Below are 70,190 nucleotides of genomic sequence, written 5' to 3'. Positions count from 1 at the left end.
CTGACAGTCAGGTTCCTCTTCAAGTCTGTGACATCAGTCTTCCTGCCTGGACAATGGACCTACTCAGTGTACTTGATAGTCATATTTCTTGCAGTAAATTAATAATTTGGCTTCTTTGTACAAATCAGTAGCATGAATTTGCTTTCTCGGCACTTCATTACGTCCAGCTAAACTACCCACCAAGGAAATTAAACTGTCCAGCAAGGAGATCAAACCAGTCAATCCTAAAGGAAATCAACCCCGAATATTCATTGTAAGGACTGATATTGAAATTGAAACTCCAATACTTTGGCTACCTGATGTGAAGAGCCAAATCATTGGAAAAGACCCTGAGGCTGGGAAAGATTGAGGGCAGGAGGAGAAGGGGACGATAAAGGGTAAGATGGTTGGATGGCATCACTGACTCAATGGACATGAGTTTGAGCAAACTTCAGGAGATAGTGAAGGACAGGGAAGCCTGGTGTGCTGCAACCCGTGGGGTTGCATAGAGTCGAACACGACTTAGTGACTGAACAACAAACTGCCCACTGGATCCATCGGAGCTGAAAGCACATCCTCTGGTGTCTGGGCCAGGCACAAAACGTTTAGGGCATGTGAAGGTGGCCACAGCACCTGAGCATTGCAGGACAAGCCTACCTGTGCAGAATGGAATGCCACATCCAAAAACATATACAACTAACTCCACGTGATGAACAGTAGGGATTTGCCTGATGGCACCTGTGTATGTGGGAGTCTAACCTTCCATATCTTTAGTAAATGCCTTAGTCAAGGTCATATTTACAACTTCAATCCACGTTGTTTTCAACAGTTTCCTCTTATCTTTGGTAGTTCTCAGGTACTGGTGCTGACAGGTGAGTGGGTGGATGGATGGATGGATGGTTGAGGGAGGGATGGATGGATGGGTAGATGAATGGATGGAGAGGTAGAATCATTCTTCATATGCAAAGATGCTGCTGCTCCTAACTGCCAATGGGTGCACATTTTGCATTCTTCTCTGAGTTGTGGTTATTGGCTTGGCACTGGTGAGAAGCTTTTGTCAAACTGTTTGGGTCCACTTAGAGTTTATTATGGAAAGTGGTCAGAAACCAGAGAGACCAAAACTAAGTAGCCTGGCATATCATTATGGGACTTCCCAAATGGCCCAGTGGTAAAGAACCCACCTACCAATGCAGGAGATGCAAGAGACTTGAGTACAATCCCTGGGTCCAGAAGATCCCCTGAAGGAGGGCATGGAGAGCCACTCCAGGATTCTTGCCTGGGAAGTGCCATGGACAGAGGAACCTGGTGAGCTAAAGTCCACAGGGTTGCAAAGAGTCAGACTGAGCACACACACACCATTGGCCTTATCAAGTTGCTGTTGTTGTTTAGTCACTAAGTCATGTCCGACTCTATGCAACCTCATGGACTGTGGCATGCCAGGCTACTATGTCCATGGACTTTCCCAGGCATGAATCCTGGAGTGGGTTGCCATATCCTTCTCCAGGGAATCTTCCTGACTGAGGATTCAAACCCGAAGTACCATCCACAAATCCAGCCGCTCTCACCTCTCTTTTCCGTCTGCCAGGACTTAGGACAGGCGAGAATCGCATGCGGAACACCCTCTCATGGTGGAAGAAGCCAAGATTATGCATAATTTCTGGAGCTCTAGCTAACCACCCACCTCGATTCCCACATATACCATTTGCTCCTGGTCAAAAAAGCATATGCAAATATACAAATAAGCCAGAGCTATCACAGGACTGGAGGAGGGCATGGCAACCCACTCCCGTATTCTTGCCTGGAGAATCCCATGGACAGAGGAGCCTGGTGGGCTAAAGTTCATAGGGTCGCAAAGTCGGACACAACTGAAGCGACTTAGCATGCACGCATATCACAGGACTATTTTGCTTCTATTCTCTATTGTTAAAAGTGAATCACTTGCCAGTTTTCAAACTTGAACTAATTTCACGGCAAATCCCAGCGACAAGGTGACGCCACCCTACAGTGTAGCCAACCTGATCTGTACCCACAGTTTCCATCAGATGATAAGACATAAGGGGCCTGTAGACATGGAGGCCAGGCCTGCGGACGTGGAGGCCGGGCCTGCAGCCGAGTCCCACAGTTCCGGGTGGGCCTGACTGAACCAGCAGCAGCAGCCAGCCAGGTGTGTCAAAGCCTGGCAGGTGACCCCAGCCAGACTTACCAGGACAGATTTATGGTTTGCCTGGAGCCTGGAGATGGCATTTTCATTCAACTTGAGTTTCTGCTCCAGGTCTAACTGGGTTCTCCGAAGCTCAGCCTAAGAAGAGGAAAGGTCAGCAGCATTAGGGAGGAAGGTGCCCAGGGCACCCGGAAGGTCCCCGGGAGCAACCGTGCCACCTGCCCTTCTTCCACAGAAAGGAAAGTTTGCCTTGGAAGCCGCTCTCGGGAGCAGGCTGGGCGCCCTCCGTGGAGGCAGAGAGGGTCCACTGTGCGCCAGCATTACCAGCTGAATCTCCTCCTGTCATTGCAACCATGCCCACAGCAGGTAAACACGCTGTCTCCATAGCACAGGTGAGAAAACAGAGTCACGAGGGTCACGCAGGTGTCAGTGGAATTAACAGGGCCATCTGGCCCTAGAACAGGCTGACAGGGAGCACAGGGGCTTGGAGCTGGCGGTGGAGGGGGACCCCAGGGTTTCACCTTAGCAGCCAAGACTTTGGGACAAAGTTGACTTAATGCTTCCACACTTGCATTTCTTCACTGTGAGGTGGGGAGAGCTAGTGTTCAATTCACAGGGTTCCTGTGAGGACAGGAGGCAGCGGGAAGTCTGCAGAGCAGCTGGCACTTGCGGGTGCTCCATCGGTGGCAGTGGCGTCATTGACTTGGTCATTTTACTGGTGCCTCCTTGGCTGCTTTCCATCACGGAATCTTCTCTCCTGGACGCAGGCAGGGCAACCCCTCCCCACCGAGGTGAGTGCCCACATGAGAACTCTGGGTTTGCCTGCTTTGACCCCCACCCCCCGCCCAGCCCCACTCCGCCTCCCTAAGAACGCTCTGCCCAGAACCTGACAAGACAGGAAACCAGAGCCTTTGTGAACTTCAAAGGCCCCCGTCACTTTCTGCCTCCACAAGGGTGTGAGACAGCGGGAACAGAAGGACAGCTTTCGCTGCTTTCACAGCAGCGTGTGTCAGCACTGAGTTCTGAGTCACTTGCCCTAACAGGTCTTGGACTGGTGGGGAGCACCTGACGCATCTCCCCTTCCTCCCACAAAAGCCCGTGGTAATCCCAGGCCCCAGGGACAGAAGCCCAGGTGGGCAGGGGACCCGCCTCACTCTGCCAAAAACAGGGAACTTCTGATCAGGCTCCCGAGTCCTGACTCAGAGCCTATGGGAGTCCACTGACTTCCCACGCCTGGAGTAGGGGGAGCGGGGGAGAAGGAGGGGATCTGGCCTATTTGGGGGAGATTGTGGAATCCTGGTCTATCAGAAAGGCTTATCCAATGACCCGCTCCAGGTTGGGCAGGGGGAAGGACATGAGGTGCTTGTTTAAAAGATGGTGGGAGACACAACAGAACACACTAGCAACAGCCAGACACGAGAACATGTTCAAGGGGTCAGCCCCAGCTGACCCAGGGACCCAGGAGACCCCCAGAGTATATAGGGAGGGGTTTCTCCCCACTGTCTGCAGACTGCCATTAAAGGAGAAAAGGACTCCAAAGTGCCTCATGGGGACCTCTGAGTCACCCCACCAGCGGGCACTCCCGCTTACCCATGACAGGCGGGACCACTCGGGCAACCAGCACCTCCAGTTATTCCTGTTCCTAGAAAATGACGGGGCGCCTCAGACCCCGGCTCCAGGATTTCCCAAGACTTCAGCCTCACACACATCGCAGGCCAGGGCAGGCTCTGCACCAAAGCAGAACAGGGGTGCCAGTGAGCGTAAATGCCCCACATCCAGGGGCATGGAGAGCCCCGCCTGCCCTGGCAGGGAGAGAACAGATGCTGTGCAAAGGGCACCGTGTCTGTGACCCAACACCTGCCACTGGCGGGCTCCATGGCCCTCGTCAGACCCTCTAGCATCTCCTCTAGCGCCTCAAGAAAATGTTAACAGACTGTTTCTTGCCTCTTCCTCCAGGGCACAGGTGGCACCCGGCTGGGTGGCCGGGATCAGGTTAGAGATGCAAACTGGAACAGCAGAGGGAGTGAGGAGAGAGAAAGAAAGACATTCTACATGGTGTCAGGCACTCTGTGTGTCCCTCTGGGAACATGAAAGTCCCGCCTGGGCCCTGACTTCACTCCTCGGGAGGCTGGTCAGAGCCCCCTACATGTCAGTCCAGTTACATAAGGCAGCCTCCCTGCTCTCGAAGGCAGTAGAATGTTTAAGAAAAAACAAATTAGATAATACTGAGTCCAACACACTCTTCAGAAGTTCTAGAAGAAATTCTTCTGAACAGCCTCAAGCCATCCACCTTCTGGCAGCAGACGGCCATGAACAATGCTGGTTAACTGCTCCCCTGAGAACTGGGGACACTTGTGGCTCTCAGAACCTGGCTCTTGCTTCACCTTGAGACTGTGTCCACATCCCTACCCTGTCCTTAGCTTTCTGGAACCTGTGCTGAGGTTGGATGCAGTGACCTGCCACGAATGGACCTAAAGGTCTAAGATGGGGTCCAGCCCAGGCCTTCCCCCCTCCCAGGACCCCCACCCCTCACCTGCCAGGGGCTCCCTCCTCGGAACACACGGCTGAGCTTTTGTGCTGTCCCAGCCCTTGGACGTCTGGGGAGCCAGGGGCCTGCCTTGGCTTCCTGATTACAGCCCACACTCCCTGGGAGGGTGCAGCACACTGAGCCCATAAAAAGCTCTCGATAATGTTTGATAAACACAGCGAGGAACAGAATAGGACAGAAAAGCAGTCACAGAAGTGGTACAGACTTCACAACATGCACACAGGCAGGCAAGCATGCAACCTCACTTCCTGGCAGTGAGCCTGAGTTCTGAGAAGGTGAGAGGAGTTAAGACCAGCTTCTCTTGAAAGCTAAGGGAGAGGGATAGACTGTGAGTTTGGGATTCAGTTCAGCTCAGTCGCTCAGTCGTGTCCAAGTCTTTGCCACCCCATGCACTGCAGCTCGCCAGGCTTCCCTGTCCCTCACTATCTTCTGGGGTTTGCTTGAATTTATGTCAGTTATATATAGGATAGATAACAACAAAATCCTACTGTATAGCACAGGGAACCATATTCAATATCCTGAGATAAACGCTAATAGAAAAGAATATTTAAAAAATAATATGTATATATGTTAAAACTGAGGCACTCCATTGCTGCACAATGGAGATTGGCACAGCATTGTAAACCAGCTATACTTCAATTAAAAAAAAAAAAAATTTAAGTTAAGGGGCCCTGGGAAGTTGGCCCCAGGAAGGGGAAGAGGTGAGTCCCCAGAGGAAAGGGCTGGGCCCTAGGAGCCCAGCAGCACAAAAGAAATAGTCAGAGAACACCTGGAATTCCCAAATTCAGAGTTTTTGCCCACAGGCATAGCTGGAGAGCATAGGAGCCACGGAAGAGGCTCAGTCGGAGAACTGAGAAGCCAGTTGCTCTGCAGACCCTGTAGCTGACCAGGGTCCTGGCTGCGCTTTGTCCCTGTGGCTGACCCTCAGTTTCCTCTGCATGATAGGCTTGCCTGAGCAAGCAGCTCTAAACACCATCCAAAGTGACCTTCAGCAAGCAGCTCCAGCAAGTTCAGTCTGGCTGAAGGAAAGATGGAACTTCTGGAGCCTTACTTAGGTCTGTTAAGGCTTTCCAAATAATCCTGGTGGAGGTTGCATCCTCAAGGAACTGTGTCTTCTGAGCCGGTCTCCTGGCAAGAAATCTTTCGGCTCATGAGCAGTGAGGACCACCGAGAGAGAGAGAACTTATTGGGCACGCTCACTCTGAATTGAAAGCAAGGACACAGGGCAGAAAAGCAGAAAACTCAGACAAGCAGACCCGCAAGCAGAGGCAGTGAACAGGCCAGAGCCTAGATCTGGGGCCTGGGGCTACCCCACTGCTCCTATAATCACCACTGCTTTCAGCACCAAAAACTGTCCTGGGTGTCTTTGAGTTACCTGACACAGCTCCCTCCTGGGATGTCCGAATTTGGGGTTCTGCATATGTACTACATAAGCAGTCCCCAACTTTATTAGCACCAGGAACTGGTTTCATGGAAGAAAAGTCCTCCATGGACAGGGGGATGGTTTTCTGGATGATTCAAGCACATTACTTATTTCTATTATTTATTGTGTACTTTATTTCTATTAATGGTAAAGAATCTGCCTGCAATGAGGGAGACCCAGGTTCAGTCCTTGGGTTGGGAAGATCCCCTGGAGAAGGGAATGGCCACCTACTGCAGTATTCTTGCCTAGAGAATCCCACGGACAGAGGAGCCTGGAGGGCTACAGTCCATGGGGTCACAGAGTGCACACAACTGAGCGACGAATACTTATTTCTATTATTACATCAGCTCCACCAAAGATTGTCAGGTTAGATCCTGGAGGTTGGGGTTCCCTGCACTAAACAACTCTCCCTGCTCAGAATGACAACTACTCAATGTCTCTGTAACACACCCGCTTACACTACATTTAAAATTCATACTGTATCTATGTTGCTACAGGCACAGAATTAATGAAAGGAACAAGAAGGAAGAGTATATGATGGTGTTTACCTCTGAAGAGGAGCTTTCCAGGTGGCTCAAAGGTAAAGAATTTGCCTGCAGTGCAAAAGATGCAAGTTCGATCCCTGGGGATCGATGTTATTCCCATGTAGAGTTATTCCCCTGGGTTGGGAAGCTCCCCTGGAGAAGGAAATGGCAACCCACTCCAGTATTCTTGTCTGAAAAAATCCCATGGACAGAGGACCCTGACAGGGCTACAGTCCGTGGGGTTGCAAAGAGTCGGACACGACTTAGTGACTGAGCATATATACTTCTGAAGAAGGAGATGGGTGGATCCAGGATGGGAGGGAGATGTTTTCTGGTAAAATCTATTGCAGTATTTAGTGATTGTTCCTCTGTGTGTATGTACATGCATTCCTTTTCCAGCTAAACAAGACAGAATTCAGATATTATACCCTGAACAAGGGAAATGCACTCTGCCTTCGACTCTTTACTACATGTATGGCAGGTTTTTGGTGCATTTAAAAAAAATAATGTTATAATATTGTGACCTTGGAGGCCTTCCTTGTGTCCTTCAGTGGGTGGCCTTCCAGAAGCTCCCATCCCTCACTCCATGACTTAGTCATCTGTATGAGTTTGGACAAATGTGGTGGGAATGAAGAGTCACCGCCTCGTAGTTATCCCAGGACTGAATGGGGAAATCCCAGGGAAGCATGTTGCATGTGGCAACGCTCCAAGACCAGTTTTCTCAATTACCTGGAGCTCTGTCCTCTGACCTGTCTGTTGATCCAGAGCCTCCTCGTGGCCGTGAACGTCAGGAGTGGGTGGAAAGGGCCAGCTCCCCTGACCGGATGTTTCCTGGCACTAGAGATGCTGGGAACAGTCGACAAGTGGATTCTAGAGCTGGAAATGGTGACTCACTGACATCTGGGACACAGAACTTTCCAGAACTATTCCCACTAACACCAGATAAAATCCACACTTAAGGGAGGACGTGGAAGAGGGACCCTGCTAGGAACCTGCCCCTCCCAGGAAGCTCCTTCTCAGCTGTCTCGGAGCCCTGGGCCAAGGCGCTGTGCTCAGCGCCAACAAGGGAGCTGCTCAGCATCTGAACACAAGAAATGTGGCACAGGACTTCCCTGGTGGTCCAGTGGTTAAGAATCCACCTTTCAATACAGGGGACAAGGGTTCGATCCCTGATCAAGGAACCAAGATCCTACATGCAACTAAGCTGGCATGCTTCAACAAAGGTCGAACGCAGCTAAATAAATAAACATTTTTTAAAAAAGAAAGAAAGAAAGAAATGTGGGACAAAGTTCAACTGCAGTCCGCCCCCACCCCGCCCCAGAACCTAAGTGCTCGAAGGAAGTCCAAGTAAGAGAAACAAAGCATTTAAGTCCGTTCCCAAGAATTCTCCAGGCTCTCAGCTTTAGGGCAGAGAAAAGCCAGTTGTTCCAGAAACAGTTTCCCTATCTGATGGGAATAAAATTACAGGCTATGAGCACAGTGTTTCTGTCTCTCCTGATGCCTCTATCTGATGACGAGGTTTATTTTCCCTAAGGGAAGCGGTCCTTGACATTGTCTAGGAGGGACATTCCCAGTTCTATGTTATCTCAGCCCATCTCAAGGTCTTGAATTTCATAGCTGGCACCTCCAGAGGGGCCCTGTCTCCCGATATCTCTTTTGGGATAAAGGGAAGAAGAGAAATTAGGGGGAAATTTTGGCTCTTTTCTCTAGAATTTCTGCCAAGGTTTACATTTCATTCACTGCTACTCAGACATGACCAGAGGGGAACACCACTGTCCTCAGTCGTACACCTTGTATCCCCCACCCCCAGACACAGATCAGCACTGAAAGCTGAGTGAGAAACAGCAGGAAACTAGCAAGAGGAGTGACAGACGGACAGGGAGCATTTCAGGGCCAGTGGGGCCAGTGGGGCCAGAGTGAGCTACTAAAGCATCCAAAGCCAAGTGCAAGAGACATTCAGGCTGGGCGTACCGCCAGGTAGCAAGGCTGAGAGAAAGCAGCCCCAGGAGCCTCAGCAGAGGCCTGGCGGCCTCCCCACCTCCCTCTCCCCCAGACCCCAGCACTCACCTCCTTGTCCCTGCGGGCGGCGTCCAGGGAGACCAAGGCGTGGCCCCTGTGCTCGGCCTGGCTGCACTCCTCGCAGATACACTGCCCGTCGGGGCCACAGAAGGCTATCAGTGGGCTGTGGTGGGCGGGGCACACCCGCAGGTCCCGGTCCCTGGCGGGCTCCGTCAGCTGGTGGCCGTGCAGCCTGCTGTTCTCCTGGTGCGGCCGCAGGTGCTCCGGGCAGTAGTTCACCATGCAGGTCAGGCAGGACTTGACGGCCCTCACCCTGCTGGCCCCGAGACAGAAGTCACACAGGATCTCCTCCTCCTCCTCCAGGCCCTCTGCCTTGGGAGCTCCCTGCCACTCAGAGCCCTGTCCCCCAGTTTCCCCTGGGGGGCTCCCTGGGGAGCCCAGGTTCTCTTCTTCTGCAGGACTGGCCGAGCCAGAGTCTGGGCTGAGAGTGGCCGGAGGGTGAGCGGGGACCCCGCACAGCGGGCCTGGAGCCATCAGATCCAATTCAGCCATGTAGACAGTCTGCCACTGCGGAGCTGGGCTTCCTCTGCCTCTGGGCCCAGGATCTGGAGCCCCAGTCAGACAGCAGAACCACGCCCAGAGGACTGCAGCTGCGGCAGGACTTTAACTGTTTCCTCCCCCAGAGGCAGCTCGGTCGCTCATTACTCCAATGAGCTGGGAGGACGGCCAACTGTGATGGCCACCAGGAAGCCCGGGTCCTCGGGCTCAATGGCCCAGGCTCCGGCCCCTCCTCCAGCCCAGAACCGAAACAGCTATTCTTCTGTGAATCATTCGTACCCCCACCCCCACCCTATAACCTCAGCCAAGGCAGGTCAGTCTGGAAAGGACCGGAGATTCCTGAGATCTGCAGTCACAGCCGATGTTGCTTTATGTAACTTGACAGGTTCGACTTTTTTGTCTTGAACTTTTTCTTTCCTGGGACCACACCACATAGCATGTGTTCAGTCGCTAAGTTGTGTCTGACTCTGTGACCCCATGGACTATATCCCACCAGGCTCCTCTGTCCATGGGATTTCCCAGGCAAGAATACTGGAGTGGATTTCCATTTCCTCCTCCAGAGGATCTTCTTGACCCAGGGATCAAACTCGCATTTCCTTTGTCTTCTGCATTAGAAGGCAGATTCTTTACTGCAGAACCACCTAGGAAGCCCGCCAGATAGCATACAGGATCTTAATTCCCCAACCAGGTATCAAACCCAAGCCCCCTTCAGCAGAAGCACTGGACTGTCAGAGTGAAAGTGAAAGGGAAGTCAATCAGTTATATCTAATTCTTTGTGACCCCACAGACTGGAGCCTACTAGGCTCCTCCATCCATGGAATTTTCCAGGCAAAAATACTGGACTGGGTTGCCATTTCCTTCTCCAGGGGATTTTCCCAACCCAAGGATCGAACTCGGGTCTCCCACATTGCAGGCAGATACTTTACCATCTGAGCCACCTGGGAAGCCATCAAGGTAGTCCCTTCTTTTCAATTTTTAAAGGGACCCAAAATGTAAGGACTTAAGCAATAGGGCAGCCCTTCATCCCTTCTCACCTCTTAGAATAGGAGGGACACAGTTGGGAACAAGATCTGTGTCTCTGACCTTTTGCACATAACCTTCTCCATTCCAGGAGAAGGGCTTCGGAGGTGGGTCTTGTAGTGGCGATCAGGAGGGTCAGGAAGAACTTGTCTCTTTCCACATAAAACTAAGCAGACAGCCCTCTCGGGCTGCACAACCTTCCCAGAGGCTCCTAGAGATGGCTGGTTCTTTACCCACTTATTAAGGTTTTCCTAGATATGATGAGGGCTTCCCATGTATCTATGTGGTAAAGAATCTACCTACTAACGCAGGAGACATGGGTTCAATCCTTGGGAAGATCCCCTGGAAAAGGAAATGGCTACCCACTTCAGTATTCTTGCCTGGAGAATCCCATGGACAGAGGAGCCTAGTGGGTTATAGTCCATGGGGTCACAGAGTTGGACAGGACTGAGCGACTAAACAATAAGATACGGTGATAGGTTTCCTCCAGCTACACAGATTGGCTGATTAAAGCAACAGAAACTTATCTTCTCCCAATCCGAGAGGCCAGAAGTTCAAGATCAAGGTCTGAGCAGGGTCGGTCTCTCCCGAGGCTCTCTCCTTGGCGTGCAGATGGCCGTCTTCTCCTGTGTGCTCACATGACCTCTCCTCTGTACACACCTGTGTCCAGATCTCCTCCGTTTATAAGGACAGAAGTTAGATTTGGATGAGGGGCACCCTCATGACCTCTCTTAATTCCCTCTTGAAAAAGCCCAGTCTCCAAATTCAGTCACATTCTGAAGGTTAGGACTACAACATATGAATGGAGGGGACACAATTCACCACGTAACAGATGCCAGAGGATAAGACGTGAACATTTAGCTCCTTAGGGGAAAGATGGGGATAGACAGCAGACGAAGCATCTACCAGGTGGTCATCATGGAACCAGGATATTCCAAGGCACCTGGCCCCCATCTGTATCTGTTCTACAGCTCCCCACTGCCCAAGGATTTCTCCAGATACACTCAAGGGATTTGGAAAATTAATGGAACAGAGACAGAATGCAGTGGGGATGATCTGGTTTGCCCCTGAGATTAGCATTGGGGTAAGTCCAAGTCATGGCACCGCCACCCCCTCCCCCCCTCGCCATGGCTCTCCACCCATGTGAGTTCTACAGGATCCAAATAAAAGCAAACAAACCAAGAAGTCCTGCCTAGTGTAGGAGGACGGGCAGGCAGTAAAAATCTATGTCAGGCACAGCCCTGTTTTTTGTCAACGTGTACAGAGCATGCATGTCAAGATGGCCTAGACATGGTCCTTTCCAGCAACTTGAAGGTTCTTAAGTTTCCCCAACCTGACTCCCCTCTCCACTGGTGAAGACACCCAAGAAGAGGTTTCCCTGCATTTCATTCCATGGGTTTTTTCCCTAATCATTCTATTTGTTTATTTATTTTTGGCTGTGCTGGGTCTTTGTTGCTGCACAGGCTTTTCTCTACTTGCAGCGAGTGAGGGCTACTCTCTAGTTGCAATGCGTGGCCTTCTCATTGCAGTGGCTTCTCTTGTTGCAGAGGTTCTAGGGTGCTTGGGCTTCAGTAGTTGCGGTTCCTGGGCTCTAGAGCACATGTTCAGTAGTTGTGACACACGGGCTTAGTCTCCACGTGGCATGTGGGATCTTCCTGGATCAGGGATTGAATCCGAGTCCCCTGAATTGGCAGGTGGATTCCTCACCACTGGACCAGCAGAGAAGCCCCACTTCATGGCTTTAAATCTCCAGGTGGGAGGGAAAGGAGATGACTTCTCCTGGCCCAGACCGTTCCTGGGATTTTAACAAATAGGGTTGCTTTCCTTTCTTTCTCTAGATGACCTGATTCTGGAAACTGAACTGGTCTACTCACATGCCAGGAGCCTCTGATCTTTCTGGGGAGAAGGAGAGGAGGTAACTGCCCAGCCCGACCTGTTCCACAACCTCAGGCACCAGCCCGAGGGCACTGAGCCAGCCTCTCCTTCACGAATGGTCACCCTGACTGCCCCTTCTCTCCTGCTGACAAAGAGGGCAGCCCGCGCGCTTGGTGCCCATTGGAGTCCTGAGCCAGCAGACACTCCACAGCAGCATGGAGAACAGGAGACCTGACATTCCTATGCCAGCCTGACCTGGGAAAATCATTTGTCCTCTCTCAGCCTCAGTCTCCTAATCTATGAAGTGGGCAGGCTGGCAAAGCCAAGGCCGGTAAACACATTCCCGGTTTGGCTCTCGGGGCAACTGTGCTGCTGTACCTGAGATCTGCCTGACCTTGTGGGAAAAAGTGCTGTGGTCTAGTCAGGACGTCTGGCCTGGGCTCGGGCCTGGAGAATGCTGACCGTCTGGAGGCCTCTGGTCCTCTAAGGACCACAGAATTCATCTCAACTTCTAAGTCCCCTTCACCGCTGGGCCTGATGCAGCTTCTTCCAGACAACATTGCTACCTGAGCTCCAACCTGACCTCCCAGGGCTGTAGGGCATTCCATCATGCCCCAGGCCTGCTGGTGCAATGCTCCAGCACCTCAAGATTGGGGCTAATGCCCCACGTGTCTCCTAAGCCCAAATTCCCTACTGACCCAGCGTGCCACATTCACCCCCTCTCTCCCCTGTGCCCCAGGTGCCCCAATATTCTCAGTCACAGTTCCCCACTTCCCTGCCTTAACTGAAGCTCATACATGCTAAGCCTCTTCAGTCATGTCCAACTCTCTGTGACCCTGTGGACTATAGCCCTCCAGACTCCTCTGCCCATGGGATTATCCAAGCAACAATACTGGAGTGGATAGCCATTCCCTCCTCTAGGGGATCTTCCCGACCCAGGGATCGAATCTGCGTCTCTCACATCTCCTGCATCGGCAGGCGGGTTCTTTACCAAGCTCGGCTTTTCCCAAAAGTGCTGTTTCTCCCACTGCCCCCCTCCCCTTCCCAAGAGCCCTGCTGAGGTGGAAGTCCCCTATCACAATGTCCAGACCACCCTCCAACCCTCTCATCACACCTGCTCCTTTGATGTCAGATGGAACCCCACATATTTTTCTGGGCTTCAAAATCACTGCAGATGGTGATTGCGGCCATGAAATTGAAAGAAACGCTTACTCCTTGGAAGGAAAGTTATGACCAACCTAGACAGCATATTAAAAAGCAGAGACATTACTTTGTCAACAAAGGTCCATCTAGTCAAGGCTATGGTTTTTCCAGTGGTCACGTATGGATGTGAGAGTTGGACTATAAAGAAAGATGAGTGCTGAAGAATTGATGCTTTTGAACTGTGGTGTTGGAGAAGACTCTTGAGAGTTCTTGGACTGCAAGGAGATCCAACCAGTCTGTCGTGGAGATCAGTCCTGGGTGTTCATTGGAAGGACTGATGTTGAAGCTGAAACTCCAATACTTTGGCCACCTGATGTGAAGAGCTGACTCATTTGAAAAGACCCTGATGCTGGGAAAGATTGAGGGCAGGAGGAGAAGGGGACGACAGAGGATGAGATGGTTGGATGGCATCACCGACTCAATGGACATGGGTTCGGGTGGACTCCGGGAGTTGGTGATGGAGGGAGGCCTGGCGTGCTGCAGTTCTTGGGGTCACAAAGAGTCGGACACGACTGAGCGACTGAACTGGACTGAACTGGAGCCCCACATCTCCACCCTCTCCTGTCCTCCACGCCAGCCTCTGACCATTCAGCCTCACATAATACTAATGTTTTTCTTCTTCACAAAACAAACATAATTTCCTTCTTCCCTGAATCACATCTGCCATTGGGGGCCTCAGGGCCAAGCTGCAGCTTGGTTTTCCTTTCTGGAACTGAGGGAGGTTTCCTGCCCAGAATTTGAGCCCCAGTGGTAGGAAATGAGTCAGCAGGTAGGTAATGGTTAATCCTTCATGGGTGACTCTGTGATGAATAACCCCACAACCTGACACTCTCCCTCAGGGCCACATGAACAGCAGCGCCAACACACCCCTTCCCGGTTTCTGGGTTTAAGGTCATCCCCCTGAGGGAAGAGCTCAAGAGGAACTTTCTCCACCCAAAGACTCTTGTCTGGCAGTTTCAGGATAAGGAAGCCTCTCAGCCTTTTCCCTAATGAAACAGCTTCAAAACTCTCACTGAGGACTTCCCGGGTGGTCTAGGGGTTAAGAACCTGCCTGCCAGTACAGAGGACGTGGGTTCAATCCCTGGTCTGAGGAGATCCCAAATGCTTCGGGGAGACTAAGCCCATATACCACAACTACTGAAGCCCGTGTGCCCGAGAGCCTGTGCTCTGCAACAAGAGAAAGCGCCACAGTGAGATGGCCGTACACCAAAACTAGAGAGTAGCCGCCATTGCCGCAACTAGGGAAAGCCTGTGCACAGCAACAAAGACCCAGTGCAGCCAAAAAAAAAAATAAGTAAATAAATACATCTTTTAAAAAAAATCTCACTGAATATTTCTCATATGTGTCTGCTGAACTGTGATTTATAAACCTAGCTAACACTTGTCTGTCAAAAATTAGAAAGCGGACTTCCCTGGTAGTCCAGTGACTAAGACTCCACACTCCCAATGCAGGGGGCCCAGGTTTGATCCCTGGTCAAGGAACTAGATTCCACATGCCACACTAAGAGTTCACCTGTCCCAACTAAAGATTCCACTGCAGCAAAGGTGGAAAATCCTGTGTATCACAACTAAGACCTGGCGCAGCTCAATAAATAAATATTTTTCAAAAAGAAATTAAAAAAAGCAGGCATCAGACTGAGATAAATAAGAATAATATAATAAACAATCATACATCTGAACTTGACCCATCTCTAGGGATAATACTTAATGGAGGCTGTGTCCTTTCCCCTTTTCTGGAACTGGCAGTCTTATCTTTAATAAGTGGGGTAGAGTTATCTGGAAGAGTTACACCAGTCCTCCAAATTCATTTTGCAGCTTTTCTGGTGAAACCCCAGCATCTGAGAACCACAGAGATGGAAGCTGCACCATCATTCCTCCAGACACCAGCCCAGACTTCTCCTGCCACCTGGGGATGTGGGTCCAGTGAACTTTCCAGCCTATGGTCACCATCAGCAAACTGGTCCCCAGCCCTGCCTTTCTCTCAAGATGAAAAGACGGCCTCTTGGATCATTCTGGTAATTTGCAAACTAAGAGAACAAGCTGCAGAAGAGAAGAGACTCAAAGGGTCTTTGCTCTAAGTCTCAGAGCCGGATGGCTGTGACTACCCCAGCCCCTCCCCAGCCTCACCCCTACCCCTGGTCCCTTTGTTGGGTAGTGACTGGTCCACTTGGGAAGGAGGGGCGGTCCTGGGGTGCTGCACATGCTTGCTCTTCACAAAGATGGGGGACACACATGTTGGTTCAGGAAATAAGACTGTGAACCCAACAGGGTGCTTTGCCTTGCTCATGAGCACCTACCACAGAGCCTACAAAACTCATGCTGATGGACAGAGAAAACTGGCCGAAATCAGCTTTCACTGTGCCTGGAGTGACAGACCTCCTCCGACTTAAGGAAGCACATGGGTCACTTCCTGCCTCATCCACAGAAGGTCTGGCCCTGGGCTGTTTCCAGGTCACTCTTGTTTGCCCATGAGGTGTGGTCACGATGCACCCCTTGATCAGCAATCCTCAAGCCACGCAGGCTCTCAGGGCCATAATTAGCTGCTGGACCTGCCAATAACTCCCATGGGAGCTTTCAATGCCCTGGAAACAGGGAGCCCAGGATCTAGGCCACACGCTCCAATCATTCCTCATACATTCCTTACCCAAGAGCATGACGCTTTATGTGGCAGGTGGCTACTACATCCCTTAAACTGTGCCCTGTCCAACCTACATAACTCTAAGAACCATGTGAGAAAACCCAAAGTAACTACACAAACTAAATGCTAGTCCCCTTTACAGCTTAGGCATAAAACAGCCAAACAACCTATTCTGACCAAATGAGTAAATCTTTTAAAATATAGAACAAATGCTCTTTCCCACCCTGGGGATGGAAGATGGGTTCCAATTGAGGCTCACCCCAGAGGTCCCAGGACAGCTGCGGCTTTGGCCAGTTTCCTGGACCTGGGACAGCTGCACAGCCCCCAGTCAGAACTGGCTGGGACACCACACATTCCAAGGAGCCCTGTTCACTTTCCTAAAGGTATTTCAGGCCAAGAAGTCTTTCTGGGACTTCCCTAGTGGTACAGTGGATGGCAGTCCACCTGCCAATGCAGGAGACACAGGTTCCACCCCTGGTCCAGTAGGATTTCCATATGCCGCAGAGCAACTAAGCCCATATGCCACAACTACTGAAGCCCTCGCACTCTAGGGCCCGCAAGCCACAACCACTGAACTGTGTGCTGCTCCTACTGAAACCCACACACCCTAGGGCGCATGCTCTGCAACAAGAGAAGCCACCACAATGAGAAGCGCTCCACAATGAGAAGCGCTCACACCGCAAGGAAGAGTAGCCCCTGTTCGCTGCAACTAGAAAAAGCTCGTGCAGAGCAACAAAGACCCAGAGCAGTCAAAAATAAAATTTAGAAAGTTTTTTAAAAAAAGAAGTCTATCTGTTTACCTCACCTGAACAGTCTGAAAGAATGTAGAGCGAGGACCTGTTCCAGGAAGGGAGCTGTCACCAGAGATAACTACAGTGAGAACTAGGTGTGGGACAGGGAGGAATCCAGCCGAGTCAGCATCCCATTGACTCCACTGGCCCAGCAAACACTTGTTTACCAAACATTCACTTTTCCATCTTCTTGTAAACTGACTTCCTCCCCTCTGAAATCCCAAACCACTACCCACAACATCCTCTTTTTGTCTTTAACTTAAAAGTGTTGGTCACTCATGTGTCTGACTCTTTGCAACCGTATGGGCTATAGCCCATCAGGCTCCTTTGACCATGAGATTTTCCAGGCAAGAATACTGGAGTGGGTTGCCATGCCCTTCTCAAGAGAGTCTTCCTGATCCAGGGATCAAACCCAGGTCTCCTGCACTGCAGGCAGAATCTTTACCATCTAAACCACCACAGTTGAAGATGGTATTTAGAGTGAGGGTTTCGACCATTTTGGTAAGTTGCTCAGTTTTCCTGGGTGTCTCCCAAGTACACATATTGTTATTAAACTTTTACTGATCGCCTCCTGTTAATTTGTCTCGTTTAACTCTCAGACAAGCCAGAAGAACCCAGATCAGTTCAGTTCAGTCGTTCAGTCACGTCTGACTCTTTTTGATCCCATGGATTGCAGCATGCCAGGCTTCACTGTCCACCACCAACTCCCAGAGTTTACTCTAACTCATTCATGTCCATTGAGTTGGTGATGCCATCCAATCTCACCCTCTGTCATCCCCTTCTCCTCCTGCCTTCAATCTTTTCCAGCATCAGGGTCTTTTCAAATGAGTCAGTTCTTCACATCAGGTGGCCAAGGTATTGGAGTTTCAGCTTCAGCATCAGTCCTTCCAATGAATATTCAGGACTGATTTCCTTTAGGATGGACTGGTTAGATCTCCTTGAAGTCCAAGGGACTTTTAAGAGTCTTCTCCAACAACACAGTTCAAAAGCATCAATTCTTTGGCACTCAGCCTTCTTTATAGTCCAACTCTCACATCCATACATGACTACTGGAAAAACCACTGCTTTGACTAGATGGACCTTTGCTGGCAAAGTAATGTTTCTGCTTTTTAATATGCTGTTTTGGTTGGTCATAGCTTTTCTTCCAAGGAGCAAGCATCTTTTAATTTCAGTCACTATCTGCAGTGATTTTGGAGCCCAAAAATATAGTCTCACTGTTTTCATTGTTTTCCCATCTATTTGCCATGAAGTGATGGGACCAAATGCCATGATCTTAGTTTTCTGAATGATGAGTTTTAAACCAACTTTTTCACTCTCCTCTTTCACTTCCATCAAGAGGCTCTTTAGTTCTTTGCTTTCTGCCATAAGGGTGGTGTCATCTGCATATATGAGGTTATTGATATTTCTCCTGACAAACTTGATTCCAGTTTGTGCTTCATCCACTCCAGCATTTCTCATGATGTACTCAGCATATTAGTTAAATAAGCAAGGTGACAATATACAGCCTTTCCCAATTTGGAACCAGTCGGTTGTTCTACATCCAGTTCTAACCATTGCTTCTTGACCTACATATAGAGTTATCAGGAGGCAGGTCAGGGGGTCTGGTGGTCCAATCTCTTTCAGAATTTTCCACAATTTGTTGTGATCCACACAGTCAAAAGCTTTGGCATAGTCAATAAAGCAGAAATAGATGTTTTTCTGGAACTCTCTTGCTTTTTCAATGATCCAATGGATGTTGGCAATTGGATCTCTGGTTCCTCTGCCTTTTCTAAATCCAGCTTGAACTAGAAGCTCACAGTTCACATACTGTTGAAGCCTGGCTTGGAGAATTTTGAGCATTACTTTGCTATCGTATGAGATGAGTGCAGTTGTGTGGTAGTTTGAGCATTCTTTGACATTACCTTTCTTTGGGATTGGAATAAAAACAGACCTTTTCCAGTCCTGTGACCACTGCTGAGTTTTCCAAATTTGCTGGCATACTGAGTGCAGCACTTTCCCAGCATCATCTTTTAGGATTTGAAATAGCTCAACTGGAATTTCATCACCTCCACTAGCTTTGTTCATAGTGATGCTTCCAAATGTCTTCCTCTCTGACAATGCTAAGATGGGGACAGTAAATATGAGAGTTGGAGGAGAGCAAAGGTGATAAAAACCATAGATGAATGTAAAACGGGAGCAAAGGCAAAGGTGGGAAAGTTCAGCCTGAAGAAATCCAGACAAACGTCAAGGAGGACCTGCTCTGACTTCTTACCACCCACCCTGGGTGTGTTCAGACTTCTGGGCTCTCTCCCCAGCATGACATCTCAGTCCCGGCATCTCAAAGCTGGACAGACCACGTCCTAAGAAAACATGCACCAGGGACGCTTCCTAGGTCAGGCAGGAGACAGTCTCAGGATCTAGGTTGTTGTTCATTGTTCAGTCGCTAAGGGGTATCTGATCAAGGCAGAATGTGCCTTAGGTCTACAGCCCCGACCACGAACAGGCAAACAGGGCTTCCACTGACCCTGAGGGTATGTGCTCCCCTCCCGCTCTGGCTTCCTGTGCGTGCCTTCTGGATCAGTGTCAGGTTTGAAACTGGATCCTCCCTGGGACCCATCCTGACACCCCTATGAACCTATCTTTTTGTTCCCTTCAACTGAGCATAGGGGCTTCTGAAGTTTCGTCTTTGAAATATCCTGTGGCTTCCTCTTAGGGACCAGGGAAAGGGTGTGTTCATTCTGCTCCCATAAACTAGAAACTCATGTGGACCCACAGGGCCAGGAACATCAGGCCAGGCCCAGGCACAGAACACATGCCCTCCAGGGTCGCATGAGAGTGGTGGGGATTACTGATGTGAGCCGTGGAGACTTTAGTTCCGGAACCACTGTTCATTCCAAAAAGTGAATGCATATGTTCCATAGAAAGTTATAAAAAGATCATAGGAGCTGGGTAGGACTGAAGGTCATCCACCCAACAAGGCTTGTTTGCTTCTGCCAAGCTGTTCTATTTGCTTTTCTAACTCATTCAAAACCAGTTACTCATTATTTAAAGGCATGAGGAAGGATCACAATATATTAAGTTTCTTAAAGGTTATATAAAATGGATTGTATACTACGAGACTATGTCAAAAGCACAGCTTTAGTATATGTGGGCCACTGCAGGAAACACGGGTTCCATCCCTGGGTCACGAAGATGCCCTGGAGGAGGAAATGGCAACCCACTCCAGTGTTCTTGCCTAGAAAATCCCATGGACAGAGGAGTCTGGTGGGCTACTGTCCATGGAGTCGCAAAGAGTCAGACACGACTGAATGACTGAGCAAGCACGCCACATCTACATGTAGAAAGCAGGAATGAAGTTATTCCAGGTACTTCATCCAGAGATGCATGAAGTTTTTCCAGGCAGTTGTGCTTTCTACCTGGAATGTGCTTTCCCAAATTATCCAACTTTTAAAATAACAACTCATACCATACATTATCATAAAATAGTATTAATAACTTTAAAAAATAAACCTGTTTGTCGACACGTCCCCTGTGGCAGCTCAGGGGTCATCTTCCAAGGACAGATGTCCAAGACTCAGGAATCAGAAGACAAGTCTGCACTCAACTCAGCCACTGGTTCATTAACCACGTTTGCATGTCATTTGTCATCCAATCCTTTAGTTTCTTCACCTGAAAACAAGAGTAGGACTTGCTTTGTCTAACTCTCAGGGTTACTGTAAGATTCTAAATTTTTTTTTTTTTTTTGAAAAGACGTGCTTGTCATTCTTAATAAACAACTAGATTAAGAATACATAAGAGAAACAGAGTGGTATCTTTATATGATACACAAGTGTATGTTACAAGAATTCCATCAGGCACAGAAGCCTCAGGTTTAAGGCCTCAGTGTTAGGCCAGGGTACGGGGGGAAAAAGGCATGGTAAAGTTTTTACTTTAACATCTAAAATGTCACTTGTCATAAAGGAGGGTGTAATAGAAATTGTCTTTAATAAATCATAATTGAAGTTCCCCTCATTTTCCTTCCATTAAGATGCTAGGTTTGTGTCTGAGCATGAAGAAAGAAAAGACCGTGGCTCCCCCGTGGTCAGCGAAGTCTGCCAGTCAGAGTGGAAGCCAGCTGGGGAGATTCCCTGGAGGGTCCATCCATCATTAATTCCATCTTTCTGGAGGAAGGGAAGGGGCCACATTTCTCCTAACAGTCCAAGCCCTTTCCTTAGGCCCCACACACAAAAAAAAGTCAGCCAGCAACTTTCCATGACATCTGGCTCTCAGGAAACCCTGAGCCCCTATGGGCTGAGGAGTCCCCACAGCAGGTTTATGAAGATGCACAAGGGGGCAAAGTTTCCTTTTACATTTGAAACAGAAGCAGTCTGAAAGGCTTCATAACTACACCAATAAAAAAGAAAAGAAAAAAAATGGAGGCCTCTTCTTTAGTGTGAAAGTCTGTCCGTTTTTTTTCCTGGATGGTCTCCCATGCACCATGGCTGAGGGGTCTCTCAGTGCATGGTGCTGGCGCTGGCCACCGCAATGGCCTCCTGAATTTCTCGTATCACCAGGATCCGAGTCAGCATCTGCCCCATCTGCTCTCTGCTGATAGGCTGGACTGAGTACCAGATTGGGCTGTTGGGGGCCACCACCGGCTCGGGCGTCAGGTAAAAGGTGTCATTCCGGCCTTTCACACTCTGGGGGCATTTAAAGAGGTAGAAATCATAGAGCTTGATTGGGCATCTCAGTGGGTTCTCTGGATTTTCCGTCTGCTCTGCATACACGTCATCTGTAACTTTCTGGCCAGTCTGGTGTATCCCAAGTGCCTTCAGGTACCGAATACTCGTGCTTTTATCCTTGGGATTAGAGGGGTTCTTCTTTGTCTGTCGTAAGACCTTGGAGAAGGCCAGCTTCATGTGCTGGTCCACTGTCTTCAACAGGAAGTATTTGGTGTTAAAGAACATGAGGGTGGTCAGCAGGGTGGAAGGGGAGTGAGCCCCGAGCTGCTTGCACTCCCACAGCATCTCCTCAGTCACGTGGCTGGGCAGGACATAGCCAAGTGGAGTGACTCGGGGCTGAACGTCCTTCAGAACTTCATGCAGCCACTCCGTAAATCGAACATAATAAAGATCGGAGAAAATGTCATCAACCCGTCCATTCTCAAAAAGATACTTTTGAATACACAGGAAAATATAGTACAGCACATCTGGGTCATAGGGTTCACCTTCTCCATTTCAAGCTTCCCGTGTCATCAGACAGAGCCCATAATTCAACTCAGCCACAGCAAAAGAGATGAGATCTTCCTGGAATCGTAGCAACTGACGCCTTCCAATGGGTGCCAGTCTGTTCTGAGCATCCTTCTCCAGCTCAGCATTCTTGGTCTGCGCCCAGTTTTTCCACACTTCAAGCCCTTCTTCTGGCTTCAGAGAATTTGGAAGCAGAAGTTCTGGTGAAGGCTGTGGCTGTGACTGCGGTTCAACTTCAGCAACCTGGACAGTCTGAGCTGAACAAGTAACCTGGAGCTGCTGCTGCTGCTGCTGCTGAGGCGGCGGTGGCGTCTGTTCCTGGGGGGTCTGTTGCTGTGGCTGCTGCTGGGGGTCCCATATATGGACAGTCTGAGCTGTATTCTGGTATGTGCCTGCCACGGCCTGCACAGCCACTGGAATGTGGATGTTGCCATTCATGAACTGTGCTGGAAAGAGAGAGTTTGCAAGGGTCTGCACTACCTCTTCATGGGAGTTTTTCACTACAGATGTGGTGCCCACCATCTTCTCCTTGTCATCCTCCAGCTTCACAGCTGCCAGGGCTGTGGGTGAGCCACTGACGTGAACTGCGTTGTAGGCTTCCTGGGGAATGGCAAAAATATGGAACGCTTCACGAATTTGCGTGTCATCCTTGCGCAGGGGCCATGCTAATCTTCTCTGTATCGTTCCAATTTTAGTATATGTGCTGCCGAAGCGAGCACAAGATTCTAAATTTTAAATCAAGATAGCGTAACAGGTAACACAACATTGTAAATCAACTACATTTCAATAAAATAAAATTTAATAAGAAACAAGATAATGTAGTAGAAAACTGGATAATGATTAGACAACCTTCAAAGGACACTCCCCCTCTTTCTCCTGACTGCCCTGTCTCATGGCCACTACTTTCCCTTCTGCTCTTCTTGCTCCTCTCCCTCTCCCTGGCTGTAAAGACAAGAAATTCTTTGAAGTTCAAGCCAAGTTCACTTTCTCTCCCAGCTGATGCTCTGCCCTCAATGAGTACATCTCTTCCTTAACCTTCAGTTACCAAGTGGACAAGTTGACATCTCCAGCTCAGACTTTCAGATCTGTATCTTCAACTACATTCTAAATATAAAAACTTGGGATGTCCCTGGTGGTCCAGTGGTTACAACTTACACTCCATTGCAATGGCCACAGGTTCAATCCCTGATCAGGGAACTAAGACCCTGCATGCTGCGCACTGAGGGCAAAAAAAAAAAAAAAAAAAAAAAATCACTCTAAAACCAGCACAAGATTAGATATAACAGAGTCCAAAATTAGACTCTGGGATGCATGCATTTCATTACAAAGGAAAGGAAGGAATTAAGTAATAAAGGTTGTTAGTTCAACTGGCTAGCTGTTTGACAAAATATTAAGTTTTATCTCTAACACACCCCTTACTCTAAAAGGTCTTGTAGGTCTTCATAGAACCGTTCAACTTCAGCTTCTTCAGCATTACTAGGCAGGGTATAGACTTGGATTACCATGATATTGAATGGTTTACCTTGGAAACGAACAGAGATCATTCTGTCATTTTTGAGACTGCATCCAAGTACTGCATTTCAGACTCTTTTGTTGACTAAGATGGCTACTCTATTTCTTCTAAAGGATTCCTGCCCACAGTAGTAGATATAATGGTCATCTGAGTTAAATTCACCCATTTCAGTCCATCTTAGTTGACTGATTCCTGGAATGTTGACACTCACTCTTGCCATCTCCTATTGGGCCACTTCCAATTTGCCTTGATTCGTGGACCTAATATTCCAGGTTCCTATACAATATTCCTCATTATAGCATCAAACCTTCCTTTGTCACCAGTCCCATCCACAATTGGGTGTTGTTTTTGCTTTGGCTGCATCCCTTCATTCTTTCTGGAGTTATTTCTCCACTCATCTCCAATAGCATATTGGGCACCTACCGACCTGGGGAGTTCCTCTTTCAGTGTCCTATCTTTTTGCCTTTTCATATTGTTCACGGGGTTCTCAAGGCAAGAATACCGAAGTGGTTTGCCATTCCCTTCTCCAGTGGACCACATTCTGTCAGACCTCACCATGACCCATCCATCTTGGGTGGCCCCACACGGCATGGCTTAGTTTCATTGAGTTAGACAAGGCTGTGGTCCATGTGATCAGATTGGCTAGTTTTCTGTGATTGTGGAACAACAGACTGGTTCCAAATAGGAAAAGGAGTTTGTCAAGGCTGTATATTGTCATCCTCCTTATTTAACTTATATGCAGAATACATCATGAGAAACACTGGGCTGGAAGAAGCACAAGCTGCAATAAACATTGCCGGGAGAAATATCAATAACCTCAGATATGCAGATGACACCACCCTTATGGCAGAAAGTGAAGAAGAACTAAAGAGCCCCTTGATGAAAGTGAAAGAGAAGAGTGAAAAAGTTGGCTTAAAGCTCAGTTTAGTTCAGTCGCTCAGTCGTGTCCGACTCTTTGAGACCCCATGAACCACAGCACACCAGGCCTCCCTATCCATCACCAACTCCTGGAGTTTACCCAAACTCATGTCCATTGAGTCGGTGATGCCATCCAACCATCTCATCCTCTGTCATCCCCTTCTCCTCCTGCCCTCAATCTTTCCCAACATCAGGGTCTTTTCCAATGAATCAACACTTCCCATGAGGTGGCCAAAGTACTGGAGTTTCAGCTTTAGCATCATTCCTGCCAAAGAAATCCCAGGGCTGATCTCCTTCAGAATTGACTGGTTGGATCTCCTTGCAGTCCAAGGGACTCTCAAGAGTCTTCTCCAACACCACAGTTCAAAAGCATCAATTCTTCTGCACTCAGCTTTCTTTATAATCCAACTCTCACATGCATACATGACCACTGGAAAAACCATAGCCTTGACTAGACAGACCTTTCTTGACAAAGTAATGTCCCTGCTTTTTAATATGCTGTCTAGGTTGGTCATAACTTTTCTTCCAAGGAGTAAGCGTCTTTTAATTTCATGGCTGCAATCACCATCTGCAGTGATTTTGGAGCCCAAAAAAATAAAGTCAGCCACTGCTTTCCACTGTTTCCCCATCTATTTGCCATGAAGTGATGGGACCAGATGCCATGATCTTCGTTTTCTGAATGTTGAGCTTTAAGCTAACTTTTTCACTCTCTTCTTTCACTTTCATCAAGAGGCTCTTTAGTTCTTCTTTACTTTCTGCCGTAAGGGTGGTATCATCTGCATATCTGAGGTTATTGAGATTTCTCCCGGCAATCTTGATTCCAGCTTGTGTTTCTTCCAGTCCAGCGTTTCTCATGATGTACTCTGCATATAAGTTAAATAAGCAGGGTGACAATATACAGCCTTGACGTACTCCTTTTCCTATTTGGAACCAGTCTGTTGTTCCATGTCCAGTTCTAACTGTTACTTCCTGACCTGAGTACAGATTTCTCAAGAGGCAGGTCAGGTGGTCTGGTATTCCCATCTCTTTCAGAATTTTCCACAGTTTATTGTGGTCCAGTCAAAGGCTTTGGCATAGTCAATAAAGCAGAAATAGATGTTTTTCTGGAACTATCTTGCTTTTTCTATGATCCAGCAAATGTCGGCAATTGGATCTTTGGTTCCTCTGCCTTTCCTAAAACCAGCTTGAACATCAGGAAGTTCATGGTTCACATATTGCTGAAGCCTGGCTTGGAGAATTTTGAGCATTACTTTACTAGCATGTGAGATGAGTGCAATTGTGCGGTAGTTTGAGCATTTTTTGGCATTGCCTTTCTTTGGGATTGGAATGAAAACTGACCTTTTCCAGTCCTGTGGCCACTGCTGAGTTTTCCAAATTTGCTGACATATTGAGTGCAGCACTTTCCCAGCATAATCTTTTAGGATTTGAAAGAGCTCAACTGGAATTCCATCACCTCCACTAGCTTTGTTCGTAGTGATACTTTCTAAGGCCCACTTGACTTCACATTCCAGGATGTCTGGCTCTAGGTGAGTGATCACACCATCATGATTATCTGGGTCATGAAGATCTTTTTTGTATAGTTCTTCTGTGTATTCTTGCCACCTCTTCTTAATATTTTCTGCTTCTGTTAGGTCCATACCATTTCTTAAAGCTCAACATTCAGAAAACTAAGATCATGGCATCCGGTCCCATCAGTTCATGGCAAATATGGCAATCAGATGGGTAAACAGTAGAAACAGTGGCTGACTTTATTCTGGGGAGACTCCAAAATCACTCCAGATGGTGACTGCAGCCATGAAATTAAAAGACACTTACTACTTGGAAGGAAAGTTATGACCAACCTAGATAGCATATTCAAAAGCTGAGACATCATTTTGTCAACAAAGGTCCATCTAGTCAAGGTTATGGTTTTTCCAGCAGTCACGTACGGACGTGAGAGTTGGATTACAAAGAAAGCTGAGAGCAGAATTGATGCTTTTGGACTGTGGTGTTGGAGAAGACTCTTGAGAGTCCCTTGGACTGCAAGGAGATCCAACCAGTCCGTCGTGGAGATCAGTCCTGGGTGTTCATTGGAAGGACTGATGTTGAAGTTGAAACTCCAGTACTCTGGCCACCTGATGTGAAGAGCTGACTCATCTGAAAAAATCCTGATGTTGTGAAAGACTGAGGGCAGGAGGAGAAGGGGATGACAGAGGATGAGATGGTTGGATAGCATCACCGACTCAATGGACATGAGTTTGGGTAAACTCCAGGAGTTGGTGATGGACAGGGAGGCCTGGCATGCTGCAGTTCATGGGGTCTCAAAGAGTTGGACATAACTGAGCGACTGAACTGAACTGATCACCCCTTACTCAAAATCAAAATTCAGAAAACAATAATAAGCAAAACATATAAAGAGCTACTTCAAATTGATTTTTCTAAATTGAATATAAAATTGGGAAATGTACTGATAAACATTAGAAAATATTTTAAGATATGAAAAAAACATCCAACTTCATTAAGAATAATACAATAAAATATGAATTAAAGATAATCAAATATTGAGGACTTCCGTGGCAGTCCAGTGGTTAAGATTCTGCACTTCCAATGCAGCAGGCTCGGGTTCCATTCCAGGTCATGGAACTAAGAGGCCACATGTCACACAGCACAGCTAAAAAGTAAAAAAAAAAAAAAAAAGACAGTATTCAATATACATATTAGATACTAATGGATACCAATATAGGTGAGAATATGGGGAAATGGATCCTCTCCTGCACTTTGGAGCACAAATCAGTGCTTCTGAGTCATCAAGATTCCACCTTTCATGTACTCTGACTCATCACATTTCTGGAAACCTATCCTGTAGCAATAGCAGGATGATCACAGGATTGCTTGCATTTGGAAAAAAGGAAAAAAAAAAACTGGTAAGAACTCAAGTGCCCATCAATAAGAATATATATAAATATAGTATTTATAATATAATTTATATATATTGTATTAATCATATATGTATATATCATAATATATCAATCATATATTTATATATCATAATTAATGTATCAATCATATTTGTATATCATAATTAATATATTGATCATATAGTTATATATCATAATTAATATATTATATATACATATAATATATATAAATAAATTATAGTACATCAGACACTATGCATCCATTTAAAGCACATGGTAGCTCAAGAGGACTTGTAAAGTTATCCAGAGCATAATGTTGAGAAAAACAAGTGAGTTGTAAAACAAAGAAACAGTACAATACTGGTGACGTGTGTGTACATACACATGTATACATACACATGCACACATACATGAGGAAAGATTTTGAATAGACACACAGATTCAAACTCAATTCTTTTTTATTTTTGGCTGTGCTATTTTATTTTTATCTTCGTTGCTGTGCACAGGCTTTCTCTAGTTGTGGTGAGCAAGGGCTAGTCTCTAATGGTGGTGTGTGGGCTTCTCAGTGCAGTGGCTTCTCTTGTTGCAGAGCATGGGTTTAGTTGCCCTGCGGCTGAGATCTTCCCAGACCAGGGATAGAACCTGTGTCCCCCACGCTGGCAGCTGGATTCTTAACCACTGGACCACCAGGGAAGTCCCAAACTCATTTCTTTAAGTGTAAGACTTGCAGGCGAACAGAGGAACCCTTATATTGTACTTTAAGATCCTCTGGAGGTGGGCATGGCAACACACTCCAGTATTCTTACCTGGAGAACTCCATGGACAGAGAAGACTGGTGGGCTATACAGTCCATGGGGTTGCAAAGAGTCAGACACAACTGAGCCACAGGAGAATGCACCTGGAGCTGGCGAGCGCCTGTGATCTAACATCTTGGCAGCAGGCATGACTGCCACCTGGTGGTCATGTGCTGCCATGGCATGTCACCAACCTGAGGGTTTCTCAGCCTTGCACTGTTGCCATTCTGGGGGGGTGGGGGGCTGTTTTGTGCACACTATGGGAGGCTCAGCAGCACCCATGGAAACCAGCACCTTCTGGAAACCAGTGACACCCTCTCCCCAAGTGGTGACAGAGAAAATGTCTCCAGACACTAGCAACTGTCCCCTCTGGGGGCAAAACCACTCTTGGCTGAGAACCTAAGTCTCGTGAATGCAAAGTAAATAACTAAACTGTGTTTGTTCATTCACTCATGAACAGCTCATATTAGGCAAAGGCTTTTGTTCCTAACGTCAGCTGGAAGGAGTGACCTCTTGGCCAGGGCCACTCACACACAGAATGCTTCTCACAGCTTTGCAAGATTCTGAGCTTTAAATTCGGGAACAAGAAAATCCATTCTTATCCAGTGACTCCCCACCTGCCTCAGGCAGAAATAACAAGCATGGTGACTCCCAGCACACACACGCCCTACACTCAGCTCAGACCTCCGGTGGGAACTCACAGCAGACCATGCTGCGGCCTCATCACGGCACTTCAGCCAGCGACTGCCACATCACCCAGACAGAAAGCTGCTTTACCCCTTGGATTTGAGTCTCCTCTCCCCCACCTAGAGCTGAAGTCAGGGTGAAGTGGCACTGACAAGAGGGATCCTACTTGAGAACCCTCTTTGTCCCCCGCAAACCTGAGACTCCACTAACCCACAGAGAGAAACCAGGCTCCAGGTGGCACTAGCAGAGGTCCAGGAAGTACACTCTGTCCCAGACGGTCCTGGGAGTCCCCACTGCCCCCGCCCCAAACACACACACACACAAACACCCCTAGAGACACCAGATGGTTGGGTGCTACTGGTACTGGCAGGGAGGGGCCACCACACAAAGCACTCTCCCCAGGAAGTTCTTCTTCCTCACGGGCCGACGATCCCCTACCCATCCAGTTGCATTCCCTTTCCACCCACTCAGGCAGCATCGGCAGGGACCAGGTAGAGCTCCAGCAGCACCAGATCAACCAAGCTGACCAAAATAGTACCACAAAGGCTCTGAAGATTAAATTGCCATTGAAACCACGGCCCACAAAACTACACCAAGACCTACTATAAACAGGGTGACGATGCCCTAAAACAGAAGATTTAAATAGCACCCGCACTTACGTGAAAGTAACATGTAAAACCCTAGATTGAAAGCTTTATCTTCTACAATTTAAAGAGATCCTTTCCTTTTTGTTGTCAGTGCTGCTGACAAGTCAGATTTACTCAGTCAAGTATTCATTGAGGGACCACAAAATGCCAGGAACTGGGTTTTTTTTAATTTTTTTTAATTTAATTTTGGCTGTGCTGGGTCTTCATTGTTGCCCACAGGCTTTTCTCTAGTTGTGATGAGAGGAAGCCACTCTGTAGTTGCGGTGTGTGGGCACCTCATTGGAGTGGCTTCTATCGTGCAGCACAGGCTCCAGAGCACAGGCTTCAGTAGCTGTAGCACCTGTTCCGCAGGCATGTGGGATCTTCCCAGATCAGGGATCAAACCACTGTCCCCTACATCAGCAGATGGAGTCTTAACCCCTGGACCATCAGAGAAGTCCCAGGCACTGCTTTTGACACTGGGGTTTTAGCACTCATTGAACAAAACAAATCATTCTATTTTTTTGTCTTGTAAGTGATCCATGTTTAGTCTCTGGAGGTTGTCAGAAGTTCTTCTTTGTTATTTATTGTTGGAGGAAGTCAACAAGAGGATGTGACCATTGGTTGACCCAAGAGCTGTTGTTTAGTTGCTGCTGCTGCTGCTGCTGCTGCTGCTGCTGCTGCTAAGTCACTTCAGTCGTGTCCGACTCTGTGTAACCCCATAGACGGCAGCCCACCAGGCTCCCCCGTCCCTGGGATTCTCCAGGCAATAACACTGGAGTGGGTTGCCATTTCCTTCTCCAATGCATGAAAGTGAAAAGTGAAAGTGAAGTCGCTCAGTCGTGTCCGACTCTTAGCAACCCCATGGACTGCAGCCTACCAGGCTCCTCCATCCATGGGATTTTCCAGGCAAGAGTACTGGAGTGGGTTGCCATTGCCTTCTCCGTTTAGTTGCTAGTTGTATCCAACTCTCCGCCACCCCATGGACTGTAGCCTGTCAGGCTCCTCTGTCCATGGGATTTCCCAAGCAAGAATACTGGAATGGGTTGCCAGTTCCTTCTCCAAGGGATCTTCTCCACTCAGGAATCGAATTTGTGTGTCTTGCATCTCCTGTGCTAGTACGTGGGTTCTTTACTAGCTGAGCCATCAGGGAAGTCAGAGGAATTTGAGTTATTTTCAAAGCAGAGAATCCATGGTGTTAAAATATGGTCAAGACCACTCCCCGTTTATCACCCTCTTCCTACCAGGTGATCTTATATAATAATAAATCTATTTTCACCTGTTTTGCAGTAATCATCTGGCTGACTGCATGTATGTTCCTGCATGCGTGTACGTATTTGGGTGTTCATGTGGATCAGGGTGGGACAAAGGTGAATAAAACCCTTGGAGGTGGAGCTGCTTGTATCTGTTAGTAACCACTTCTCTCCCAGCCCAGCTGTAAGGTTACCCTGTGCTATGATGAGTGGACAAAGATTTCCCCAGAGTGATGTCAGAGAGAGCAGAAAGGAGCACACAAGACATCAGAAAGCACCCCCACTCCCAGAGCACATCCCTGAGTCCCCTCATGGCATCTGGAGCTTTTCATCACTGCTACCATTCCATCCCCATCTAGACACGCGCCACACACACCCTAGGGCAGACTGTAGCCATCTGTCTCCCAGAGGGTCTCCAATCCATTTTTCATTCATTTCTTAATTCAACAACCTCCATCCTTCCAGAGGCACCCAGGTTGGGTTTGGGACAAGGACCTAGCCATTTACATTAGGATGCTGTTAGTTACCACTTTCTCTCTAACAATATTACTACATACTTAGTGGCTGAAAATGGCACACATTTGTTATCTCACAGTATCTGTGGATGAAGGTCCAGGCACAGCTTAGCTGGGTCCTTGTAGCGGGCTGTCAAGGTGTCAGCCAAGACTGGTTTCTCATGTGAAGACTCTACTAGGGTTGATCCACTTTCAAGCATCTGGGGGTTGTTGGCAGGGGTTAGTCCTCATCTGTCTTTCTGGGCTGACAGTTTCTTGTCTTGCAGATTTCCCCAATATCACACTTGTTTCACCAATGCCAGCAAGGAGGATTCTCCTAGCAAAACAAGCATTAGAATTGTGTCACCTTTGTTGCATTTTATAGGTTAAAAGTAAGTCACAAGTCCTACTCACACTCAAGGTAGTAGAGCAGATAACACATAGGTGTGAATACCATGAGGCTCAGATCATGGGAACCACTTTGGAAAATGGGAACTGGATAAGGAGTACCTTCTTCTTCTTTTTGCCATGTCTTGTGGATTGCAGGATCTTACTCCCCCTACCAGGGACTAAATCTGCGCTCACTGCAATGGAGGTGAGGAGTCTTAACCACTGGACTGTCAGGGAAATCCCAGGGGGTGCCTGATGGTAGGAACTAAAAATCTTTTCCCCAAAAGTTTTTGAAAACCATTTAAGGGTTTTAAGCAGGAAGGTAACATTTTATTCTTAACTTTAGAATGATCACTGGCCAGAACATGTGGCTAACAGACTGGTGGGAAAGCAAAACTTGACTTACAGAAATCAGCTAGGAGGCTGGTACCTTAACACCAGAGAAACGTCGGTGTCTAGAACTAAGGTAATGGGGCTTCCCCGGTGGCTTAGACATTAAAGAAACCACCTGCAAGGCAGGAGACCCAGGTTCGATCCCTGGCTCAGGAAGATCCCCTGGAGAAGGGAATGAATACCCACTCCACTATTACACTAAGGTAATACTGAAGGGAAAAGAGAAACATGAACAAACTGGAGAATGATTTAAAGAATACAATGAATAGGACTTGGTGATGAATAAACAGTGAGAGTTGAGGATATTCAGGTTCTGGCTTTTGCAAATGATTTGTGAGCAGTGATATTATTCACTGAGAAGAAGAGGGACAGTGTAGACAAAAATTAGTTTGAAGTGGGTAGGTTTGTCCAATAACAGAAAGTGAAAGTTGCGTCCAACCTAGGCCAGAATACTAGAGTGGGTAGCCTTTCCCTTCTCCAGGAGATCATCCCAAGCCAGGGATGGAACCCAGGTCTCCCGCATGGCAGGCAGATTCTTTACCAACTGAGCTATCAGGGAAGTCCATTAACAGAGACTAACCGTGCTCCCTTGAGGGAACACCTCCTTTGATAAATTTAATTTATATGCTTGCAGAGAACCCATTGCTCAAATCTGTTGAGCCAGTTGAAACTGGTTGAATCTTTTCAACTCACCCATTTCACATGTGTGAATTTTCAGTATTACAAGTAGTCTACGAACGCATGCACATCGGTCTGCAAATACACCTTTCACACTGACGGCAAAGGACGAGTTCGGGAGAAAGGAGACGAATGTGGGGAAAGCCAAGTACTCTGAACATCTTACACTGGAGTGTCTTAGGTGGGACGCCTCAGCAGCGCCACGTGCAGACAGAGTGCGGGACTTGGAATATCTGGGTTCTACCGTTTGCTCTATTGCGTGTCCGCGGGATCCCGCACGAGCTAAGCGCCCGCTACTCTCGCGAGAGGGAGGCAGCCCGCGGCTCCTAGGATTCCCCCAACCGCGCCAGGCGCGCTCCCACCTGCTAAGGAGCGGGAGTCTGGCCGCGCCCGGGGCCTTCTGGGAATCGTAGTTCCGGGGCCGAACGAGGCCCGCCCGCCTAACCCCCTGCTCTTGCGCATGCGCGGCCCCGCTGGCCCGAGAAGTTCGTAGCCTTTGTGAGGCCGTGGTGGGAGGTGAGTTGTCGCTCAGGTGTCGGTTCTCTCACTCGGCCTCTGCGGTACCCCCAGGGCAGCTGTCTGCACCAATCCAGGCTGGAGTGCGCGCTGGAGGAAGGGGCGTCGAGGGCAGGAACGAGGCCCGGGGGCGCGGGACGGGCGGGAGGGTGGGGGGCTTGGTCTGCGCGGCGGCCCCTCGGCGGCTGCCCGGGAGCTGGTGCTCCGGCCGCGCGGTCCCCCAGCGGCAGCGCCAGGCGCTAGCGCCCAGCTTCAGGGATGCTTGTCCCGGCTTTCCAGGTGCCAGCTTCGAGGGCCGAGCCGGCTCGGGACGGAGCGAAGCCTTTTGGAGGAGCCCCCCGAGGGGCGGCGGGAAGGAGGACCACGAGGCCTCGGGGCTTCCCGCCCCTCCGCCCCGAGCGGGCTGCGCTGGGGGGAGACCAGAGCCTTCGCGGCCTGAAGGAGGCGGTGACCATGGAGACTGATGTGGCCGAAACGCCCGGGAAGAGAGGTGAGAGGGGCTGGTGTTGAACTTGTGCTGGGGGCCGGGCCGAATCCTTCCTGATGAACGGGAGTCAGTGTTGTCCGGCTCCTTTGTCTGGGGACGGACGGGCTCTTCGAGTGAGAGTGGAGAGCTTGCTGTGGGATCCCCCCTCTTCCCACTCCAGCTGGGTGCACAGCAGACCCTCCAAAGCCTCCCTCAAAATGTGAGCGAAATGTTATTAATTGCTGCTGAAGCTTGGGCATAGCCTCTCACTTTGTCTCACACCTTCTTCTCCTGGGTGACTGTACCATCCTAGCCTCATCAGTGGGTCCGACGGTTTAGCTTTTTGGTTGGCAAAAGTATCTTCCACATCTTCCCAGTTGGCTCAATGGTAAAGAACCCGCCTGCTAATGCAGGAGACACAGGAAAGAAAGGCTCGATCCCTGAGTCTTGAAGATCCCTTGGGGAAGGAAATGGCAACCCACTTCAGTATTCTTGTCTGAGAAATCCCATAGACAGAGGAGCCTGGCGGGCTACAGTCCATGGAGTCGCAGAGAGTGGACACGACTGAGCACGCATGCATTTTCCACACCTGTTTTTCCACTTTGCACAAAAACTCTTTGATTTCGGTAGAGCAGATCCTTTGTCTTACACAGGAGACACGAGGCATAGGAGTCAGTGACTGGGTTCCAGTTCTCCTAGATCAAGGCTTTCTTGAAGTTTCCTCTGTGACCTACATCAAATCCACGCTCCTCCCCCACCCCTGCTTGTTGGATTTCTAGGTTCTACCCCAGGCTCAAGTACTAATAATTATTTGGAGGTGGGATCCAGCAGTCTATCTTTGGACTAAGGTTGCAGGGTGATTTCTTTCAGAGCTGTTGAGCCTGTTTTTCCCATATTAATTTAATGTTGATTAAGCCTGGTGGTGGGGGGACGGTGCAGCGGGGACTTGAATTTCCAGGCTCAGAGGGTGCCGTCTTCCAGGATCTGTTAGGGTAACAGCAGATGAATGAATTGAAGCCCCGAAGAGCAGCGTTCCTAAGTTATTTCCAGATTGGGATGCCTTCAGTAGCAGTGTCTGTAAGGAGCGCCAGTAGTACAGTGGCAGGAGTTTTAAACTTGCAGATCTGCGTCACGAGATATATTTGGGTCCTATCATGACTGCTTTCTTGCATTTAGCTCTGCCTCCCCAAGATTCTCCCTTTTCTCAAGAAAACTGCACAGAAGAGAGAGAAGTGGCAGCTTTGCGCCTCACGGCCAGATCGCAGGTGAGTGGAAGTCTCTGCTGATTATTGAAATTCACCTTATCTCTCAGATCGTGGACACGCTCTCTTCTGTTTGAAGTGGAGTTTCTGTGTCCCGCTAGAGCCCATCTGGAGAGCTGAGTTCTGATTCTAAGAGATGGCTCGAGTGACTAGTGGATTCGGTGGGAAATATTTTCTACTTCTTCACAGTATCTTGTGCATCTAGTTTTATCACTCAGCAGGCATGGAAGGAGCTTTGCCCTTCTTTAACGTAGCGGCTAATTTCTGTACCTGGTATTTGGAAATGATTTTAAAAGATAGTGTGGTGTACTCTTCTTAAAATGTATGTTTCAATAGGGGGAACAGCATACACATGACTGTTAAGTAGGAATTTAAGAGAGCACCTTAAGTGCTGGAGTGAATTATGAACATAATTACTCAGATAGTTCAAAGAAATACCGGAAGAGGAAGCCTATAGAAGGATTCTAATCAGCCCTCCAAGATGATGAATGCTCAGGTATTTTAGAGGTGAAGTGTTATCAAGTTGCAGCTCACTTTCCAGTCTCTCCCTTCCCCAAGGGCTGATATTAAGAATTGTTAATTTGGGACTTCAATGACAGTCCAGTGGTTAAGACTCGACTTCCACTGCAGGAGGCTGAAGTTCAGTCCCTGGCCAGTGAACTAAGATCCCTCATGCCCTGTGGTGTGGCCAAATATATATATATTAGAATTGTTGGATATAAGTGATAGTTGTAATATATGGGTGATTGGTATGATAGTCTTTCAGCTTTCTTTGCATGTCCAAAAATTTTTAATTTTTATTAAACTTGGGTAGGAGAAAAGAGTTCTCCCTGATGTGTGTCATACCACAACCCAAAGATTCCTCCACTAGCCTGTCTCTTGACTGCTTTAATCCAGAGTGTGAAAAGTGGGCCTGGCACATTCCTCCCGTTTAGCAAAGTGATTTCTCAGGATCCTTGTGTACTGGTGGCGTCCATTGGTTTCTTAAATGTCTTATATGAATATTGAAGATTTTATCACTCAAGAAGCTTTTTAAGTTGCAGCTAATGAAAATTCAAACTGGCCTAAGCAAGTTTATTGACAATTATAAGGGAAAAGCCAGGTCTGGCTACAATTAAGTTCCGACAGTAACATTAGAACCTGTTTTCTCCATTTCAGTCACCTTTTCTTTTCTCTCTGTGTGTTTTGCACTCAGTCTTTTCTTCTAGTGCAAGCTGGCCCCTAACAAATTTAGGCTTACATCTTCCCATGTTGAAAATCAGAGGAAAAGAACATCTTCCCTTCTGGTAGTTCCAGATTCCAGAAGTACTGAAAGTTAACTCTAATGGGTATTATACCCTTCCTTGGACCATTATTGACCAAATCTGAGTGTGATGATCAGAGTATAGACCTGACCACACACATGTAAACCTGTATCCCACCTGTGGGTTAGAGGTGAGCTAGTACTGCCTGAACTGCATGGACTAAATGTGGCCAGGCATGGCAGCCAGAGGACAGTCAGGGTATAAGCACCAGAAGAAGGGTGAATGCTTAATACATTTCAACAAGAGACTAATTTCAAGAGTTGTTACAGCTTCAGGATGGATTAAACCTTTTATGGAAATTTTGAAAATTCTCTGTGTGTCCTTTTTGTATTGCATTAGATTTTGTTTGATGCTAACATTGCAACTGTCTGTCTTATTAGAATTTGCCTGGGCTGTGAATCTTTTTTTAATGTTTTAAAATTTTGCTCACAGTAACCAGGTGAAAGGCACAGACATGTATATTATAATATACTAATATAAAAGTATATTATGCGTACTAACCTCACCAAGTTGTTTGCTACCTCTCCCTACTGAGGATAACAGTTTGGTGTATATTTTTCCATATGTTTTCGTTGAACTTGAACTACTGTATTCAGACATGTAGTATACTGTGTTTCCTTCCGTTTCTCCACCCACCCACCCAGTCCCCAACTTTGGGGGTTTTGTCTGGATCTCTTTTTCTGTAAAGAGGATGTGTCTGTTTTAAGAAACCTTTTTATAAGGGAAATGAATTTATTCGTATTAATATAATTACTTGTGTGTTTCACATTTTTGTTGCTGTGTGATTTTTGTAATTCTGTTTACTGTGCTTTCTCCTCCTATATTTTTTCTGCCTTTTGTGCAGTAGTTTGCATTTTGTTTTTCTGATTTTTTGTTTGTTTGTTTTTCTGATTTTTTTTTTTTTTTAATGGTTTGGAAGTTAATTTCCACTGTCAGTTTAGCTATAGATAGGCAGATTGGAGGATCAAAGTCATTTTTTCTCATAGTATCTTGTTTACTTAGTAGCTTATTAATGATTTTTACATTTTCTAAGGATGATTCCTATATTTTTTTAAGTCTCTAAGATTAGTTCCATTTTGGGAAACTTTATTTGAAATAATTGGAGACTTATGTAGCAAGTGGTAGAAAGATTCCTCATATATGTACTCCATTCAGATTCTCCAGGATTTAACATTTCACTTCATTTATTACTTTGTTTTTCCAGAATCAGGAAGTTGATGTTGTTATAGTACTATAACGTACTGCTCTTATTCATGTTTCCCAGTCCCTTATTTTTCTTGATTTTCTTCCCCTTAATTTCTGCTTTTATCCTGTAATTCCTTCTGTTTCCCCTAATTCTGTCTCTAATTGACTTGTATGCTCTGTTCACTTAATTACACTAATTTTTTAAATGAAATGGAAGTGTTTCTTCTGACACTTTTAGCCTTATGACATTGATTTTTGCCTTTTATTATTGTTTTGAAATTTTAATATTTTATAATTAATTTTTTCAATTACCATCAGTTATTGCTTTTTCATTTCTATTTTGGAATTTATTAACATTTACTTTGTTACTTTTGCAAATGCTTTATGGATATTTAAATAGAAGTTGTTTTCTATCAAGTTATAGCATTTGGTATATTTATTTCAACAACCTAGAATATTATTCCCATTCTCTATCACTTAAAGAGAAACGTTCAGTACTGGTATGTGTCTTTTTCCAATGAGTTTTTGTATTTTGTGTGTTAGATAAACTAAGTCCTAAGGTGTTTATATATGAACATTTACATTTTATATCTGTACCCTTTCTTAATCTGCTGATGTCATTTTCTAGTTTAATGCTTTTTGCTTTGAATTGATTCCGTGCTTCACTGAGCTTGTCCAGTCACAAGTTCTGTGTAAATTATCTTTCAAATTTTTTATTGAGGACTCACAAGGAGAATTATACAGATGTGCTTTTTGTCTCTGCCTGTATTTCATTTACTTTGCCAAACTGTTTTATTGATTCATTGGTTCCTGTTTTAACTCTTTATTCCCCAGAAAAAATGATAGTCTCTCAGTGCAGAAACCATGGTCTTCCTTTGATTCTCATGTTGGATCTTGGACAGTGTGCCTGGCACATAATTGTTACCCAGCGACTTTACATGGAAAGTCCAGAACATGTGAGAATGCTTGTCTCTTACTGCAGTCATTCCCCCTGTTGAATACATCTATGCACTTAACTCCAGGACCAGCAGAAACTGAGAGGTGATAGGGAGACTGCGGAGAGACGGATGGTGAACAGAAGTATGTTTTGTGTCTTAGGCATCAGTGACCTTCAAGGATGTGGCCATGGACTTTACCCCAGAGGAGTGGGGGAGGCTGGATCCCACCCAGAGGGACGTGATGCTGGAGAACTACAGGAACCTGGTCTCACTCTGTAAGGACAGACTCTTATTGTGACTCCTGACCTGCTTATGGGGACCTCACTGTTTTATTGGCAGTGAAGTAGCTTAACAAAGCCAGAAATATGTAAAGTGTTGGTCCCTTTGGGCCCAGAGAGAATCTGTTTATGCCCTAGGGTGTTGGTGAAATGTCTGGGCTTGTTTTCTTTTATTAGGAGTCTTTGGATTCAGGTGACAGAAACTGAATTCAGACTAGCTTGAAAGGGAATCAGGTACGGTGTCAGGATAATACCTGCTTATTTTTTAATGACGTGCCATAGGTTTGCCCGAATCTCCCTGTGGGCAGAGATGGCCTTTGGCCTCTCTAGTGTTACGTTGTTCTTCCAGTTATAGAGCTGAGGAAAGAAAGAGGGCTTCTGTCCTGGGAGTTTCCGCAGATAGGCTCATGTGTCCATCATGAGACAGTACTCAAGCCAGGGAAATAGAGAACACTCTGGCCAGTTTGGATCCTATGTCCACCTCTGTGTGGTGTGTTTGTGTGCAAGTGTGTGCATGCACACACATACATGTACATATATTGTTCATATGAGTAGTGGAAGGAACTATCTTAGCTCCTCCCAAATCTCATGTAATAAATTCAATAAAGTGGGTTCTAGTAACTGAAGAAAAAAGAAAGGAAAACATCAGAAACAACTAGTCATAGAACCCCAGGCTCATGGTGCTGCTGCTGGGGTCCCACTTCACCCAGCTGTTTGCCTGAGCTGAGGACTGATGAGCAGTGTCTCCCTGGGGACTCCTGTAATAAACAAGTGAGAAATTCTTTTTTTTTTTTTTTTTTCCATTTTTTACAGGCTAAATGTTTGTCTTTTCAAATGTGTGTGACTCCTTACTGTGCCCAGACTCCTGCTGCGCATGTTTTAAGCTTCGTTTATAGGCTTCCACCTCCCTTATTCCAGAACTTCCTATGGTGTCTTGTCTTTGTGGATCCAAGGGTTGGGACTGTGCTCTGGGACACAGCTTTATACCCATCACCAAGAGCTAAGTTCCTTTTTTTTTTTTAATTTTTCTAATGAGCAGGGCTTCCGGTTTCCAAACCTGAGAACCACAGTTTGGAGAATGGAAAAGAACCACTGCTGCTTGAGAGAAAAGCCCCCAAAAGCAGCTGCTCAGGTGAGTCAGATAGATGGGGGTCTCCAGAAAGAACAATCCCATGGGATGCTAAAGAAGTCAGGACTTCTTTAGCATCTAGTGGTCCAGTAGTTAAGACTCCTTGCTTACAATGCAGGAGCCGTGGGTCCAATCACTAGTCAAAGTACTAAGATCCCGCATGCTGTCTCTACTTGTTTATGTCAGAGATGCTACAGTACAACATGTCGAAAACTGAATGCCTGGTATGTGCCCAAATTCTCCATCCCCCTAACAGGATCCTCTTCCAATAATTATATTAATGACACTCGCTGCTTATCAAATTGTACATCAGAAATCTGAACAATCTTTACATAACCCCTTCGCCTTTATCCAGTTCGTCCTTGTGTTTATCTGATCACTTCTAAGTATTTCCTCATCATTAACATCTCTCTGTCTCCCTTTCATCTGAGGCCATCTCCCTGACTCCACCCTTACCCCTGTAAACTCCATTCTTCATGTGACAGTAAATGATGTTTTCAAAATGCAAGTCTGATGGCGTCACCCTTTTGCTTAGGGCTTGTCCATGGCTTCCCGTTGCTCTTTGGATGACAGCCAAAATCCTAGAGGCCTATAGACGCTTGTAAAATCTGTCCCTTACTCATAATATCCAGCCCTGCTTCATACCTACTTTCCCTCTGATTTTGTACCTTATCTTAGCAACTCTTAATGGTTTTAGCGTCATTGAACCTATTTAACTCCCCAAATTGTTGAGAATCCTAGCAAGCTTTTGTTTATGTGGGTTATATCTACCAGTAGTTACCATATTAGAAATTAAAAGTGAGAAAGATTTTAAACTATCATATGATTAATTTAGAAATAACAATTATAAACCCATTACATGTTAACACAAATAACACAATTTAAATAAAAATTATTTCTCTACAACAAAAATTTATTGACAAGAATGGCATTGTTTTACATTTTTGCAGGTCTTTTTGTATATGGCTAATAGAGGACAGCTTTATAATTACATCTGCTTCTGAATGCAGCTTGATGTGATGCATTGTTTTGGTTGGCTTGTGCAAAGAATATTGCCTCACGCCAATATTTAGTTAGAAGACATAGGAGTATTTTATAGCCTTTTGAGATAATTTTGGCTTTTCTCTTGATTATACACCAAAAGTGGGTAAGCATTAGTTTCCTAAAGGTTAGGTGCAAGGTGCATCTGAAACCATATTCATGAACTTTTCATACTCTTAAAATCTATTGATCTTTTGGAAAATTTTGTTTACTGAGTTAGTTAGATCTTCCAAATACTGACACATTATGCAATATTTTAAAAGCACAATTTTCAGTATCACCACTGACCCTATCAGAAAAGCCTTTAAGTATTAGGAAACTATCAAGCTGTCAGTGGGAGTTAAAAGTTTTCCAGAATTCTAATTTCTGCCTAAAAGCTCACATTTTTTCAAATACTGTCAGTTGTTTTCTTTGAAATAGTAGGCTCATCTTTTTTTCAGTTTTGAGAGAATATCTGCCAGATACCCAACATAGATAACATAGTTTGTCAGTCATTCTTTCAAGTAAAAGTGCTAGTCTATTTAAAAAGGAAAAAATGACTGATTGCACAATGGATGGTTTTCCTCAAGACAAGCACCATATTTTGATATAAGTGGACTTGCATTATGAATATTTCCTATTTCATCATCTAGAATGTTAAAAAGGCGTGTAGTCAAAGTTTAATAGATTAAAATTAATTTATTAAATTAATAATGTTTCCTGTTGTTTCCATAGATATTTTTAGGTGAAACTGGCTCCCCCATCCCTTAACTGAGAGTATGCAGCCGGGGAAAATGTAACAGCTACTAGTACATCTGGTGTTTTGTCCTGATTTGTGCCTAAGTTGTGGGCAGTTTCACCACCATTACTTTTGCAACATAAATGCAAATGTCAAGACAATGAAAAAGGCCAATAAGATCCAAGTATTATTTTGAAAAGTTTTGAACCTAGAGACTCCCAGAGGTCCGCAGACCACACTTTGAAATCACTGCCCATACTAGCCTTATATCAATTTATATTTTACAAACAACTTATGTAGCACCTATGCTGTATCAGGGTCCTCAGTGTTTTATAAATATCCTCATTTAATGCTCCTTGAGGTAGGTGTTGTTTTTATTCTTCATGAAGCAGGTACTGTTTTTGCCCCAGCTTACAGATAAGGAAGCTAAAGTAGAAAAGTTAAATAACTTGGGCCAGGTCACATGGCTGGAAGTGGCAGAGCTGGTTTTAAATTCATGCATTCTTATTTCAGAGTCCATGCTGTCAACTGCTGTGCTCTTCCTAAGTGCTGCCTCTCACCTTGGGGCTTCTGTACATATCATTTCCTCTACCTGGAAGGCTCACCTCTGCATCTGTACCTGTTACCTGCAACACTCACCTGGACCCCAGCCCCACTTGGATTTCAGCTCAGTGATTTACCTTCTCAGGGAGGACTCCACCCCCATCCCCCTGGATTCCCCTTATAATCTTTCACAGCATCATTTGCCTTTTATTTCTTACTAAGGTGCATTTTTTATATGTATTCATGGATGTCAGACTAAATTTTTTTCTCCCCTTGTGTACATAGGTACTGTTTGTTTTTCCCCGGAGCCTAGCATATCCAATAGATAATCGTTGAATGAACAGATAGATGAGTAGATAAATGAACCAAGTTCATCTGGCTGTGTGGAATGAGACAGATCTAACTTGTCTTCTGAATGTTTAATAAGTCACAGGACCATTTGCTTTAAAAACTAATTATCTTTAGTTCACTGACTGAAATTCCACCTTTGTATTGTCCTTAATTCCTTTATATACTTGATTTTGTTTCTGAAATTGCTCTTCTGTTTCATTTTTTGTTGTTTGTTATTGTTTAGTTGCTAAATCATATCTCTTTTGCGACCCCATTAACCCACCAGGCTTCTCTGTCCATGGGCTTTCCCAGGTAAGAATACTGGAGTGGGTTGCCATTTACTCCTCCAGGAGATCTTCCCAAGCCAGGGATTGAACCCCTGTCTCTTTCATTTCAGACAGATTCTTCACCACTGAGCCACCTGGGAAGTCCACCTATCAAGCTACCAGACTTTTTTTTTTCCTACCAGACCTTTTTTTAGGCAACCAAGAATTTATCTGGTCAAATGGATTTCACTGAACTATTTATTTATTCTTTGGAACTATACTCTTTATAAATTATTTTGGCTTTATAATTTCATATTTAACATAAAAATTCTAATAGATGTATAGTAGATATATTCAGAGAGGTTGGCTACTGTCCCTGTTCTCTTGTATTCTGTTGCTCTCTCTGTAGGTAATCTTATTTACTAGTATTTCATGTATCTGTCCTTGATTTTGGAAAATGTAACCAAATATGTCGATAGTATCTATATCTCTCAAAGTAGCAAACCAAACACACTCCTTTCTAGTTTGCTGGGGGTTTTTTTGTTTTGTTTTGTTTTTATTTATTTATTTCACTTCACAATATTGTATTGGTTTTGCCATACATTGACTTGAATCCGCCATGAGTGTACATGTGTTCCCCATCCTGAGCTGGGGTTTTTTAAGTCTATTTAATGTATCCTGAAGATCACCTCCTAGCAATTATGTAGTGATCAATCTATTTTTTTAAGTTGCACATACTCCATTGTGTGTATACACCATGATTTAATCAGTTCTCTATAGTGGAGTATTTGAGATGTTACCAGTTTTGCTACCTCAATTAGTGTTGTAATGTTTAGCCTTGTGCAGGTATAATTTAATATATTTGCCATTATATCTTAGGGAGGTCATAGATTTTTGAATAGAGACATTATAAATGCATTCTTAGGGGAGATTTTAAACTGAAAATGGAGTGCATAGTAGGATTGAGTAAGGCTGGGTGACTGGAAACTTAGAAGTCATCACTGTGCCTGCACCAAGGTGGTGACTGCCTGGCTGTTTCTGATAGACAGCACTTGATGTTCTGTTAGAGGCTGTTCCTCCCCTGTCCTGATCTGGGATACTCGTTTCCTGCTCATCCAGCAATATAGCACTTCCTCTCCATCCCTCCTCTTGTCTTTCTGGTCATCTTTTGCCCTATTCTGCCTCCTGGGTCAGATTGTGTACTGATTTATCTGCATAACTCTGTACTTTCATTCCCCTCCATTTGCTTCTCTTTGCAAATCATCTTCCAAGAGTCAAATCCACTTCCTCATTGAAGCTGTGCCTTTCACCTTCATTAACTCTGACCCATTACAGAACTGCCATTTTGTCAAAACTCAGAAGACGAAGGAAATTTACATTTCCAATTTCTTTCAGACTCGGAGACTAGTCCCAGAAGCAAGGATTCAACTTCAGTGCAAGATTTTTCCAAAGAAGAATCATGCCAGGTTGCAGTCATAGACAGGCTGACAAGGGACAGTGTCTGTGACTCTAGCACAGAAACAACTCTTGACTGTAAAGACTGGTTGGAGAATCAGCAGGGAAGTCAGGAGAGACACTGGAGAGGAATGTTCACCCACATGAATTCACTCCCAGAAGAGAGAGCCCCTGAGCACGACGTTTACTGGAAAACCCTAGGCCAGAAGTCAGTCCTTCTCACTCAAGACAGAGTTCCCAAAGGACCCTATGCTTTCCACACCCTCGAAAAAAGACTGAAACAGAAATCTACCTTAATGAAAAAGCAGAGGACCTATAAAGAAAAGAAACCTCATAAATGCAATGACTGTGGTGAACTCTTCACTTATCACTCGGTGCTTATTCGACACCAGAGGGTCCATACAGGGGAGAAGCCCTACAGCTGTGCAGACTGTGGGAAATCTTTCAGCCACAGGGCTAATTTAACCAAACATCAGAGAACTCACACAAGAATTCTCTTCGAGTGCAGTGAGTGCAAAAAAGCCTTCACCGAAAGTGCATCCCTTGCCATTCATCAGAGGATTCACATTGGAGAGAGACCGTATGAGTGCGGCGAGTGTGGGAAAGGCTTTAATCGAAGCACCCACCTTGTGCAGCACCAGCTGATCCACACGGGGGTGAAGCCCTATGAATGTAACGAGTGTGATAAAGCCTTCATTCATTCCTCAGCACTCATTAAACATCAAAGAACTCACACTGGAGAGAAACCTTACAAATGCCAGGAGTGTGGGAAAGCCTTTAGCCACTGCTCGTCGCTTACCAAACATCAGAGGGTTCACACTGGAGAAAAACCCTATGAGTGCAGCGAATGTGGAAAGACCTTCAGTCAGAGCACACATCTTGTCCAGCATCAAAGGATTCACACAGGAGAGAAACCCTACGAGTGTCACGAGTGTGGGAAAACCTTCAGCCGGAGCTCCAATTTCGCTAAACATCAAAGAATTCATATTGGCAAGAAACCATACAAATGTAACGAGTGTAGCAAAGCCTTCATTCATTCGTCAGCCCTTATTCAACACCAGAGAACTCATACTGGGGAGAAACCCTACAGGTGTAATGAGTGTGGGAAGAGCTTTAAGTGCAGTTCATCCCTCATCAGACATCAAAGGATTCACATGGAAGAGCAGCCCTGAAAAATGACTTGAGTGCAAAGGAATGTAAGTTGGTGTTATTGCTGTGTTAAATACCTGAGTGGTTTAGGAGGAAGACCCAAAAAATGCTACCTGAGAAACAGTTCTGTGTGCATCTAATTCTACTCACATAACACAGTAGTTTTGAGCCGTAAACAGAATGTTTCTTCTATCCGTTGATTTGATCATTCTGAATGCTTCCAGCCAGAAATCTTAAAAGTTGATCCCTAAACCACCATCCCACTACCCATAATGCTCTTTTGTAGAAATTTAGAAAGTCCTTGGCAGTGGATAGCAATACAGTCATTGTGAAGTCCAGTTCCCCCTCTTTGTCATGCCAAAGCCTGTTACTCCATCTCACTGTGTAAGAATGTCCTTATCTTGTAGGTGAGGCTGAGGGTTCATATCCTCAATTATCGGGAAGACACAGAGCTGTTTATTTTCAAATCCAAAGTGGACACCCAGCTATCTGGAAAATGTCGTTTCTTTTACATTAACTATAAAAATTTAAATATTAGAGTTGAAATACACTCTGGCTTCCCTCCCAGCCCCAAAGGCTGCTGTCTCAGTTGATGAACAAATGGGGTCTGAGTTATGCCCACATAGATTAGGCTGACACTTAGATGGTTATTACCCCTCTGCTGGGTACATCCTCACTTCACACTTCTTGGAAGTGACCTTGAGATAGAGAAAGAGTTGGAACCTTAACTGTAGTTTTTTTTTTTCAGGTCCCTCTTTCCTTATCTTTGACATTGAATGAATCCTTGGTTTTCTGTAATACAGAATTAGGGAGATTTCACCCCTTTACCTCATTCTGCTGTGTGTAAAGTAAGTTTTGTCACTTTGAGAAAAAGCCCCTGGGATATGGAGAGTCTAGAAAGTTGACTGATTCAGTGTGCTGTTCCATTTAGAGCCCCAGGCAAGAAGAAGACCTGGAGCAGCTCCGAGGCACAAGAAGTATCCTCAGACCTCATGTTATGCACATTTTTTTGTCGTCGTTCTGTGTATTGGTCTTTGTCATATCCCAGAGCCCTGGAGAAGGTAGAAAAGGCAAAGAGCCACACTGATCTTGACATAAGTTACATGGGTGACCAAAGACCTTGTAGTGGGATGGAAACACAAAAGCAAGAGTTCAAATAAATATTTAGCAGGACACCACACAAATGTCTTGTTACAGACTTTTTTTTAATTGTTACAGAGACTGGGATAAGATTATAGAAAAGAAAGAAGAAACATTTGCAGATTTCCTCTCTCTTCTCCTAAATCCTGTCCTTGATGAACACTCAACAGCCAGCCCACGCTTTTCCCCTCCACGTTATCCCCATTACTCCTTACAGTTCTCATCATTCCCTCTGTATACCTTAGTTCTATCATTGAGGAAAAGGAGAGGAAGAGTTTAAAGTGGGGTAATAGAGATCAAGGTCAGGTCTAAAGCCAGCAATAGTGGAAACCAAAACAATAGGAAATAGAGTGTAAAGGACTAAGGAGAGGCTTTTTTTTTTTTAATCATTTAAAGAGGTGGAACTCTTGAGAGATGAAACTAGGAGAATGGCTGACATAGGACAAAATAAAAAGGAGCTCAGCCCTCATCACTTGATACCCGGATTAACAACCTGAAGCAGGAGTTGACAAACTTGCCCGGACCCACCACCTTGTTCTGTAAATAGTGTTTAATTGGAACTGGGCCTCACTCATTATTTACATGTCATGTGTAGCTGATTTTGTACTAAAATAGTGGAGTTAAGTAGTTAAGGCAGAGATTTCATGTCCCAGAAAGCCTAAAACACTTGCTGTTTCTCAACATTCCAGGTGTTTGAGAAGTTCGTTCATCATCTGGTGGCCAATACTTGGCTAACACAAGATTAGTGGGCTTGAATTCTGTCACCTCCACTTGGCAATTAATTATGTGACTTTAAAAAGGTACTTCTTTCTGAGCCCCAGTCTTATCTGTAAAATGGGAACAGGTCATCCCTCTCTCAAGGCTGTTGTGAGGATAAGACTGCAGGTAGAGAATCTGGCACACAATTACTCTTTTCTCTCATGAGTTTCCAGGAGCCCCCACATAAACTAAAATCCACGAATGCTCAAGTTCCTTACAGAAAATAATGTACAGTTGGCCCTCCGTTTCTGAGGCTTTTGCATTCTCAGATTCAACCAACCATGGATGAAAATTTGCATCCACGGTTGGTTGAATCTGCTGATGCAAAACAAAATACAGAGGGCAGGTTGTATTTATTAAAAACATGCATGTAAGTGGACCTGTGAAGTTCAAACCTGTGCTATTCAAGGAAGGATTGACAACATATTTTAATGAAGTGGTGAGTCAGTTTAGTCGGCTGTAATGTCACTAAGTGATTTGTTTATAAACAGCTGTCTCACAGTTCTGGAGACTGGAAAGTCCAGGATCAAGACCCTGGTAGGATGTCTGATGAAGCCCCTTCCTGGTCCACAGATGGCCATCTGTTTGCTGTGTCCTTCCATGATGGAAGGGCTGGGGAGCTCTCTGGGGCGTCCTTTATGAGGACATGTTTGTGAGTATGTTTCATGAGTTCTGTTTGTGAGGACTGCCCTTGTGACCTCATCACCTCCCAAAGGTCCCACTTCCAAATACCAGCACTTTGGGGATTAGGTTTCATCGTGAATTGGAGGGGGCGGGGAAGGGGGACACAAACATTCTGTCTATTAACAAGTGGCTGAGCATCAATCAGAATTACTTAGTGTGTTTTCCCTTTGTTTATTGATCTGGAGGTGACCACCCTGCTCCCAGCACATGGTAGAGAAGGGCTTCACAACTGTCTGCTCTTGCGTGGAATCTGTCTTTTTTCCTTCTAAGTATCACATAACCAGGAGCTGTCCCGTATGTCTTCTAACTGCAGTTTAGCGTCAAGGGACTTACTCTAAGATAGTTTTACTAAGAGCTCTGGCCCTTTTCATATCAGTATTTGTTCCTTTTATGCTTAAGAGTTTAATCTGACTGCGTGTTTGTACTCCCATGGGAATCTTGGAGGTTTTAGTGTCCTGCTTTTCAAATGTTTTTGATAATCTGTAAACTAAATTTGATTGTTCTTATTGGCCCACTGTCAATAAAGATATTGTTTGTATGTTTGTTGTCAGAAACTTTTGTAAAATGCTTTTAAATTGTCACTTAAGCATGTTTTGAGAGGTAAAGAAAGACCAACTATAAAATATCTCCACATCATTCAGGAAACCAGTTGCATTTCTAATTGTTCACCTGGGCTTAATAACCTCTATCCTAGAGAAGGTGAAAGAGCTGAGGAAGATTATTCCTACCAAGTGGTGCTCAGGTCAAGTATATCCCTCACTTCGGAGTGATGGGGAGACCAGGGAGGGAAGGAATTCATGTGAAAAGTACAATTAAAACTAAGCCAAATACGTTTTTGGGCCAGACACAGAATAATCCATATGTAATAAATGCACGTTTATAACACATGCGATACTAATCTGGGGTTGAAAGTAGATGATCCTTAGCTTTGGCAGGACAGAATGGGTAGTGTTTATGGAGGTTGAGGAGAGGAGCCTCTGAGTTGCTAGTTTTATTCTATTTTCTTACACTGTGTTGTAGTTACAAAGGTGTGTTCAGTCGCTCAGTCGTGTCCGACTCTAAGACCCCATGAATTGTAGCACGCCAGGCCTCCCTGTCCATCACCAACTCCCGGAGTTCACTCAAACTCGTCCATCGAGTTGGTGATGCCATCCAGCCATCTCATCCTCTGTCGTCCCCTTCTCCTCCTGCCCCCGATCCCTACCAGCATCAGAGTCTTTTCCAATGAGTCAGATCTTCACATGAGGTGGCCAAAGTACTGGAGTTTGAGCTTTAGCATCATTCCTTCCAAAGAACACCCAGGACTGATTTCCTTTAGAGTGGACTGATTGGATCTCCTTGCAGTCCAAGGGACTCTCAAGAGTCTTCTCCAACACCACAGTTCAAAAGCATCAGTTCTTCGGCGCTCAGCTTTCTTCAGAGTCCAACTCTCACATCCATACATGACTACTGGAAAAACCATAGCCTTGACTAGACAGACCTTTGTTGGCAAAGTAATGTCTCTGCTTTTGAATATGCTATCTAGGTTGGTCATAACTTTCCTTCCAAGGAGTAAGCGTCTTTTAATTTCATCACTTGGTAATAAATCACTAAGCAGTAGAGTTATGATTTCTGTTCTTTTTGCTGTATGTTATACTTCAAATAAGGCACTTGAATACATTTTGTAATTAAGGCAAATAATACAAATTATAATAAGACTTTGCAATCTTATTTCCATTTCATGAAAAACAGTCATCAGGAGGACTCCAAGATTAAGTACTGTGGGCCCAGGGTTCAAGCCCTGGTCGGGGAGCTAAGACGCCAGAAACTGCTGGGGCAAAAAGGGGCGGGGGGTGGGGGCTGGTATTAGAGTTAACAGTCTCATCCTTGAGGGAAGCTGCTCTAGAAACCTTGAGGATTCTGTGTGACCCAATGTGGAAATATGGCCTTTGGGCATCAAAACCGTGGAACTGAGGCAAAGGAAAGAAAACGTGCTTTAATAATATCAACACTTATTATTAGGATGAGCCAAGGAAAAATTCAAAGATCCAGAAATTAAAATGAAGCCATTACGATTTTTCGGCCAAGAAACTGAATGAGGCAGATACAGGTAGATACGCAATCCCCAATCCCCCCACCCCTAACCCCCCAACCCCCGCGCGCGTGTGGGTTTGGACTTCCCTGGTGGCTCAGACGGTAAAGCGTCTGTCTACAATGCGGGAGACCCGGGTTCAATCCCTGGGTTGGGAAGATCCCTTGGAAAAGGAAATGGCACCCCACTCCAGTACTATTGCCTGGAAAATCCCATAGACAGAGGAGTCTGGTAGGCTACAGTCTATGGGGTCGCAGAGTCGGACACGACTGACGTTCACGTTTGAGGCTTCCCTTGTGGCTCAGATGGTACAGTCTGCCTGCCATGGAGGAAATCTAGGTTCCATCCCTGAGTTGGGAAGATCCTCTGGTGGAGGACACGGCAACCCACTCCAGTGTTCTTGCCTAGAGAATCCCATGGACAGAGGAGCCTAGTAGGCTACAGTCCATGGGGTCGCAAGAGTGACATGACAGCGACTCGCACACTGTTCTCTCAGTGGCTTTATTTCTTTAGTCAAATGGAAGTGCTCAGAGGCAAGGGCTGTGTCATTCTTTGTATCACTAGTTTTACTGCTCGACACACAGTCGTGATCTCTCAATGTGACCAAACTTCTTAGGTCCACAAACTGTCTACGATGCCAACTCCCACACCAAAGCAGAAAGGACTTGCCAGAGCAGGGCGGCGGCGCGGAGGATTCTGGGCGCCGTGGTCCCCGCCGGCTGCGCAGGCGCACTGCCGTCCGCGGCCGCTCCCGCCGCCGGCGCCATTGCTGGAAGCGCTCACGCCCTGCTCTGAGAGCGCCTTGTCCTCGGGCGGCCGCCAGGTATTAGTTGCCCAGGCGCCTGGCTGGGTCCCCCTCACCCCTCCCTTGGCTCTCGGCTCCCGGCGGCGTCGGGGGCGGGGCCGCTTCCGGTGGGGCCTCGGGCCTGGAGCTGACCCGCCCACCTCAGAGACTGCCGGGGTCGGGCTACCTCAGAAGGCTGCGACCTGGAGGCTCTGGGAGAGGGAGCCGGGCTGGGCGGGGGCGCGACTGGACCCTCCCCTCTTCCCGCGGCCGCGCCTGGACTGAGGAAGAGTGGGCCGAGAAGGGCTTTGAGGGGAGCAGACGGGTTGGAAGAAGGAGCATCTCTCCGTCCTAGGTTTGGCAGCGTGAAAGTAGTGGGGTTCGATAGCGGGAACCTGACAGGTGTCCCCCTCCTGCCTTTGGGAAGCGGAGGCAGCTTTTCCTGCCGGCGCAACTTCCAGATACGCAGCACAGGTTTTTTTGTCTGTTTGTTTTTGTTGCTGGGGCAACTTCAGTTCAGTTCAGTCGCTCAGTCGTGTCCGACTCTTTGCGACCCCGTGGACTGCAGCACGCCAGGCCTCCCTGTCCATCACCAACTCCCGAAGCTTACTCAAACTTGGAAGACCTTAGTTCCCCGACCAGAGCTTGACCTGGGCCAGGGCAGTGAAAGCCGGGAGATCTAACCACTGGATCCCAGGGAATTCCCAGAATGCAGTATTATTAACTCTAGTCATGGTGCTGTGCGTTGCAACCCTGGTTGCTTATTTTATTTATTTAATTTTCTTGGCCGTTTCATGCAGCTTGTAGGAACTTAGTTCCCCAACCAGGATTGGAACCCGTACCCCTGCAGTGGAAGTGCCATGTCTTAATCACTGGATTGCCAGGGAAGTCCCTTGGACTTACTTATTTTGTACCTGGAAGTTTGTACCTTTTGACCACCTTTACCAACTTCGCAGTTACCACCCCCCACCCCGCCTCCCAAACCATCAATCTGTTCTCTGTATCTGGCAGTCTAGGGTGCTTTGTTTTGTTTTTAGATTCCACATTTAAATGAGATCCTATAGTACCTAATTCAGTTAGACTTAATCTTTTTTAATGTGGAGTAAGTTAGTAGTCCAGTTTCATGCTTTTGCAGGTCACTGTCCAGTTTTCCCAACACTATTTTTTGAAGAGACTGTTCTTTCCCTGTTGTATATTCTTGGCTCCTTTGTTATAAATTAATTGCCCGTTTGTGTATGGGTTTATTTCTGTACTCTGATCTTTTCCATTAATCTGCATCTTTCGCAATATCATACTGTTTTCATTACTATAGCTTAGTGACATAGTTTGAAATCAGGAAGCATGATACCTCCAGCCTTGTTATTTCTCAAACTTGCTTTGGCAGTTTGGGCTCTTTTGTGGTTCTGTACAAATTTTAATATTATTTGTCTCAATTCTGTGAAAAATGCCTTGGGAATTTTGATGGATTTTGAATCTAATCTATAGATTACTTTAAGTAGTATGGACATTTTTAACAACAATAATTCTTCCAGGCTTTGAGCAGGGAACATCTTTCCACTTAATGTCTTCAAGTTTTCAATGTATGCAGGTTTGTCACTTTCTTGGTTAAATTCCTAAGTATTTCTTTTTTAAGCAATTGTAAATGAGATTGATTCTTAAATTTCTCTGTGGTAGTTCATTATTAGTGTATAGACGCACAACACACTTTTTTCAAAGTTGGTTTATTATTTATTTTTGGCTTTGCTGGATCTTCATTGCTGTGCGAGTTTTTCTCCAGTGTGGCGAGCAGGGGCTACTCTCTGGTTGTGGGGCGCAGGCATCTGATTATGGTGGCTTCTCGTGGCAGAGCATAGGATCTAGGGCTCTCGGGCTTCAGTAGTTGTGGCTCCCAGGCTCTAGAACATGGGCTCAGTAGTTGTGGTGCACGGGCTTAGTTTCTCCGTGGTATGTGGCATCTTCCTGGATCAGGAATCAAACCTGTGTCTCGTGCATTGCCAGGTGGATTCTTTACCACTGAGCCACCAGGGAAGTCTCAGATGTGGATTCTTAGTGAAAGTATATTATACATGTAAAGGAGGGACATATTCAGCATAATTCAGCATAGATCCCTTTGGGCCTCCAAAGCTCTGCTGAGTGGTGAGAATGTCAAACTGCCCGGGAAGCTCTTATTCAAAAGTAGAATTTCACAAGATTTGGAAAACTCAATTCTCTCTGTGCTCCTGCCCTTTTATATGCCTTGCAGCATCATTCCGCAACTATGCATTTGTTAAGAAAATGTTTTCAAACCTCAAGCTCTTGTTTTCAAACCAAACTCAGCATCAACAAGGCCATATCTTTAACCAAAGACAAAAAGCAGAATCAGTGCCTCGGGTATCTGAACAAGATCTCTGCCACTTTGCTTCTCCACAGTGTAAAGCCTTTATTAGGCATATAACATTTTCAGTATAAGAGGACCACTGCTCAGTGCTTTGTGCACTGGATTCCAATTTGTCTTATATCGTTATTACTATCCTGCTCCTTATTGTTTGGTTTTGCCTGATATAGAAAGGATAGGTAAAAGATCTATTTAAATGTGAGATTGAGAGAAGCATGTCAAGGTTTCTAATATCTTTAAGTTTGGAGTTGTGGTGTTCTTTTTACATGAAGCTGAGGTCTGTGAAACTGTTAGCGAATTGACTCTTCATAGGAAAGACAGGAAAAAAGAGATTATTAGATTATTTCATTGTTAGGTAAGGAGGTGATTGTAGCAAGGAAAGATTGAATTGTTTTCTTTCACAACACACAGCAAGTTGATGTAATGGAAAAAGTGTGGGCATTATAAGTAGATTGATTTGGAATCCTACATGGCATTGTGTAAAATGGTTTAATTTTTCTAAGCCTCGATTTTCTCATATGTGAAATGGGAATGTAGTTTCCATTGGGTGATGTGAAGGTCATTGAGAAAGTAGTTTAAAAGCTGCTTGTACCATGTTTGATCTGCTAGCAGTGACTGCATTTAGTAGTATTAAGAGCTACACTAGTAAGAATAGTATTCCCTCACTGATCTTGGGGGTTAACTTGTAATTTTTAGAGAGGTCATACTTACTTGTGATGTCAAGATTTCACCTTAGTACATCTGAGATTTCCAAGGCAAGATTGGTATTCATGGCTTATTTCTCTTTCTTAGATTTGTCTTTGCAGGACTCCCTTTTTCCAGAGAGGGGAACCCAGAGGAAGAGATTATGGCTGCTGTAGTTTTTTCAGTTGGACCTCTGGTAAGTTGGGGAAACCTCCTCTGATCTGACCTACTGTCCTGGTTTGAGAGCACGCCTGCTTTTCCCAAAGTTGTGTGACTTCTCTACCTCACCCATACCCCTTTTGGTAACTGAATCAAATTGTTTGATCCATGAAAATTGGGTTCATCATAGTAAAGCTTGTAATCTATAGGGAGATTCAACTATGCATATTGAAACAAATATCAAGACACCAGATCTCGCAAACAATATATGCACTATCTTGAGATATGATAGAAAGTCTGGGAAATTTACTTATGATGTTAACTTTGTGTTGTTCCCAGGAAATTTCAGTTATTTATCCGATAGTAGAATGGAGTATTTTCCAATTGGAAAATTTTGTTTAGGAAACTGAAAAAAGAATATATGTACACATATGCATACATACACACACCTTAATTCATAGGGACTGTTCCCCTTGTGCCCACTCTTAGTATTCTCCTCTTTTCTACCCATTAAGAAGTGATCAAGCTTAATAGATGACATGGAGAGAAAGAAGATGTTTAAGACACAGTGCTTGGCTGTAGGGAGCTTACAGTCTCACTGAGGTAAGGCTTACAAAAGAAACAGTTACATAATTTTTTTAGGTGAATGACAGTTGTTGAGCAGTATGATAAAGTTGATGAGTGATATGTAAGAAAAGAAATGGGATATTAGTATGGGCTAAATCAGTCATGGAAAGCTCAGGAAGATGGTTAGATTTAAGCTGTGACCCAATTATAAGTGGGATTTAAATTGTCATAAATTAATTGTGAGGATACTTCAGATGAGAAGGCAAGGCTCTGAGGCAGAGAACAGTGAGTGAGCTAGTGATTCAAGATAGATAATTGAGAAATATAGGATTGAAATTTAGATATTTTCATGTTTCTTAGATCTTTTCATGTTTCTCTGAAGACATTTAAGTGTATACATGCATGTGTGAGTGTTTGGGTCTGTTTGAGGTGGGTAGTAATGTGATTAAAGCTGTTTTTTAGAAGTGACTTTTTAAATAGGAGAGACAGAAGAAAAGTAGTCCCAATATAATTTGTTATAGTCATGATTCATAATAACCTGTAGTGGTGATCTTTTATTCTTGATAGCAAAAATATATAACATGTAAATAGTCCGTAAGACAAATCCTTGAAAAGATAAAATGAAAATCAAAGTGTTTCACTTTATTAGTAGATCTAAAGTATTTGTCTAGTATAGGCCTGATCAAACCCATCTCTAATTATCAGAAGTTGAGCTCACATCATCTTTGATTTTCTAGAAGCTGAATATTTGTATTTTTAACATAAGAACTTGGAAGAACTAAGATGACATTTTTCTCAATGAAATTTAAAAATAGTTCTGTTAGCCTTAATTTTTTTAAATGGCACAAGATCCAAAATCAGTAAGTACTACTAGCAGGTATAGTAAAATTTCATTTAATTTATAAAATCAGGTCCTTATAGGTATACAGTGTCTTAAGGTTTGGAAGAAAACAGTGTTGTGAGAGGTCCCTGAAATATTTCCTGAATGAGTATGGAGACATGCCCTCCAACCCCCAGGCATGGTAATGATTTTCCAACTGTAGAAAACAGGTGTTAGTAGCATTTGAATATTATTCTTGAGTAAGATAGATAATTTTTGAGAAACAGACTTCATCCTCATAGGAAAAAGAATTATGTGGCATCTAATACCCCTTATATGTTTATTTTTGTTTTGATAGATTATTTGTTAGAGCCTTTAAAATCTATACAGTTATATCTTTCTTAGTCTTCTGTGTGTCATCGTCTCAAACAAAATGGAAGAAAGTTATGACTGGATGTTGCTATGGACCTTAATTTCATCCCTAAATAAAACAGTAGAAGAGGTGTATATACACCACATCTGCGGTGGACTGGTGGTGCTTGTTGAGGCTGTGCTGTCTGTAACAGGTAGCCAGTCATGGAGTGATCTTATCCTGTGTCCCCTCAGAGTCCTCAAGTTTTCCAGCCAGAGGAAGATCTTCACCTTCAGGCAGAAGAGCCAGAATTGGTAAAGGTAATACTTTGCATTGTATCTTAAGGGGAATGAAGTGACAGCTCCTCTTTTACTGCCCTAATTCTTAATGTTCCAATACCATTGCAGGTTCACCATGCATACCGTCTTGCTTGATCGGTGTAGTAACCCCAGGGCTAGTAGCATCAATTTGACAGATTTCGTTTCTCTTAGTGGTGGCAGCCCTAATTTGACAGGTGGTCTTGTTATAATTCCTGATGAAAAAGTAGCCTGTGTCACATACTTCACTTCTTGCCTACAGAGGGTCAATTATCTGATTCCATCTTATTACTGTGCAAACTGGATGTTTGCATAGGAAAAGAAGGGCAAGGGTTGATTCTCTCTCTTTATTTACTAGTCTCCAGGAATCCTCCAAAGTTGATCAATGAGTATCCTTTTAGTTTTTTAATGAAATAATAATTTTAAATATATTAGATATTTTTAAAATCCATTACAGTTATTGTTCTTATTGATGCTCAAGTCTTCCCATCTTTGGCTAGTGGGAGCTTCTTTAAGTTGTCTCCAATGTCTTACATATTGTCCTGGTAGTCTTTGAGAGTTTCCTTGCTTTTAATTATGACAGAAAGTTCGAGGTCCTTGTTTCGTTTAGTGGAATCTGTAGAGGTCACAGTCTAAACTGCATAAAAGTACCTTTTTGGTTATCGTTTCTAGACCTTTTCAGTGGACAAAGCTAGGAAGTATGACTGGATATTTTCCTTAAACTACTTAATGAGTTTATACCAATATTTCCAATTCAGTTTTGAATTTCTAGAGTTTATACATAATCTCGGGCGTGGGGGCGTGGGGTAGCTCCTCCCGGCAGTCGCCCCTGGCCTCGGGCTTAGGGGCGTGGGATAGCTCCTCCCGTCCACCGCCCCTGGCCTCGGGCTTAGGGGCATGGGGTAACTCCTCCCGGCCGCCGCCCCTGACCTCGGACGCAGGGTAGCTCCTCTGGGCCGATCCTGCGCCGTCGCAGTCTGGTACTCTCGGCCGCTGCCCCTGACCTCAGACGTGGGGTAACTCCAATTGGCCGCCGCCCTTCGGGCATGGGGTCCTCCCGGCTTCTGCGCCTGACCTCGGACGTGGGATGGCTCCTCTCAGCCGCGCTATGGCACGCCATGTCGCAGCCGCCTGCGCTACCCACGCCCGAGGCCAGGGGCGGCGACGAGAAAAGTTACCCGACGTCCGAGGTCAGGGGCAGCGGACTGGAGAAGCTACCCCACGCCCCCACGCCCGAGGCCAGGGGCGGCAGCCGGGAGGAGCAACCCACGCCCAAGGCTAGGGGCAGCGACGAGAGGAGTTACCCGGAGCCGTGGCTGCAGGAGGGCCTAGAGGAGCTATCCCACATTGAAGGTCAGGAAGGGCGGCGGTAAGGAGATACCCCTCGTCCAAGGTAAGGAGCAATGGCTGTGCTTTGCTGGAGCAGCCGTGAAGAGATACCCCACGCCCAAGGTAAGAGAAAGCCAAATAAGATGGTAGGTGTTGCAAGAGGGCATCAGAGGGCAAACACACTGAAACCATACTCACAGAAAACTAGTCAGTTTAATCACCCTAGGACCACAGCCTTGTCTAACTCAATGAAACTAAGCCATGCCTGTGGGGCAACCCAAGACGGGCGGGTCATGGTGGAGATTTGACAGAATGTGGTCCACTGGAGAAGGGAATGGCAAACCACTTCAGTATTCTTGCCTTGAGAAACCCATGAACAGTATGAAAAGGCAAAATGATAGGATACTGAAAGAGGAACTCCCCAGGTCAGTAGGGGCCCAATATGCTACTGGAGATCAGTGGAGAAATAACTCCAGAAAGAATGAAGGGATGGAGCTAAAGCAAAAACAATACCCAGCTGTGGATGTGACTGGTGATAGAAGCAAGGTCCGATGCTATAAAGAGCAATATTGCATAGAAACCTGGAATGTCAGGTCCATGAATCAAGGCAAAATGGAAGTGGTCAAACAAGAGATGGCAAGAGTGAATGTCAACATTCTAGGAATCAGCAAACTGAAATGGACTGGAATGGGTGAATTTAACTCAGATGACCATTATATCTACTACTGCAGGCAGGAATCCCTCAGAAGAAATGGAGTGGCCATCATGGTCAACAAAAGAGTCCGAAATGCAGTACTTGGATGCAATCTTAAAAACGACAGAATGATCTCTGTTTCCAAGGCAAACCATTCAGTATCACAGTAATCCAAGTCTATGCCCCAACCAGTAACGCTGAAGAAGCTGAAGCTGAATGGTTCTATGAAGACCTACAAGACCTTTTAGAACTAACACCCAAGAAAGATGTCCTTTTCATTATAGGGGACTGGAATGCAAAAGTAGGAAGTCAAGAAACACCTGGAGTAACAGGCAAATTTGGCCTTGGAATACAGAATGAAGCAGGGCAAAGACTAATAGAGTTTTGCCAAGAAAATGCACTGGTCATAACAAACACCGTCTTCCAACAACACAAGAGAAGACTCTATACATGGACATCACCAGATAGTCAACACCGAAATCAGATTGATTATATTCTTTGCAGCCAAAGATGGAGAAGCTCTATACAGTCAGCAAAAACAAGACCAGGAGCTGACTGTGGCTCAGACCATGAACTCCTTATTGCCAAATTCAGACTTAAGTTGAAGAAAGTAGGGAAAACCACTAGACCATTCAGGTATGACCTAAATCAAATCCCTTATGATTATACAGTGGAAGTGAGAAATAGATTTAAGGGCCTAGATCTAATAGATAGAGTGCCTGATGAACTATGGAATGAGGTTCATGACATTGTACAGGAGACAGGGATCAAGACCATTCTCATAGAAAAGAAATGCAAAAAAGCAAAATGGCTGTCTGGGGAGGCCTTATAAATAGCTGTGAAAAGAAGAGAAGTGAAAAGCAAAGGAGAAAAGGAAAGATATAAACATCTGAATGCAGAGTTCCAAAGAATAGCAAGAAGAGATAAGAAAGCCTTCTTCAGCGATCAATGCAAAGAAATAGAGGAAAACAACAGAATGGGAAAGACTAGGGATCTCTTCAAGAAAATCAGAGATACCAAAGGAACATTTCATGCAAAGATGAGCTCGATAAAGGACAGAAATGGTATGGACCTAACAGAAGCAGAAGATATTAAGAAGAGATGGCAAGAATACACAAGAACTGTACAAAAAAGATCTTCACGACCCAGATAATCACGATGGTGTGATCACTGACCTAAAGCCAGACATCCTGGAATGTGAAGTCAAGTGGGCCTTAGAAAGCATCACTACGAACAAAGCTAGTGGAGGTGATGGAATTCCAGTTGAGCTATTCCAAATCCTGAAAGATGATGCTGTGAAAGTGCTGCACTCAATATGCCAGCAAATTTGGAAAACTCAGCAGTGGCCACAGGACTGGAAAAGGTCAGTTTTCATTCCAATCCCAAAGAAAGGCAATGCCAAAGAATGCTCAAACTACCATACAATTGCACTCATCTCATACGCTAGTAAAGTAATGCTCAAAATTCTCCAAGCCAGGCTTCAGCAATATGTGAACCATGAGCTTCCTGATATTCAAGCTGGTTTTAGAAAAGGCAGAGGAACCAGAGATCGAATTGCCAACATCCGCTGGATCATAGAAAAAGCAAGAGAGTTCCAGAAAAACATCTATTTCTGCTTTATTGACTATGCCAAAGCCTTTGACTGTGTGGATCACAATAAACGGTGGAAAATTCTGAAAGAGATGGGAATACCAGACCACCTGATCTGCCTCTTGAGAACTTTGTATGCAGGTCAGGAAGCAACAGTTAAAACTGGACATGTAACAGCAGACTGGTTCCAAATAGGAAAAGGGGTTTGTCAAGGCTGTATATTGTCACCCTGTTTGTTTAACTTACATGCAGAGTACATCATGAGAAATGCTGGACTGGAAGAAACACAAGCTGGAATCAAGATTGCACGGAGAAATATCAGTAACCTCAGATATGCAGATGACACCACCCTTATGGCAGAAAGTGAAGGGGAACTAAAAAGCCTCTTGATGAAAGTGAAAGAGGAGAGTGAAAAAGTTGGCTTAAAGCTCAACATTCAGAAAACGAAGATCATGGCATCCGGTCCCACCACTTCATGGGAAATAGATGGGGAAACAGTGGAAACAGTGGCTGACTTTATTTTTCTGGGCTCCAAAATCACTACAGATGGTGACTGCAGCCATGAAATTAAAAGACGCTTACTCCTTGGAAGGAAAGTTATGACCAACCTAGACACCATATTGAAAAGCAGAGACATTACTTTGCCAACAAAGGTCTGTCTAGTCAAGGCTATGGTTTTTCCAGTGGTCATGTTATGGATGTGAGAGTTGGACTGTGAAGAAGGCTGAGCGCCGAAGAATTGATGCTTTTGAACTGTGGTGTTGGAGAAGACTCTTGAGAGTCCCTTGGACTGCAAGGAGATCCAACCAGTCCATTCTGAAGGAGATCAGCCCTGGGATTTCTTTGGAAGGAATGATGCTAAAGCTGAAACTCCAGTACTTTGGCCACCTCATGGGAAGTGTTGATTCATTGGAAAAGACCCTGATGCTGGGAGGGATTGGGGGCAGGAGGAGAAGGGGGCGACAGAGGATGAGATGGCTGGATGGCATCGCTGACTCGATGGACGTGAGTCTGAGTGAACTCCGGGAGTTGGTGATGGACAGGGAGGCCTGGCGTGCTGCAATTCATGTGGTCGCAAAGAGTTGGACACGACTGAGCGACTGATCTGATCTGATCTGATCTGATACATAACCTCATTGATATTGAATCTATATGTTCTTTCTCCCATGTCAGATTTATTAGCTCTGAATGATACTAGTATTCTAATTTGCTTTATCCAACACTGCACACACAATGTGGGTAAATGCTGTGGCTCAGATGGTAAAGAATCTGCCTGCAGTGCAGAAGACCTGGGTTTGATCCCTGAGTAGGGAAGATTCCCCTGGAGTAGGAAATGGCAGCCCACTCCAGTATTCTTGCTGGGGAATTCCATGGACAGAGGAGCCTGGTGGGCTACAGTCCATGGGGTGGCAAAAGAATCAGACATAACTGAGCAACTAACACACACACACAGTTACAAAATAGCTTAGCATTTCCATCACTGCCACCAGCAATAGGATTATTTGCTGAAAATGTGCTGTTTTTTACAATTCTTTTTCTCCTCAGAATATATCTCTCAAGAGATATACAGAAAAATTATTGTCTTTTAAAGATGCTCAAAATAGTTCCTCTCTGATGAAAGTGTATGCTACCAGTTGATTTCATTTTACTTTTAATTTTTAGGAATTGCTTTTTTAAATTTAGTTTTTCTTTTATAATAATATAAAGTATTTGTATGGATCAAAAGTCAAATCTACAAGGCAGGAAATATTCAAGGAAATCTAGCTTCTGTTCCGGTTCTCTTCACTCTATTTCCTCCTCCCTCTAATAGGTAACCATTAAAACAATTTTATAGCTCATTCTTTGATTTTTTTTTTTACAAGATGCATATACATATATTTTATAACCTGACCGAAAAAGCTCCTCAAGTTCCCATGATTTCTTATTTTTCTTTCTCAGACAGCTTATAATATTCTATAACTGCAATCTGAATGATAAACTATGTATTTTATTAAGCCATATTTTATAGAATAGAACTGAAAAAAAGTTGATAATATGCATAAGGCAGGATTTTAAGGAAGGAAATATTTGGGTGGAAACTGCTAGTTTTCTTCCCCAGTTTTGTATGTATTAATCTACCTAATAGGTCTAACTGTATAGTCCCCTGAGGGATCTCTGTATTTATTTCAGGAATCAGTGACATTTAAAGATGTGGCTGTTGACTTCACATTGGAAGAATGGAGGTTGATGGACCCTACACAGAGGGACCTGCACAAGGATGTGATGCTAGAGAATTACAGGAATCTTGTCTCCTTGGGTAAGGATAAGCTCTGTGCGTATGTACCTGCCACTGGACCAGATTTACTGAAGATAATAGATTCTCTAAAATACTTAACTGAATTTTGGGTGAGAATTTAAGCATTAAAATCTCAGTCTTAGGTGCATATTGTTAGGAGTTATACTGTCTCTTGCTCTTAACTCAATGGTCTGCCAATTGTAGAGTAAGAAATATGTACTTCATTGTAATCTTAGAGAGTGTTGACAGTCCCTCTGATTGAGGACTAAAGTTTTTTCCAGTCATTTCCAGAGTAAAAGTCATCAGTGCCTCTAGAAAGAATGAACAAATCTGTTTATTTTCTTTCTAAACAGATTATTTCCAAACCTAGGATTACAGACTAGAGCTTCTTTGAGGTACCTTGGTAATTCTCGACAACACTGCTGTGCGGTAGGATATTCTCCTGTGATGGGAATTTGCTGCATCTGTGCTGTCCAGTATGACAAGCAGTAGACACTGTGGCTACTGAGAACTTGAAATCTGGCCAGTAAAATGAAAAACTGAATTTTAAATTGTATATAATTTTAACTAATTTAAATTCAGAGTTAAGTAGCCATAGGTGGCTCTTGGCAGCTGCCTTGAACAACGCACCTCTAGAACTTCTCATAGCCACTCCATACAGGCGATAAAGATCAGTTGACCCTGGTTCTTGCTCATAGGCACAATCAAATCCTATTCGTTTTTCTCTGAGCAGGGCTTGCAATTTCCAAACCAGACATGATATCTCATTTGGAGGATGGAAAAGGACCATGGGTGGTAGTGAGAGAAATTTCAAGAACCCCCTTTTCAGGTGAGTTAATAAGAAACTGGAGGATGAGATTTATTTAAAGTCAGTAGGTCTTGGATGGAGCAGAATATTTGAAATATCTGGGGGGTATCTTTGTTCAAAGCTGTCTCAGAGGAAAAGATTCTCCCCATCTCATCCTCTCTCCTTATGCCTCCCTCCTGCCTTTTCTTCCTCTCGCCCTTTTTCTCTCCTTTTCCTTCTCCCTCATCTCTGCCCTGTACTTGTAGTCCCCATCCCATCCTATTTTATTTTCTTGGGAACATGATTTTCGTAATTGTTCTTTCATTTCTTCTTCATTCTTTCAGTTCTCTCCTCTCCATGAACTTTATATTTTTCTCATTTGTTTAACTACTATGTATCTGATATCTCTTCTTTCATTTTCCTGAAAGTGCTTTCTTAAGGATCATCACTGATTTCTTTTAAGCTAAACCTGTTGACTGATTATTTAACTTTCTTCACTTACAAGCCTGCTGAACCCCCCTCCACTCTTCCAAGATCTTAACTTATTGAGAATATGAATAAATCAGTTGAGAATCAAAATACAGTATTTATCTATTTAACCAATATTTACCCTTTTAACTAAGATTATTTTTCTTCTACTTAAAGAACACTATTCAGTACTCTCTTTTATTCAGATATGCTGGTGTCATATTGTCTCCATTTTTCTTTTTCCCTAAAAAAAATCCTGTCACCTTAATTCATTTAGATATTTAAATCATCTGGGTTTTAGACCTTGGGTTCTAGAGTGGTCTTTTTTGGTGAACCTGAGTTCAGACCTGTGTCTCATCCTGTGAATTCATTGAAACTTCTACTTAACTTGAGTTTTAAAATCCTCAAACCATTTCTTTTTTCATAAAACCATTTTACTAACCACAGATTTTGATTCCATTTTTTTTTTAATTTAGATGTGATTACTTGGAAATAAATTAAAAATTTTCAAGAAGTTTGAAAGTGTTTTAAAAAGTAAAATATTAAGTTTGCTTATACAAATAAATTATAAGACCACCAACACCCAGTATAATTGTTTAAGAAAATTTTGAAACTGTCAAATTTTCTTAAGACCCATAAAAAGGTTGCAGAACTACTCTTGATAAAATTAATTGTCGTTATTTGTAATATTCACAACTATATTAATTTTGACTAGTTCAGCCTACTTTCTGAAAAATCAGTGTCTTCCATAAATGTTCTGTAAAAAGATACAGAAAAGAATATGTTATTTCTTTTTTTTCTTTTTTTATATATTTTTTATTTTATATTTCTTTTTTTCTTATTTTTTTTAAAAATAACATTAATATATAACTGAATCACTTTGCTGCACAGCAGTAATTAATACAACATTGTATAATAAATAAACTGTACTTAAATAAATACAATTTTTAAAATCTAAATTGAGAGCAAAAAAAAATACATACAAAGACTTGAAGAAGCTATTCTGACAAGGAAATGTCAGAGAAAGCCCTCACAGAAAAGCTAGTGAACAAATAATGAGAACAAGTGGGAAGTGTTGTTGGGGGTGAATGTCTGGTTTGTGGAGTAAATGGGAATCAAGGAAGTAGTTACAGCTTTTGAAGAAGCTCTCTAAAGAATTTGACTCTAAAAGGAATGGGAAAAGGAAGAAATATTTGAGAAACTTGGATTGTAGAAGGGTTACTGGGAATAAATTTTTTTTAATAGGAAGAAAACTCTTTGAATTACTACTATGGTTCTTTGCTCAATCAGCCACCCTTAACCCTACCCCGTTCTTCCTAGAAAACAAGGCCAATTTGCAAGCAGTTAAAAATATATGTTCATTGTCAATTCAAGCTTCCCTTTTGTTATCCTGTTAGTACAATCTCGTCAACCTAGGAAATAGGAGTCATTTGATTTTTTTTTTTTTTTCCTCCCAGAGTTGGAGACCAAACCTACAACCAAGAATACTATACCAACAGAGGATATTTCTAAAAAACATTTATCACAGGATGCCATTGTAGAGAAACTCACAGAGAATGGTCTATGGGACCCCAGAATGGGAGGATTATGGAAATGGGGCGACAGGATACTGAGACTGCAGTATAGTCAGCAGAGTCCTGTAGGCCAAAGAACAGTTAAACACAAGAAAATCCGCACTATTCAGAAAGGCTTTGAGTTTGGATCTGTTCTTCCAGAACCAGAAGTTATCACAGAAGAGCCCAGTGGCAAATACCAAACACATGATGGAAATTTTACAGAGGGTTTAGATTTGATCACAGATACCCATCTGAGGAAGGAAATTTGCAAGGATATAGAAGGCAGCAAAGTCATAAGCCCTGCCTTAGAACTCACTTTAGAGAAAAAACCCAATAACAAAGAAAAACCCTATAAATGTAGTACATGTGAAAAGGCCTTCCGTTATAGGTCATTACTCAATCAACATCAGAGAACTCACACTAAAGAAAAACCTTATGAATGTAATGAATGTGGGAAAATGTTCAGCCAGCCTTCTTATCTTAGTCAACATAAAAAAATTCACACTGGAGAAAAACCCTATAAATGTAGTGAATGTGGAAAGGCTTTCATTGCTTCTTCATCACTTATGGTGCATCAGAGAATTCATACTAAGGAGAAACCTTATCAGTGCAATGTCTGTGGAAAATCTTTTAGCCAGTGTGCGCGCCTTAATCAACACCAGAGAATTCAAACTGGAGAGAAGCCCTATAAATGTAGTAAATGCGGGAAAGCTTTTAGTGATAAATCAAAACTTGCAAGACATCAGGAAACTCACAATGGAGAGAAACCTTACAAATGTAATGATTGTGGGAAAGCCTTTAGGAATAAGTCATATCTTGGTGTACATCAGAAGACCCATACTGAAGAGAAACCATATAAATGCAATGAGTGTGGGAAATCTTTCAAGAATACCACAATCTTTAATGTTCATCAGAGAATTCATACTGGAGAGAAGCCCTTTAGGTGTAATGAATGTGGCAAAGCCTACAGAAGTAATTCCAGTCTTATTGTGCATATCAGAACTCACACTGGGGAAAAACCCTATGAGTGTAGTGAATGTGGGAAGGCATTCAATCGTATAGCGAATTTCACAGAACATCAGAGGATTCATACTGGAGAAAAACCCTATAAATGTAATGAATGCGGGAAAGCATTCATTAATTATTCATGCCTTAGTGTACACCATAGAATGCATACAGGAGAGAAACCTTATAAATGTAATGAATGTGGAAAGGCCTTCATGCGTTCTTCATCTCTAATTATACATCAGCGAATTCATACTGAGGAGAAACCTTATCTCTGTAATGAATGTGGGGAATCTTTCAGAATAAAATCACACTTAACTGTACATCAGAGGATTCATACTGGAGAGAAACCATATAAATGTGCTGACTGTGAGAGGGCATTTACCAAAATGGTAAATCTCAAGGAGCACCAGAAAATTCACACTGGCGTGAAACCCTACACATGCTACAACTGTGGAAAATCCTTCAGAACTAAGTCATACCTTATTGTACATCAGAGGACCCACACTGGAGAAAAACCATATAAATGTAATGAATGTGAGAAAGCTTTCACTAATACATCACAGCTTACTGTGCATCAGAGAAGGCATACTGGAGAGAAACCCTATAAATGTAATGAATGTGGGAAGGTTTTCACAAGTAACTCAGGCTTTAATACCCATCAAAGGACACATACCGGGGAGAAGCCATTTAAATGTAATGACTGTGGCAAAGCATTTAGCCAGATGGTACACGTTACAGAACATCAGAAAATCCATAGTGGAGAGAAACCCTATAAATGTGATGTCTGTGGAAAAGCCTTCAGGAGAGGTTCATACCTTACAGTTCATTGGAGGACACATACTGGAGAAAAACCCTACACGTGTAAGGAATGTGGGAAAGGTTGTATTACTCTATCACAGCTAACTCTGCACCAGAGAATTCATACCGGGGAGAGGCCCTATAGATGTGAAGAATGTGGAAAAGCCTTCAGAACTAACTCAGACTTTATTGTGCATCTGAGGATGCACACTGGAGAAAAACCCTATACATGTAGTGAATGTGGAAAAGCCTTTAGGAGTAGCTCCAGCCTTACTGTACATCAAAGAACACATCAGAGAGAAATTCAGTTAATATAGAGAACAGCAAATCATCGTTCAGACAGTAACAAGAATCTTATAAACTGTATATTTTATGAATGTGGGAAAACATCCAGGAGCAATCACCAGAAAATACACACTGAAGAGACACTTTATAAGAATGTAGAAAAGTAGTTGGTCATCTTAAATCTTAGAAATTATAAGAAAATTCATAATAAAAAGGGCATGTGAAAGCCTTCATCCAAATTTCATATTTTATTCATTTAACAAGTTGTCTTCAATGATTGCTTATATATATATATATATATATATATATTATATATTGGCCTGTCTATATTTCTTATGAATCTGGAGGTGCTCTTAATGTATTTGAGTTATTAATCCTTTCTCATGTGTGTTCCAAATGTTTTTCTTAACCTAGTATTTGTCTTTGTGTTTTTTATATAGTAAAAGATTGTAAGTCTTTAATTTTTTATAGTAAAACATCTTTTCCTTTTTATATTCCTGGTTTACTCAGTTAAAAGGACCCATGTAATCCCCAGGTTATATATAATCTCTTAAATTTGTTTCTAAGATTTTTATAATTTTATTTTTTACCTTGAGGTTTTAATCCATCTGGACTAGATGGCTGTTCATAGAAAAACAACTCCAAGTGCATTAACCTATGACAATGTTATGAACCTAAATAAATAGTACTCAGGGAAGTGCATATTAAAACAACCCATGAGACGTTACTTCCACTTCGTGGAGTTGGCAAAAATTAAGAGATGTTTTGCTAGTGGAGTTTGGTAAACCATGTGCTCTTAAAAAATGGTTATATCAACTTATATTTCCACTTGCAATCCAGCTATATATTTTTTAGATTTTTAAGTAAAAGTTTAAAAGCATTTTGACCCAGCAGTTTCACTTTGAGAATTTGCTGCACAGAAATAGTAGCATCAGTGCAAGAGTATATGCATTAGTAAGGATGTTTGTTAAAGTATTATTTATAGAGACGGAGATGAAACCCAGCTGGAGACAAAATGAATGCCAACTAATTGGGGAATGGGTGAATTAACTGTTATATAGCCATACCATGGAACAGCATGAGAGTAATTTTTTAAATGAGTTATATTTACACTAGTTGACTAAAAGGTGTTTACTCAATTTTTTGGTAATTGCTTTATTACAGAGATGTAGATGTACAAAATTTCATTTTTGTTAAAGTAATGATCACATGCATTTGTGTGTATATGTGTGCATGTGATTAGATGAGCATGGAAACAGGTAACAAGAATATACACCAAGCTGTTAATATTGGTTACCTCGAAGGGAGGGAGGAAGGAGAAGCGTAAGATAAGTGCGGGGAAAGACAAGGATAACAGAAAAATGTAAATGCAATGTATATGGTATAAAACTACTATGTATTTGTGTAAACATTTGATAACCATGAATGAAGGGATGGTCTCCAAAAAGTTAATGACATTCATTTCAGATTTTTTTGAGAATCCAGTGTTTTTTTGTTTGTTTTACTTTTCTGTGTTTTTCCATATTTTTCAGTTTTTCTTTCCAGTGAGTATGTAATATTTATGTAAACATGAAAAACGTATTTTTCTGTGAAGCTAATTTTTTTTTTCCTGTGGACACCTGTCATGTCCCAGGAATTACCCTGGATGCTGAGTATACCTTGGTAGGGCAGGAATGGTCATGGATCTTAAGAGCTTGGGAACTGGTTTGGATGCTGCCTAGATTCCAAACAAATTATCCAGCATTTCACCACCACCCCTCACTCTCTCAGTTTCATTTGGAGGAGGTAATAGAAATTTCAGGTAGATGCAAAATATATCCAAGGATATCTGGAACTTGTGTCCAGGTTATAGACCAGAAGGCTTGCAAGCCTCAGGACAAGTTCCACTTTCAACATGGCACTGAAGGAGATCACAGTGGTGAAAAGGTCTGTGTACAGCCCCACACAACATTTCATTACTGAAGTATAGAGAGGGAAACAGCCAAGGACTCCCAAGTCCATTTTAAAGTATTAGAAATACTTTCCAGTACTTAGTATTGGAAATACTAAGAGAGTCGTGCAGTCAAAATGGGAACCTAGAGGCTGTAATCCTGGTCCCAGAAGGCCCTAACAGACCAAGGACCTGACCCCTGAAAAGGACAAGGCATATAGGGCAACACTTTAATGGAGACTGAAGGAAAGTCAGATACCCTCTAACAGTGTTGTGAAGGGGATCTCGGGTGAGTGATGGGAACTGTGTCCCTAAAATGAATTTGACATTGTGGTTAAAATGACTTTTGATTGAATTTTAATAGTGAAATTTATTAACTATTACTAGATGTGTCTTCTTTGGACAAAACGTACCACTTTCTGATTGGAAAGTTTTGAGGGTCTAACCTTGAAATACTACCCTTAAGAAACTATATTGTCAAACAGTCTGCATGACTTGATAAACTCTGTTGGCTGTTCCTTTCTGCCTTCAACCCCTCATCACAGCTATACCCTGTCTGCCTTACCTCCCCAAGAAAGGAGCTAAGCAGTAAGGTCAGCAGGTTAAAGTGACATAAGAACTGAAAGATGTCCATTGGATTTGGGTGCAGAGATAATGCAGGGCACCTTTACTAGAGCAGTTCCATGAACTGGAAGGTTCCAGAGCCTGGTTCCAGTGTGTAGTGTTATCACGTTAGAGGTTTAATCTGCATCACCTTATGCTCTACTGATGTTGAGTCCCTTTCTAGGTGTTTACTGGCTTCTTGAATATCCTTTTGAGAAGTGCCATTCAAGACTCTCCCATTTTTAAATTGATAACTCTTTCTGGTTATTTGCAGGTTATTAGAATATCTTTCTATATTCTAGATATAGTTTTCTTTCAGTTCGTGTCTGCATGATGTGTTAGGCAGAATTCTAAATTGCTCCCTAAACTTCTGGCCCCTGGTATGCAAGAGGTTCCCAGTTGCTCAGTCAAACACTAATCTAGGTACTTTTGTGAAGGGATTTTGCAAATATAACTGAAGTCCCAAATCAGTTGACTCAGAATAATGAAATTACCCTCAGTGGGCCAGACCAAATCAGTTGAGGTCTTAAAAAGTGTGGGGCTCCTCCTGGTGAGTGAGATTGGGAATATGAGGGGGAGTCAGTGTGAGCCATGTTCTTCATTGCTGATCTTGAAGACAGAGGGGCCACATGACAGGAATGTGCACCCTGTAGGACCTGAGAGCAGCTTGTGACTGAGCCCAGCAAGGAAACAGGAATATCAGTCCTGTAACTTCAAGGAGCTGAATTTTGCTAACAAGTTGATTTAGCTCAGAAATGGATTCTTCCTCAGCCTTCAGACAAGAATCAACCCAGCTGACTCATTGATTTCAGCCTTTGAGACCTGAGCAGAGAATCCAACCTCACTGTGCTTGAACTCCTGACCCACAGAGGTGTGGGCTAATAAACAGTTGTTTTAAGCTACTGTTTCCATTAATGTGTTATGCAGCAGTAGAAAGCAAATATACGCGATATATGTCTTTCTCCTATTTTTTACTTTTAACCTAAT

The 70,190-nt window shown here is 44.4% G+C and overlaps 4 protein-coding genes, 1 long non-coding RNA gene and 1 other non-coding gene across 9 annotated transcripts in view; 2 read left to right on the top strand and 4 right to left on the bottom strand.

The window, feature by feature from the left end:
• TRIM16 (tripartite motif containing 16) overlaps positions 1 to 9,418 on the bottom strand; it is a 15,891-nt gene extending 6,473 nt beyond the window's left edge. The window contains exons 1-4 of one of the 2 annotated variants that reach the window (XM_045164825.1): positions 8,703 to 8,839; positions 2,662 to 3,867; positions 2,390 to 2,515; positions 2,183 to 2,278 (exon numbers count right to left, since the gene is read on the bottom strand). In XM_045164825.1, the coding sequence (XP_045020760.1) occupies positions 2,183 to 2,278; positions 2,390 to 2,461 (168 nt within the window). In that variant the 5' untranslated portion in view covers positions 2,462 to 2,515; positions 2,662 to 3,867; positions 8,703 to 8,839. Of the gene's footprint in view, positions 1 to 2,182; positions 2,279 to 2,389; positions 2,516 to 2,661; positions 3,868 to 8,702 lie in introns of both variants that reach the window. The other variant, XM_006079444.4, reaches the window with a different exon arrangement.
• Positions 9,419 to 20,510: 11,092 nt separating this feature from the next.
• On the bottom strand, positions 20,511 to 22,580 carry LOC102412799 (transcriptional regulator QRICH1-like). The gene has a single exon (XM_044939234.2). It carries the CDS (start codon positions 22,466 to 22,468, stop codon positions 21,935 to 21,937), a length of 534 nt encoding a protein of 177 aa, XP_044795169.2. The 5' UTR covers positions 22,469 to 22,580; the 3' UTR covers positions 20,511 to 21,934.
• LOC112584028 lies at positions 22,559 to 22,665 on the bottom strand. The gene has a single exon (XR_003108387.1). It is a non-coding gene; the product is annotated as a U6 spliceosomal RNA (small nuclear RNA).
• Positions 22,666 to 26,779: 4,114 nt separating this feature from the next.
• On the bottom strand, positions 26,780 to 32,871 carry LOC102395425. Its single transcript, XR_329432.4, has 3 exons — positions 32,605 to 32,871; positions 31,228 to 31,465; positions 26,780 to 27,027 (listed from the first exon to the last, which is right to left on the bottom strand). It is a non-coding gene; the product is annotated as an uncharacterized LOC102395425 (long non-coding RNA).
• A 101-nt stretch (positions 32,872 to 32,972) lies between these two features.
• ZNF286A (zinc finger protein 286A) lies at positions 32,973 to 48,290 on the top strand. Of its 3 annotated transcripts, none has more exons than XM_044939233.2 (7): positions 32,973 to 33,105; positions 33,385 to 33,595; positions 34,748 to 34,836; positions 38,421 to 38,535; positions 39,578 to 39,670; positions 43,961 to 45,216; positions 47,560 to 48,290. In XM_044939233.2, the coding sequence occupies exons 2-6, from the start codon at positions 33,559 to 33,561 to the stop codon at positions 45,190 to 45,192; spliced, it is 1,566 nt and encodes a 521-aa protein (XP_044795168.1). In that variant the 5' UTR covers positions 32,973 to 33,105; positions 33,385 to 33,558; the 3' UTR covers positions 45,193 to 45,216; positions 47,560 to 48,290. The 3 variants fall into 3 exon arrangements, with proteins under 3 accessions (XP_044795168.1, XP_044795167.1, XP_025136301.2); XM_044939232.2 differs by having other exon boundaries at positions 46,101 to 48,290; XM_025280516.3 differs by having other exon boundaries at positions 43,961 to 48,290.
• Positions 48,291 to 50,463: 2,173 nt separating this feature from the next.
• Positions 50,464 to 66,909, top strand: ZNF624 (zinc finger protein 624). The gene is made up of 6 exons (XM_006079447.4): positions 50,464 to 50,646; positions 53,774 to 53,861; positions 55,818 to 55,883; positions 61,663 to 61,789; positions 62,502 to 62,597; positions 64,481 to 66,909. The coding sequence occupies exons 2-6, from the start codon at positions 53,829 to 53,831 to the stop codon at positions 66,700 to 66,702; spliced, it is 2,544 nt and encodes an 847-aa protein (XP_006079509.3). The 5' UTR covers positions 50,464 to 50,646; positions 53,774 to 53,828; the 3' UTR covers positions 66,703 to 66,909.
• Positions 66,910 to 70,190: the final 3,281 nt, after the last annotated feature.

Source organism: Bubalus bubalis, chromosome 3, assembly GCF_019923935.1.
Source record: "Bubalus bubalis isolate 160015118507 breed Murrah chromosome 3, NDDB_SH_1, whole genome shotgun sequence".
Classification (NCBI taxonomy): Eukaryota; Metazoa; Chordata; class Mammalia; order Artiodactyla; family Bovidae; genus Bubalus; species Bubalus bubalis.
The sequence above is the reverse complement of the archived record's forward strand: the minus strand, read 5'-3'. Positions and strand labels throughout refer to the sequence as shown.

Coding starts and splice junctions, on each gene's coding strand:
- LOC102412799 (XM_044939234.2), bottom strand. CDS start 22,468: ATGGTGGGCACCACATCTGTAGTGAAAAACTCCCATGAAGAGGTAGTG.
- ZNF286A (XM_044939233.2), top strand. CDS start 33,559: ATGGAGACTGATGTGGCCGAAACGCCCGGGAAGAGAG. Junction 33,596..34,747: donor CGAAACGCCCGGGAAGAGAG/GTGAGAGGGGCT, acceptor TCTTGCATTTAG/CTCTGCCTCCCCAAGATTCT. Junction 38,536..39,577: donor CAGGAACCTGGTCTCACTCT/GTAAGGACAGAC, acceptor TCTAATGAGCAG/GGCTTCCGGTTTCCAAACCT.
- ZNF624 (XM_006079447.4), top strand. CDS start 53,829: ATGGCTGCTGTAGTTTTTTCAGTTGGACCTCTG. Junction 53,862..55,817: donor TTTTTTCAGTTGGACCTCTG/GTAAGTTGGGGA, acceptor GTGTCCCCTCAG/AGTCCTCAAGTTTTCCAGCC. Junction 61,790..62,501: donor CAGGAATCTTGTCTCCTTGG/GTAAGGATAAGC, acceptor TTCTCTGAGCAG/GGCTTGCAATTTCCAAACCA.